General features: G+C 47.2%; 1 protein-coding gene, 1 non-coding gene and 2 pseudogenes across 2 annotated transcripts; 1 reads left to right on the top strand and 3 right to left on the bottom strand.

Moving 5' to 3' along the window:
• Positions 1–48,328: 48,328 nt before the first annotated feature.
• Positions 48,329–48,697, bottom strand: LOC137363425 (histone H2AX-like; the record flags this gene model as incomplete). The annotated part of the gene is made up of 1 exon (XM_068027254.1): positions 48,329–48,697. A coding segment is annotated over exon 1 (369 nt), but the record flags the coding sequence as incomplete, so codon positions are not given.
• Positions 48,698–50,616: 1,919 nt separating this feature from the next.
• LOC137363444 (histone H4-like) lies at positions 50,617–52,223 on the bottom strand (annotated as a pseudogene).
• Positions 52,224–55,769: 3,546 nt separating this feature from the next.
• Positions 55,770–55,852, bottom strand: trnal-uag (transfer RNA leucine (anticodon UAG)). The gene has a single exon. It is a non-coding gene; the product is annotated as a tRNA-Leu (tRNA).
• Positions 55,853–55,922: 70 nt separating this feature from the next.
• On the top strand, positions 55,923–56,290 carry LOC137363456 (histone H2AX-like; annotated as a pseudogene).
• The last annotated feature ends 15,799 nt before the right edge of the window (positions 56,291–72,089 follow it).

The raw sequence follows: 72,089 nt of genomic DNA, 5'->3' as shown, positions 1-72,089 counted from the left end.
ACTCGCGAAGTATCCTTCAACAGCACCTTTCAAACCCGTGACCTCTACCACCTCGAAGGACAAGGGCAGCAGATGCATGGGAACTCGCCATCTGCAGGTTCCCCTCCAAGTCACTCACCATCCTGACTTGGAACTATATCGCCATTTCTTCACTGTTGTTGGGTCACAATCCTGGAACTCCCTCCCCAATGGCAGTGTGGGTGTTCCTGCACTACATGGACTGCAGCAGTTCAAGACGGCAGCTCACCACTACATTCTCAAGGGCAATTAGGGATGGATAATAAATGCTCGCCTTATCAGCGATACTCACATCCAAGAATGAATAAAAAACAAATCACTCTCCACAGATTCCCCACAATCTGGGCTTGGACATTCGCTTCAGGAGCACAGAGCTTTGTATCACTGCAACATGAGTTCCAAACTTTATATTCCATTCGCTTTTCACATTATTTTTTCCCAGTCCACTAGCTTTTAGTAATTCTGTATTCGGGTCTCGGCTCCTCCACAGTTTCGAACATCTCACCACTTACAAAAAAACACTCTGATCTATCTTTCTTCGGTATTACATGACCCCACATTTTAAACTCCATCTGTCAAAGCATTGCTCACTCACTTAATCTATCAAGAAGATTTGAAAATACATTTCTTGCCAAAGGATAACATTCTGCTTCTGCTCCCTCGCCGTTTGCTTTTCCCATTAGTCTTTCACTTGGTGTAAATCCAGAGAATATAAAGATGGAAGGAAGGGAGGGAGGGAAAATCTTGCTCCGTTTTGTGATCCCAATTTGATCCTCATTCCAGTCCAATTTGGGTGAAGAATCCCAATTGCCTGTCTCAACTTTAATAATATATAAACAATTCTGGAAACACCGTCTGGAAATTGACAAGAATAGGTTTCCAGGCTGACTTTCCGCAAAAAGTCCCCCATTAGAAATAAAGGAACTAAACAACTCACAAACTAATGACAAGGATGGGAGTTGAACCCATACATGAAGAACACAATGGATTAGCAGCCCATCACCTTAACCTCACAGCCACGTTGTCAAATGCACAAGCATGGCTGTCACCTTCAGCACAGCTCCTGGCTGTGCAGCCAGCTGCAGTGACCGAATGATTCAGGCATCTGAGTGATGTTAATCATGATGTGATCAAATGATTGAATGTTCCACTCTTTCCGTGGTGGGTTTTCACACTGAGTGGAAACGTGTTGGACATGGTCTGGAAATGTTTCACACCGCTCCATTCCCTATTTCATTTACTTCCAGAAGGTATATTTCCATCATTAGACAACCCAAAAGATGAACTTTTTTCAAAAGAGTTCAGTGTATTTAACTCTGTGTCCAACACTGTGAGGCAGCTTTCTGTGCTTATAAAGAGTGTAATTTATTGACTGGTCTCTTGGATCTTGGATCAAACAGGGTGACAGACAGAGGTCTGTGTGCAGAGGGTTTGGAGGTGAGCTCTGATTCCTAACCCTTTCTGGATTGTGAGGAATAAAGAATGAATGAGAGAGAGAGAATGTGGGAGAAGGGATGATGGAAGAATTTGTCCGTGAACCTGATTAAAAGTGGCTCAAACGCAAGATAATATTAAGTTATCAAGAGCAGAACATTAACATAATCTGAGTTCCGCGATCTGGTCGGGTCCCATTCCCCTGAAGTGAGGAATGAACGGGTGGGAAATTCCACCTGGAGTTATATTTGTCTCCAATGAAGATGAGTTCACAGTGAGGCTGGAATAGCTCAATTGGGAGAACACTAGATTGAAGAACCAGGATACAATCCCTGGTTTCATCAGTTTTAATTTGGTGTCTCCATCAGTTTAAGGAGAGAGAATCAGAGGGGAGATTGTCCACTCTTGACCCCATGGGCTGAATTTTAAACTAATGGTGCGGCTCTCGGCAGAGACACCGGAAGCGCGTGTCATCACCACACGAGTGAAATGTGGCCGACCGACTCCGATAATGGAGCAGCCGACCAATTAATGAAGGGGAGACATGGGGCCCATGTAAACAAGGACCAGAGGTAGGGAACGAGGTGCTGATGGCACCGACATCTGACACAATGGCAGGTGCTGGCACCATATTTAAAGGGCTGCCAGCCCTGCAAGCACTGCTGCCTGGTTTAAAGGAGTGTCTTCCTGAGAGCCCTCTGCTGTCCCAGAACCCGTTCTGCTGCCTCTGCTGTCCCAGGACCCGTTCTGCTGCCTCTGCTGTCCCAGGACCCGTTCTGCTGCCTCTGCTGCCTCAGGACTCGTTCTGCTGCCTCTGCTGCCCCACGACCCGTTCTGCTGCCTCTGATGCCCCAGGACCTGTTCTGCTGCCTCTGCTGCCCCAGGACCCGTTCTGCTGCCTCTGCTGCCCCAGGACCCGTTCTGCTGCCTCTGCTGCCCCAGGACCCGTTCTGCTGCCTCTGATGCCCCAGGACCTGTTCTGCTGCCTCTGCTGCCCCAGGACCCGTTCTGCTGCCTCTGATGCCCCAGGACCCGTTCTGCTGCCTCTGCTGCCTCAGGACTCGTTCTGCTGCCTCTGCTGCCCCACGACCTGTTCTGCTGCCTCTGATGCCCCAGGACCTGTTCTGCTGCCTCTGCTGCCCCAGGACCCGTTCTGCTGCCTCTGCTGCCCCAGGACCCGTTCTGCTGCCTCTGCTGTCCCAGGACCCGTTCTGCTGCCTCTGCTGCCTCAGGACTCGTTCTGCTGCCTCTGCTGCCGCACGACCCGTTCTGCTGCCTCTGCTGTCCCAGGACCCGTTCTGCTGCCTCTGCTGCCTCAGGACTCGTTCTGCTGCCTCTGCTGCCCCACGACCCGTTCTGCTGCCTCTGATGCCCCAGGACCTGTTCTGCTGCCTCTGCTGCCCCAAGACCCGTTCTGCTGCCTCTGCTGCCCCAGGACCCGTTCTGCTGCCTCTGCTGCCCCAGGACCCGTTCTGCTGCCTCTGATGCCCCAGGACCTGTTCTGCTGCCTCTGCTGCCCCAGGACCCGTTCTGCTGCCTCTGATGCCCCAGGACCCGTTCTGCTGCCTCTGCTGCCCCAGGACCCGTTCTGCTGCCTCTGCTGCCCCAGGACCCGTTCTGCTGCCTCTGCTGTCCCAGGACCCGTTCTGCTGCCTCTGCTGCCCCAGGACATGTTCTGCAGCCTCTGCTGCCCCAGAACCCGTTCTGCTGCCTCTGATGCCCCTGGACCCGTTCTGCTGTCTCTGCTGTCCCAGGACCTGTTCTGCTGCCTCTGCTGCCCCAGGACCCGTTCTGCTACCGCTGATGCCCCTGGACCCGTTCTGCTGCCGCTGATGCCCCTGGACCCGTTCTGCTGCCTCTGCTGCCTGATGGGTAAGGAGCTGAATGCGAGCTTGCAGTGACCATGGTCCCACGGTTTAGCGATGCCTCCCTGCAGGTTCTCCTCCAGGTGGCAAGAGAAAGGTGGAAGATCCTCTTCCCCAGGGATGGGAGGTGGAGACCTGTCCACCTGACCAAGCAAAGCTGGCTGGAGATAGTAGGTGAGGTCAGCAGTCGTGGGGTCACCCCCAGGACATGGATCCAGTACAGGAAGTGGGTCAATGACCTGATCCAGGCTGCTCAGGCGAAAACTCAAAACACTTTGGACCCTTTGGACATTGCATGTGGCAGAGTGAGAGGGAGTGTTTGGTGGAAAGGGAGTGACCACCCAGTCATGTGTATTGGGGAAGGGCAGCAGGACATGCTGTCTGAGGCTTGGCTGCATCTCAGTGAGAGGCGAACGTCAGTCATTGTATAACCTCACACAGTCCCTCGAGAGGGGCCACATGCAGGAGGAATACGTGTGTCCCCATCATGGACTGCTGGACTATCACCATCAGAGATGTTGGGCTTGTCCCCGCTGGGAGACTAACTTTGTTCATCATTGTGTCTGCAGGAGAAGACATCCCACAATCGGAAAGAGCGTGTCAAGACCGGCAGTGGAGTGCCTTATCTCCATGTCCTCATCCCGATGGAGGAGGAGGCCATGGAACAGGCCGGGCAGCAAAGCAGCTGCTCCATAGCTGATGGAGAGACAGGGTCACCTACCCAAGAGAGTGAGTGAACATCTCCTGGGGCACAAGGGAGCATCTGCTGCAAAGGAGCCACACTGCTCATCTGTTCACCACTGCATCAATGGAGCTGCACAGTAGGGGTGGTTGGAATGTCACGATGGGCAGACCCTAACCCTTCAATGTCCCTGTTTTCTCATGAGGGCCCGGATGAACGACAAAAGCAAAGAGCTGGAGAGACTGGGGGACAGCCGAGCACGTCTGAGGAGGAGGGAGCTTCAGAGGGTGTACCATCACCTCATTTCCCTGCACCCTCCACCAGCACAGAAACCCTCACGTTGGTGGGTATCCGTTTGCGGTTAGATTTGGGCATACAAACTGGTGAGCACATCACAGACAGGCCCAGGCAGCTGACGGAGGCTGTGACAGCCGAGGCCACTGGCAGTTGGAGGTCTGTGGGAGGCCAGGCCCATGCTGAGTCCCAGGCTGATGACGTGTCTCTTGTGTCACCAGCAACACGGGAAATGCTGCAGCTGCAGTGAGAGGTCAGGCAACATCTGGCAGAGTTGCCAGAGGCTATGTGTACCCAAGCATGGAGAGATTGGTCACTCTCATGGAGAGCCAGATCCAGCAGACCAATCTGTGTCTGCCGGAGATGTGCGCAGACCGGCACTCCATCGCTTTGTCCATGAGCTCCATCCAGTGGTGACAAGGTGAGAGGGGGGACGAGGCACCTGAACTCTCCACCAGGTCCACGTCCCTCTCAGGTCAGCAGGGAGGTACAAGTGTGTCTTATAACCGGGGAGGGGCAGCTGGCTGCTACATCTGGGGGCCCCTCTCAGGGTGCTCCTGGTGTGGACAGTAATTCCAAAGTCCCTCTGCCAGTGACACTAGTGATGCCAGTGCCTCCATCATCCTCGATGACAGAGGGGGTCCCTGTACCTGTGCAGGAGGCCCTCAGTGTGCCGGGGCCCTCCAGGCCTCAGGCAGCCAGAGGACGGCCGCCAATGCCATCCCAAGCCATGGGGCAGCAAGGTCAGCAGCCTGTCTCCATCTCAGCTGCCAGAGCAGGGGGAGCACCACGTAGGAGCACCCGGAAAAGATTTAAGAAGAGCAACTAGATTCACTGAGGGGTTCACGGGTGAATGTACATTCCAGATGGATAGGGTTGTGTTTGGTGTCACACGGAATAAAGAAATGATGTTCTCTCACTATGTCTCCTTCCTATTGTTGATGCCCTTTGGGACTTCATTTCAACCCTTCCTCCCAAGGGGCTGGAAGTGAGGGACCAAGCCCTGAGTTCACAAAGCTTCGGCCTTGCCACTGTGCGATGTGTACCTGGGCGCTGTGGTGTAGAAGGAAAGAGGTGACAACAGGGCTGCTTAAAGCTAAGACTTTATTGCTGTGGTTCCAGAAGGTGGTAAGGCTCAAAGGAAACGTGAATGTATAAGGGTGTCTCGTGTCTCCCTTGTGTGTATCTCATGGTGGCTTTTATGCTGTGCCTGAGGTTCTTCATCTGGCACTGCTTGGGCAGCATCCTCCTCCACATCCTCATCATCAGAGGAGGCATTGCACTCCACGATATCCTCACTAGTCAACACCTCACCCCTCTGTAATGCCAGATTGTGCTGAGCACAGCAAACCACCATGATACGCGAGACCCTCGCTGGGACATACTGAAGGGCTCCACAGGAACAATCTAAGTGCCTGAATCTCATCTTCAGGAGACCAATGGCCTCCTTGATGGTCACTCGGGTTGACCCGCAGCAGGTGTTGTACCTCTCCTCTGCATCCTTGTGTGGATTCCTCACAGGCGTCAGTAGTCATGTCCTCACTGGGTTGCCCTTGTCTCCAAGGATCCATCTCAGAAAGCGCATGGGGCCACGGAAAAGTTCTGGTACCTGGGACTGCCTTGGTATGCAGGCGTTGTGGCTGCTTCCCGGGATTTGTGCACACACCTGTAGGATCCATTTGTGATGGTTACAGACCAGTTACACATTGAGCAAGTGGAAGCCCTTCCTGTTGAAGGCTGCTGGCTGGTCTGCGGGAGTCTTGATGGTCACATGGGTGCAGTCGATGACACCCTACACCTGGGGGAATCCAGTGATGGCCCCGAATCCTATAGCTCTCTCAGCTTGACTGTTTGGATCAATGTGCACATAGTTGCCAGCCCTCCTGAACAGGACATTGGTGACCTCCTTGATGCACTGATTCTCTACAGACTGTGAGATTCCACACATATCTCCAGTGGATCCCCGCAATGATCTGGTGGTGTAGAAGTTCAGTGGCACGGTGACCTTCAGGGACACTGGCATCAGGTGCCCACCAAGTCGCGTGGGGCACAGCTGCATCATGGCAGAGAGATCAGTGACGACCTCCGTGGAGAGGTGCAGTCTGTGGAGACACTGTCACTCGGACATCTGCAGGTAGTTGAACCTCGGCTGACGTGTTCCTCTGCCTCCTTCTCCAGCCTCCTGTTCGAGGCTGGCCCTCCTGTGGGCCCCCAAGCAGCTGTGGTGCCCCTGCTGGTGCCTGGGCCTCCCTCCCTCCCTCTCTACTCCTCCTCCTCTTCAATGGGAGCCGCGAATCCAGGGTGAATGAGGCCCATGACAGGTTGCCCCTCCCTGAATGCAAGGCCTTCACAGTAAACAACACCCAGTCACAGTTACCTCACTTGTCAACCTCAATGAGGTGGCACTGCCCCAATGGCATCCTGATGTTGTTCCCCCTGCAGAGCTGGCACATTGGCCCCCACTCCTGACAGTGTTTCCCGATGCCCTTTCCCCCTCCACCCTTGCTGCCAAGTTATGCTGCCTCACCCGATAGCTTCCCAGTGAAGCCAACACTCAGCTCCCACCTCCCAGTCACCTCCTTTAACCAGGCGAGGCTCTGAAGCCCCGTGGTTCCCGTGCACTATTAGTTCAATTGGACCCAGTGAATAAAATTGCTGACAATTGGACTCATAAATACTTTAAATGCCTTCTTGCCGAGTGGATGTGCGAAGTCTGCCCTCCATGTCAGCTGCTGACAGAAAAATCCATTCCAACGTCTTCCATCCCTATTTTCTACACCCCCCCCCCCTCCCCCTCCCCGGCCTCCATTCCCGTCTCCAACGGTCCCTTAAAATTCTGGCCCATGTCTCTCAGACTAATGGGAATGAAACCACATCTGCTCCTTAGCCTGAACAGGGAGAGCTGCTCTCTCTGTGTTTAAAGTGAATGAATCTGCTCTTTACCTTGTCTTACTGGAACGTTCACTGTCTGGAAATGTCTGTTTGAAAATGTTTTCCTGTTATATTAATGGAGCAGAGGAGCAGATGTGAGGTGCTGTTGAACAGAAAGGTTTGGAAGTGGGTGAAGGGGTGGAGTGACGGTGTGAGTGAGAGGTGCAGTGAGTTGGTCATTCTCAATGGAGTGTCAGGAATGAAGGTCAGAGGAACAGACCAGGCAGGAAACACAGAAAGAGCGAGGAGAGGCTGGTGTGAAAAACAGAGATTAAACAACAGGCTTGTTCAGTTGGTTTGGGTCTGGTGTTTAGAATACCCGGAATCTGGGTTCACTTCCCTTCCAACTCAGGCAATTGTACCACCATTATGTTCATAAAACCATAGACTGATACCTAAAGAAGGAGACCATTTGGTCCATTGTGTCAATGCTGTCTCTTTGGTTGTGTTATCCAATTAGTTCTGATGCTCAGCTTTTTCCTGCAATCTGTACATTTTTCCTTCCAGTATTTATCCCAATTGCTTTTCAAAGTTACTACTGAATCTGCTTTTAAGTCCTGATCAGACAGTGCATTCCAGATCACAACACATCACTGTATAAAAAATTATTCCTCATTTCGCCTCTGGTTCTTTTCTCAATCACCTGAGAAATACATCCTCTGGTTACTAACCCTTTTGCCACTGGAAACAATTTCTCCTTATTTAACATATTGAAAACCTTCTTGATGATGTCACATACTAGACTGCCAGTAAAACTGAAGCCCATGGAATAAAAGGGACAATGACAGCATGGGTATGAAATTAGCAGACTGATAGGAGCATAGGAACATAGGAGCAGGAGTAGGCCATTCAGCCCATCGAGCCCACCCCTCCATTCAATATGATGATGACTGATCATCCACTTCAATGCCTTTTTCCCACACGAACACCATATCCGCTACGTCATTTATATTTAGAAATCTGTCAATCTCTGCTCCAAACATACTCAATAACTGAGCTTCCACAGCCCTCTGAGGTAGAGAATTCCAAAGATTCACAACCCACTGAGTAAAGAAATTTCTCCTCATCTCTGTCCTCAGTGGCTTTCCCGTTACGTTGAAATTGTGTCCCCTGGTTGTAGATTCCTCAACCGGAGGAAACAGCTTCATCTACCCTGTTTATACTTTTGTGGGCGGCACAGTGGCGCAGTGGTTAGCACTGCAGCCTCACAGCTCCAGCGATCCAGGTTCGATTCCCGGTACTGCCTGTGTGGAGTTTGCAAGTTCTCCCTGTGTCTGCGTGGGTTTTCTTCGGGTGCTCCGGTTTCCTCCCACAAGCCAAAAGATTTGCAGGTTGATAGGTAAATTGGCCATTACAAATTTACACCAGTATAGATAAGTGGTAGGGAAATATAGGGACAGGTGGGGATGTTTGGTAGGAATATGGGATTAGTGCAGGATTAGTATAAATGGGTGGTTGATGGTCGGCACAGACTTGGTGGGCCATAGGCCCTGTTTCAGTGTTGTATCTCTAAACTAAATATTTTGTAAGTTTCAATGAGATCACCTCTCATACTTCAAAACTCCAGAGAATACAGGCCCAGTTTCCCCAATCTCTCTTCATATGACAGTCCCGCCATCCCGGGAACAAGTCTGGTGAACCTTCGTTGCATTCCCTCTATGGCAATGATATCCTTCCTAAGGTAAGGGTACCAAAACTGCACACAGTATTCCAAACTGCAGACCAACCAAGGTTATATACAATTGAAGCAAGACTTCACTACTCCTGTACTCAAATCCTCTTGCGATAGAGTCCAACATGTCATTCGCCTTCCTAATTGCTTGCTGCACCTGCATGTTAGCTTTCAGTCACTTATTGACAAGGACACCCAGGCCCCTTTGTACATCTACACTTTCTAATCTCTTACCATTTAAGAAATAATCTGCACATCTCTTCCTCCTACAAAAATGGATAACCTCACATTTTTACACATTATATTCCATGTGCCATTTTCTTGTTCACTCACTCAGTCTGTCCAAGTTTTGTGTCATCCGCGAACTTGGAAATACGACATTTGGTCCCCACATCCGAATCATTGATATATATTGTGAACAGCTGGGTCACAGTGTGGTGGTGAACAGTTGTATTTCTGTCTGGAGGAAGGTTTACAGTGGGTTCCCCATGGTTCCTCATAACTTCAGTTGTGTGCAGAGACTGGAAAAGTTGGGGTTGTTCTCCTTGGAGCAGAGCAAGTTCAGAACAACTTTGACAGAGTTAGAATCAAGGAATCGAATGGTTACAATACAGAAGGAGACCATTCAGTCCATCATGTCCATGACAGCTCTTTGCAGGAGCAGATCAGCTAATTCCACTCCTCTGCCCTTTCATTGTAGCCCTGCAAATTTTCTCTATTTAGGTGTTTATCCAATTCCCTTTTGAAAGCCACGATTGAATCTGCCTCCAGCACACTCTCAGGCAGTATATTCCAGATCCGAACCACTCGCTCTGTCCCACACCCCTGGTACCATTGCAGAAAATCTTTTCTGTTCATTTCATCCCTCATAAATAATTGAAATTAAATGTTTATTAGGAAATGCACAACATAAAAAGGAGAGAGAAATAAATGATGAGCAAAATAGAAGGCAATGTTTGGAAGGTAAAAAGAGCAAAAGATGTAACTTTTATTCTGGATGAGTGAGAGGAACATATCACACTTTGGGGCTTTTGTAAGAGGATTTATTGATAAACCTGGGATTTGAGAGGAAGCTGCTTCATGGTTTACAGAACAAATTCAGCCCCTGGGGTGGAGCCAACAGCTGCACTGTAATTACTTACCTCAGGATTCCAAGCCTCTGACCTGCTCTTGTAGCCACGTTATTTGTATGGCTACCCATGGTAACCCCCATGATGTTGATGGTGGGGGATTCAGTGATTGTAATGCTATTGAATGTCAAGGGGAGATGGTTAGATCCTCTCTTGTTGGAGATGGTCATTGCCTGGCACTTGTGTGGTGCGGATGTTACTTGCCACTTATCATCGCAAGCCTGTGAGACTGAAATAGCTCAGTTGAGAGAGTGTGAGACTGAAGATCCCTGGTTCAATCTGGGGTTTTGGCAGTTCTCCTTTATTCTGCGTCGCCATTTGGTTTTGACTCTCGTGTTGCACAATTTACACTGAAATTATTTACCCAACTCTGAAGGTTGGATTGGAATAGAGAGATATCAAGGATGGGAAATGTTTACATTGTCTGCTTTAGCTTATTCTCTATCTTCTTGTGTCCTTTTCCCCAGTTTTTGAATCTTTCGGGGCAGGGTGAACATTTGATTTGCTGCATTTGTCCCAAACTGAAGCCTTTTCCACATCTCTGGGCGGTCAGACTTGCTCTGTCTGTTTTTGCTGCTCGTGGCCATTAACGAGAACAGGCCACGAGTTCAATGTTTATCAGCAAACGGAAGATAATTGGAAAGAATTCTATGTTACTCCAGACCAGTGACAAAGATGCAATGGATGTTATTCAAAATAAGTTCCCTCTGACATTTTATGTAAACTTGTTTGCATCTAAAAGTTGGATTTTAAGTGTTACAAAAATGTGTCAAATTAATGACTGACCATGTGACAGCGCACATGGGGATCAAATCCACAGCCTTGTTGTTATCAACACTGCGTCCTAACCAACTGAACTAAGCGGCCTATAGACAGAGCCAGGTATGGGTTTGAGCCGCACGCTGGGCGGTTTGTGTTTTATTTCTCACACTGGATGACAGAGCGATTGTACAAACAATGGACACATCACATCCCTGAAACATTGTTCTGATACAAAACAGTGTGAAATAAGAACTGAGCATGGAAATGGAACAGAACCAGAAATCAGGACTTTAATCTATTGAAGTTGATCTTGAAATTCAACCATTCACTGAACATTCCAACAGATCAAACTCTCTTCTGATATAAAATCCAGGAACTTGAGCTGCTGGAAAACATAACTGATCCTGACGTGATTTGAACACGCAACCTTCTGATGTGGAGTTAGACGCGCTACCGTTGTGCCACAAGCTCACAAATAAAGCAAAGTCTTCCATTCCTGGCAGTTTTACTTCTTGTTTAGATTCAGTGATTGAAATTAATTCAATCCTCATTTGACCTCCACTCTGGAAAGGCCTGCTACCCGACCTGAACCCGACGGGACCCGCGACCTGTGTCGGGTCCGGGTCGTGTTGGGTCGCTCTTCCGGGTCTGGCTTTCGGGCTCGGGTCGGGTCGGGCCAGTTTCGGGTCGGGCTGGGTCCAGGTCGGGCTGAGTCCGTGTCGGAAACACACAGTAAGTATTACATTTTGCTCTGCTGGGAAGTTGAGTTTAGTAAGTGTCAAAAGTTGAAAAGCCAACCTGAGCTGGGAGTCTGGGACATCAAGGAGGGAAACTCTGAGTCTGCTCAGTGAGCAAGTGAGCATCTCTATGATGTCATTGCGCTCATGCTGCAGCTTCCTGTCGATTCGGAATCGGGAGGTAGGTAAAGTGAACATTCCGGTGGTCGGGTAAGGCTCGGGTCGGTTTGGGCGTGGGAATAAATGGAGACATTCGGGCCGGGTCGGGCTCGGGTCCAGTGTGGTTCTGTCAGGTTCGTGTCGGGTTTTTTTTCCTGACCTGAGCAGGCCTTTACCGCTCTGTCAGTTCAGTGCCTTATTTAAACTATTACTTGGAGTTCTGTTTTACAGGGTCTCGGCTGTTCAAGTGTTTCCCAGACCCACTACTCTGATTAATCAGACATTTTGCTGCTAACTGCTGCTGCTACAATTGAAATGTAAAAAAGAATTTCCAGTGACCTGCAACCAATGGACAAATACATTTCAGAAAGTTAAAGCTCATTCACCAATCCACAAATGTGTCTTTCTGCTGATATTTATAAACAACTCCTTCTCTCCACTATGAGAACTATACAATCACTCCAGTTATTTGAAAGCTAGTATAAGATGTTCCAGTTCATCAATTTTAAAACTGCAGCAGGTATTTTCCAGAAAACTTCTCTGTTGGAACCTCAGTCCCATTTAGATTGAAAGTGGACAATTAATGTATTCACTTGTTCATTGTGGACAGGTGTCTGACTTCGAATAAATCTCATTAACTTTCAATGAGGTGGCAGTATTTCTGTGCTCCCATTTTACACAGTCTGTCCTGTTCATGCACCATGTTTTTATTCTCCTCCCATTCTCCACAGGATACAGATTATAATCATCATCAATCTAGCTGTTGAAAAGCATTGGAAGAATCTGGTCACACAGGTATTGAAACATTCATTTTCTGCCATTTTACAAGTTGGTTGCTTTAAACACAGTACGATGTGCAATCATCTTGAAAAGAGATTCTCTTCAATATCCAATACAAATTGAAATGCAAACCTGACAGACAAACACAGGAGAACAAGTGACTAGTGAACACAAACCTCATGGTGCTCATTTTCAGATTTATTGCAGTCATCTTACAAAACAAGTGAAAGAATATTACAGTGAAATGATTTGGAAAGTAGGTGTGACTTTTGTTGGTGCCTTTCTTTGCTCTGTTGGTGAAACTTTCTTGCACCTGATTCCTGTTCATGTCTCTGTTTCCTCTATTGAATGAGGAAGGAGGTATTTGATCAGAAATCAACTGGATTGTGTACCTTTGAGAGGGGATTTCTGTACCATCAGGGCTGGAAACAGGAGTGAGTGAAAGACAATGTGTGGAGTTTGATTTTGTACAGAGGGAGAGCAAATCTAACAGGACTGTGAGATATTGGCCTGGATTTTACAGTCCCAATAGCGGTGAACTCTGAGACTTTCACTGCTATTGAGGGTCTGAACAGCACTGCAACTGCCGGTACATGCACACACTAACACCAGCATCTGGAAGTTGTGGTGGTGAGAAATGTGCTTAGAAGGAGCCCCTGATCATAATCGCACCAGCCCACTCTTTAAAGTGACAGGGACCTGCAGTTCAGCAATTTGGGCTCATTGCCCACAACGTACCCTGATTTTTTACCTGGGTTGGATTAGAGCCGGTACCAACAGGCTCAGGGCGTGCTCGGGAAGGACTTTTCTGTTGACACAACAGCTCCACTATTCCAGGAAGACCTCGGCAGCAGCAGTGGTCAACTTTCAGAGGGAGTTCAGACATTTAAAATGTTGTATTTTGTTTCTTAATTGTATGTAACTTTTTATCAAGGCCTTATCAGTGTTCTTAAATTTACATCTGACTTTTTATTAACAAGATTGAAGTGCTTTTAAAAGATCTCTAAATATATATGACTTTTTATCAAGATTTACCTGGCTTCTTTGTAAAGACTTGAGTAAGATTGAAATTACTTTTAAAAACTACATCTTATCCTTTAAAATCCTGCTTCCATACAGATGACATTTGAAGATGGCCTCAGAATAACTTAGACTATCTTTCTCACAGGTACTGCAACAGCTTAAGACCTACTTTCTGCAAAAGCTGGTGAATTACAAAGAAACAATGTATTGAACATTTTATAAACTGTTGATGCAGATGGAATTCAAATTCATACATGTAAAACAGAAGGAATTAATAATCCATCATCTTAACCTCTCAAACACCTCATCACCCAGCTTTGTGGCAGCAACCCATCACACGTCTCTTTTGCCTCTATGGAAATTTGGGCAGGACGGTCACCTTCAGCTCAGATCCTGACTGTGCATCCAGATGTGCAATGATGGAAATGTAGCTTCTGTAAGTAAATGACATTTCCATCACATCAGGTCATGGCCTGTTGGAAATGGAGCGGTGTGAAACATTTCCAGACCATGTCCAACACGTTTCTACCCAGTGTGAAAACTCACCATGGAAAGACTGGAACATACAATCATTTGATCACATCATGATTAACATCACTCAGACACCTGAACCATTAGGTCACTGACGAAGTTATGATGACCGAATTTCTCATGAAATGACAACTGAACTAACTGACTGGAAGAATTGCTTTAACTCCACGTGATCAGAGAGGCACAGCCTCAGACCGACTTAGCAGATGAATATTGATTGAATAATTTCTGTGTGAGGAATGTTCCAGCATCATAAACCAGGGGAACGTGCTGACTGAGCTGTGTCTTCATCTCTTCTGGGCAGTCGGACAGTTCACCCTTCATTCTGCTCTGATTCACTTTCCCAAAGTGGATCTACAGATTCTCAAATCTGGAGACTCGTTTTCTTATATTGTTCCTTTTGATTTTTCTTGCTCCTGAATGATAATATATTCTAAACCTCGGATCAACCCTCTCCTTACCTCCCCTCCCCAAAATCACATCCTTCACAAAGGCAACCACTGAGCTGTTTTCTTTTGTGAATGAAATTCATAAGAAAAGTTAAAGTTCACAAGAAAATGGATGTAAACGATTGATAGCTAAACTTTTGAAGCAAGGATATGAATCCAAGATTTTCTGATTATTAGACAAACACTCGAACCAATTAAGCTACTGAGCCAGATCACAAGTGCTGTGACAACTAAGGGCAGAGGAGGGCACTCTTTATTCTCATCCCACTTCTCCACAGGTCACAACATCTATGTGAACTTTTCCCACATACTGATACAGTCAATCATGTACTCTATTTTTCCCAGAATAGAAGACACTGACCAGGTTTCTTTAATGAACAACAAAATTATCCATTTATTGTCAAACAAGTTTTAACTAGTCATGAAGTAAAGCATAAACACACAGGTGGAAATTTTAAAAGTTCCCTTTTCACCTTGAACAACTTTTAAAGTCCTTTTTTTATCTTCGAGCCACACGCACACACACACACACACACTTAATTCAGCACTCTGTTACAGACAAAAAAAACCTCTTGGGCTGTTTATTTGCTCATTTTTGAAGAAATCATCAGATGAGATATGTTGCTCCAAAACTGGAATACAGTCTAACTTCCGAGTATACGTAGACAGGTCACTAGGGTATTTTAGAACAGTTCTTTTCAGAAGGCATTGAGAATTAATTCTAGCAGGCCTTCTTCAAAGACGTGCGACAAGATGAATTAACTCAGTGGACTTCAGGGTCTTTTAAAGATTTTCTGGAAAATAAACTGGGTTGTGGTCTTCCCTCCTTCCTTGACGATTCTTCAGGCTAACTTTATCAGCTGCTCACTCTAGCAGGTGAAACACACTGACTGCTACAAGCAAAGGTTGTGAGTTTTCTGCTGTCTTAGGTTTGCGCTGCTGCTGCCAAGCTTGTTCAATCAAGGGGCATGATTGACTTCTCTGTCCACATTTCTCCCTATTACCAGGGTTTCTGTTCGATATTTAACTTGAATCTTGTGACAACCAGTAAACATAGTTGCCAAATTGGTTCTTTTGGTGCCCTCTTGAAAAAGAACTGGCCCTACATTTATTCAGTTTGACTATGACTTCTTCAAAAAATATTTGAACGAAAGAAACAGAATCCCTTCCATGACATCATGTACTTTCCCTGAGCTACAGGTTATTGCAAGTCTCTCTGGCTGTGTTTATTTTAGGTGATTTTGTACTCAGGTTCTTTCTGAATCCATGTGTTTGCAGATCTTTGTGAGTGAGAGATGTGGTAATATGTTTAAAAGATTTCCCTGTAAATTATTCATATCTCCATCTTTCCCCGAACTTTGTACAAACACATTAATATGGGAATCACACACATCAGGCCGTCAAACCTGTCTGCTAAACATTGAAAGGTGACAGTGTTTATTGTGACGGGGTTCCATTTATGAAGACACATCTTGATGGTTCACACATGTAAAAATTTGTAAATTATGACATAATGACATACATAAACATTTCTTTGCACTTGCCATGCTTGGTGAACATTTCCTCTGCTGATGCCCCCTGAATATATTAGAGAACATGGTGACGAGGTTGAGATTAAAGTCTGTAAATATAGGCAGCAAACAGCAGCAGGGACTGCAGTGAACAAGATTTACGTGACATATTTGTGCTTCTATTGGTGGGTGAAATAAGATACTAAACACACAAAATCCTACATTTGAGCTCGCGTCTCAGATTGCTCTGTCTATGGAGATAGCATCAAAGAATGTTCAGGAATTTTGTCTGATGCCAGTGATCGTAACACACTTCAGGGGAACATAAAAAAAACTGGTAAAATGGGCTTTCACATAACAGATGAACTTTTACACAGGGAAGTGTGAAGTGATACAATTTGGAAGGAAGAATGCCATATAAATGAAACGTTACAATTCTAAACTGGGTGCAGGAGCAGGGAGACAATGTACACCAATGTTAGAAGGATTGAAAAGGTAGCTAAGAGCAAACAGGACACTTGGATTTATTAATATAGGCATAGAGTAAAAGCAAATAAGTTATGCTAAACCTTTATAAAATACTGGGAATGAATGGCCTCTTCCTGTACCTCCACAGAAAGCTTCCATTCCAGCTTTACACACACTCATCAGGATCACTCTCCACAGATCCTGTCACTCCAGGCTCGGACGCCCACTTCAGGATCACTCTTCACAGATCCCGCCATTCCAGGTTCGGACACCCACTTCAGGATCATTCTCCATACATCCCAGCACTACGGGCTCGGAGACCCTCTTCAGAGATCCTAAATCTCCAGACACGGACATCCTTTGAGGACCACTCTCCACAGATTCTTCCCTCCAGGCTCAGACACCCTCTTCAGCGTCACTCTCCATGCAGCCCGCCGCTCCACGCACGGATATCTCCCTCAGGATCCGATCAAAGAATGTTGCTTGTCACTTATCAGCTCAAGCCTGAATGTTGTTCAGGTCTTGCTGCTTGCAAGCCCAGACGGCTTCAGTATCTGACGAGTTGTGAATCATCAGCGAACATTCCCACTTCTGACTTATGTTGAAGAGAAAGTCGTCAATGAAACAGCTGGGATGTTTGGGTCCAGGACACTACCCTGAGAAACTACTGAAGCAATGTCCTGGACTGAGATGATTGGCCTCCACTAACCACAACATCTTGTTTTGTGCGAGGTACAACTCCAGCAAGTGGAGAGTTTTCCCCCTGATTCCCATTGACTTCAATTTTGCGAGGGATCCTTGATGCCACACTCACTCAAGGGCAATCACTCTCACCTCTCCTCTGGAATTCCACTCTTTCGTCTCTGTTTGGACCAAGCTGCAATGAGATCATAAGAACAGAAGATCAGAAGAACTAGTAGCAGGAGTAGGCCATTTGGCCCCTCGAGCTTGCTCCGCCATTCAAGAGGATCATGGCTGACCTGATCATGACCACAACCCCACTATCCTGCCTGCCCACATAACCCTTGGCTCTCTTGTAGATAAAAATCTTGAAGACATTCAATGACCCAGCCTCCACTGCTCTCTGCGGTAAAGAATTCCAAAGATTAATGACCCTCTGAGAGAAGAAATACCTTCTTAAATGAAAACCCCCTAAATCTGAAACTGTGTTCCCTCTTTCTAGATTCCACCACGAGAGGAAACATCCTCTCAGCATCTACCCTGTCAAGCCCCCTCAGAATATTATATGTCTCAATACGTTCTCCTTTCATTTTTCTCAACTCCAATGAGTATCGGTCCAACCTGCTCAGCTTTCCTCATAAGACAACACCTTCATCACAGGAATCAATCCAATGAACCTTCTCTGAACTGCCTCCAATGCAAGTATATCCCTCCTTAAATAAGGAGACCAAAACTGCACACAGTACTCTAGGCGTGGTTTCACCAGCACCATGACCATTTGCAGCAAGACTTCTCTACTTTTATACTCCATCCCCCTTGCAATAAAGGGTAACATTCCATTTGCCTTCCTAATTATTTGCTGTACCTGCATGGTAACTTTTTGTGATTCATGTGCAAGGACACCCAGATCCTTCTACATCGCAGCATTCTGTAATCTCTCACAATTTAAATAATATTTTCCTGTTCTATTCTTCCTACCAAAGTGGATAACCTCACATTTTCCCACATTCTGCTCTATCTGGCAAGTGCCAAGCAGTGAACATCTCCAATGAGAGAGAAAGAAAATCTACCTTTTGATATTCAGAAGCATTCTCATCGTTAAATCCCCCACCATCAACATCTTGACCAGAAACATAACTGGACCAGTCACATCGATGCTGTGGCTATAAGCGCAGGTCAGAGATTACGAATTCTGCAGCAAGTATCTCACCTCCTGACACCCCAAATCCTGTCCACCATCTACAAGGCACAAGTGGGATGGAATACATCCCACTCAACAACACTCAAGAAGCTCAACACCATCCAGGACAAAGCAGCCCACTTGATTGGCACCTAACCCGCCACCTGAAACATTCAATCCCTCCACAACCAGTAAACAGTGGCTGCAGTGTTTACCATCTCCATATGCACTGCAGCAACTCGCCAAGTATCCTTCAACAGCACCTTCCAAACACGTGACCACGACCACCTCGAAGGACAAGGGCAGCAGATGCATGGGAACTCACTACCTGCAGATTCCCCTCCAAGTCTCTCACCATCCTGATTTTGAACGATATCGCCATTTCTTCACTGTTGTTGGGTCACAATCCTTAAACTCCCTCCCCAATAGCACTGTGGGTGTTCCTGCACCATATGGACTACATCAGTTCAAGAAGGCAGCTCTCCACCACCTTCTCAACGGCAATAGGAATGGGTAATAAATGCTCGCCTTATATACTATTTGTATTCCACAGTTGCTTTGAAATCACAGGCAATATAAATGGATTGGGAATGTCAATGGACAGGAACCATTAATGGATTGGGAAAGTCAATGGACTGGAAAATATCTGGATTGGGAAATTCTATGGACTGAGTTATATCAATGGATTGGGATATTGTGAAACATCAATGGATTAGGAAACAGGAATTAAAGGGACAGATGAAAGGATTGCAAACATCAATGGATTAGAATGTGGAGAGACAGGAGAAAACGATGCCATTTTAAGGCGGGTATTGGGGGGTTAGTAGGAACAGACCAGGGCTATTTTACTCTCTATCTCACTCCTTTCTTCTATCTGGCTCATTATCACATCCTCTCTCTCAGAGTGGTGGGAATCACTGGAACCCACACTTGCTGCTCAGGTTGTTTGGTTCCGGGAAAATACAAGATCCACATCAGATTGACAGGAAGGATAAATGTGATTCAGAGCCAATCATATTCCTTTTGGTGATGTGTGCTCAGCCTTGTTATATCAGCAAAGGCAGCAGGAAATGCAAATCCTGAAGAGTTTTGATAGAGTGAAGAAGGAGAAAGTGTTGCCAGTGTCAGAAGGGTCAGGAACCAGAGGAAACACATTTAAAGTAATTGGCAAAATAATGAGAGTTCATTTATTAAGAAATACAGCACTGGAACAGGCCCTTCGGCCCACCTAGTCTGTGCCGACCAACAACCACCCATTTATACTAACCCTACAGTAATCCCATATTCCCAACCACCTACCTACACTAGGGGCAATTTACAACTGCCAATTTACCTACCACCTGCAGGTTTTTGGCAGTGGGAGGAAACCAGAGCACCCGGCGAAAACCCACAAGGTCATAGGGAGAACTTGCAAACTCCACACAGACAGTACCCAGAATCAAACTCTGGTCCCCATAGCTGTGAAGCTGCGGTGCTAACCACTGCGCCACTGTGCACCACTGTGTTGTGATGAGGAGATTGTTTTTTCAGCAGTGTGTTGTTCTGGTCTGGAATGCAATCCTGAAAGGTCAGTGGAAGCAGATTCAATGGTAACTCTAAATGGAATTGGATAAATACCTGACATGGAAAATATAACAGGGCAATGGGGGAAAGGACAGGAGTGCGGGATGTGGGATTAATAGAATAGCTCTGTTAAATATCCAGCATATGCACAGTAATAAGGTTCAGTGCTTGGACCTCAGATATTTTCACTCTATCAATGGCAGAGAAGGCTCGAGGGACCATGTGGCTACTCCTCATGTTCTTCCCAGTGTCCAGGATGAAGTGCAACAGGACACTGATTTCCAGATGGTTGAAACAATCAGCGGAAAACAAATGCAATGGGCATCCTTCAGGAAAACATCACATTTAAGATGAGAAACTAATCACAAGGCATGGAGGAAGATTGAACCCGTGATCTTCACTTTACGAAACTGACGCCTGACCAATTGGCAACCATGCCTCTGGGTAATTAGTACCTGAGGCTCCAGAGCAGGATTGGTGATTCTTTTTCAATTTGGTTGAAACAGCATTGAGAAACATGCACAGAAATAAAGAGGGATTGTGGAATGGGTAACAGATCCTCATTTACATCATCAGCATCATGAAATCTTCATTCAGACGCTCCATTCCCATCCTCAGCTTTTCTCACATCTGAACAATAATATAATTGAGTGGACATTGGGTTGTTACTGGGCAGATTATGTAAATAGATTGTGTACATTATCACAGGAAGTGATGTAATATAATCTGTACGGCACCTCATGGAGAGTTGTCGATGAAACCTTCCATGCAAGAAATGTAGAGTAAACTCAGGTTATTTTAACCATCAGACTCTTATAAATTCTGTACTAAGACTTGACAGATATCAGAATATTATATGGGGGCCGCAGTAAACGAAAGCGAAGATGGAGAAATCTTTGCCTCTACCGGAGAACTTTGAAAAGGTCACTGGACTGAACCAAGCCGAGGAGTGGCCGAGATGGTTCCAGAGGTTTGCAAGGTATCGTACTGCATCGGGTCTCGTGCAGAAGCCAGACATGGAGCAGGTCAGTACGCTATTGTATGCAATGGAGGGAGTGTGTATGCAACATCATCCTGAAGAACAGAAGGTTACGTGTGAAGAAGTTATTAAGGCACTCAAGACCTATTTTAATTCAGGAATAAAATGTCATCGTGGAGCCAAATTTAAAACGTTGCATTTGCTGACAACGCAACCACCAGGTGACGCTGTACTAGCACATGCGCAAATGCAGCCTCTTCCACTGAAACGTCACTGTCTGTGACATTCAGGCAGCTGCCAGGATTAAAGATGGCGCAATTCAATGTATCATCGAAAACAACTTCGAACCAAAAAGACTTTCAAAGGTTCCCGTCGCCGCCTCCATCCCACCCCCAACAATCCCCCGCTCCCTCCTGAGCATTTGCCAGTTATATAGTACCAAGTCATCTTAATTCACCTAAAGTGAATTACTTTCGGAGCAGTGACTGTCGTTTCATAAGCAAATATGGCACATATCTACACAATGGACATGTTTTGGTTGATACTCGGAGAACGTTGTGCTGTTTGAAGTCTCTTCAGAAGGACAGCACCCCTGACAGTGCTGCACACCCTCTGTAATTCAGTGAAGTTTCATAGAGTCATCGAGTTATACAGCACAGAAACAGGCCCTTCGACCATCGTGTCTGTGCCGGCCATCAAGTACCTATCTATTCTAATTCCATTTTCCAGCACGTGGCCGTAGCCTTGTATTCTGTGGCGTTTTGAGTGCTCATCTAGATACTTCTTAAATGTTGTGAGGGTTCCTGCCTCTACCACTCCTTCAGGCAGTGTGTTCCAGATTCCAACCACCCTCGAGGTGAAACATTTTTTCCTCAAATCCCCTCTAAACAGTGCCATCCCATTCTCCGGCCACTCACTCCCCACTTCCCCCCATCCCACTCTCTGACTGCTCACTCCCCGCTTCCCCCACCACCAGCCCCATCCTGCTCTCTGGCCGCTCACACTCCAGGCCATGGGCCGTGCCGCTCCCTCCTCTCGGCCACTCGCTCCAACATTGCCCCATCACCCCTCGAGGCCCGCCTTGCTTCTGCGGGTGGTGCGGTGATGAATGATCAAATGTTGGAGCGAGTGGCTGAGAGGAGGGAAGCGGCATGGCCCAGAGCTAGTGTCTGGAGGGACGTGGGGAGAAGTACGGCATGAGTGGACGGAGAGAGGGCAGTGCGGGGGTTGGTGGGGATGTGGGTAGCGAGCGGCCGGCGGGCGGGGGAGCGGGGTAGCAGGGAGCGGGCAGCGAGCGGCCTGGAGTGAGTGGCCGAGGGGGGAGAGCGTTTTCTCGCGCATGCGCCAGTTAGTCCTGGAAGACGTAGGCTGAGCATGCGCAGCATCGCAGAGCGCAGGAGACTGTCTGTGCATGTGCGCAGCTTGGAGCGCTCTGATGACGTCGGCTGGCCGCTGCATTGTCAGGAATCACTTTGAATTTCATAAGCGTACAAAACAGAAAGGGGAGAGCATTCATTCATTTATCAATGACTTGTACAAACTCACGGAGGTTTGTGAATACGACAACTTAAGAGAAGAGCTGAATGGAGACAGGATTGTGTTCGGGGTATTAGACAACACCCTTTCAGATCATCTACAGTCCAGGGCTGATCTCACATTAACGAAAGTGATTCAATTGAGCAAACAAGCAGAGGTTAGAAAGTTTAACCAATCCGTTGTCCGAGGGGACAGGGAGAGTCTGATCTCGAGAGTAGCAGACTCAATTGAATTTGTTAAGAAAACAAAAGGAAAAATTAGTGGTAAAAGACAAGAAAGATGGGAAGAGCATCTAGTGGTAGCTGCAACCAATTGCAGTAGGTGTGGCCGAGAGAGACACAAGTGGGAAAACTGTCCCGCCAAAGAAGCTGAGTGTTTTTCCTGCAGAAAGATGGGACACGTTCAGTCAGTGTGTGGCAGTAAAATACCAGCACTGAATATAATTAAAGGGAAATTCCCTGAGAGCAAAAACATTAATGAAGTACAGGATAACCAAAGTGTGGAAATACATTTTTTAGGTGAAATCCAGAAAACAGGTGAGAGTTGCTGAACGACAGAAATTCTTAAATATTTTAAGATAGAGGGAGATAGATTCTTGATAAACAAGGGGGTGAAAGGTTATTCGGGGCAGGTGGGAATGTGGAGTTGAGGTTAAAATCAGATCAGCCATGATCTCATTGAATGGTGGAGCAGACTCGAGGGGCCGAGTGGTCTACTCCTGCTCCTAATTGGTATGTTTGTATGTAAGAAAACATGTTCTAGATACAATGAGAACTATCATTTGTTTGGAAATGGATTTGAACCCCCTTTTATCAAAACGTTACAGAGCTTTAATTTTTCTACAATTAACAGACAAATCCTTGTGGAGTTGAGATTGACAGAAACAATGGGCTGGATTCTATAGAGCCCTCGACGTCGAGATCTGTGGTGGGGGTGGGGTGGGGGCCGCCTGAAGATGGCCCCGGATGAGGCCCGCCACGGACCTCAACGCCGGCAGGGCCTGGCTCGATATTGCCGGCGACGGCGAGGCCTTGTGGGGGACCTCCACCGCTCGGCAACGCGACCACAAACCTGCATTAATTATTATCCCATCACTTCCTGATGTTCCGCTGCGATCTTCAGCCCAGTGGCCGGCACTGCCGTGCCTTCGGAGCCCCATCCGGGCAAATGAGGTGCAACACTGGTGGGGAGGGGGGAGAAGGTAAGTTTCTCAGTGTGAGGGGCGGGGACGGAGTCAAATTAATGTCATGGGTGTAGGGGATGGTGGGAAGGGTTATAGTTTACAGTTTGTGCAGTTTTGGGCGGAAGGTCAGAAGGTAAAGGTAGGTTTTGGGAGGGAAGGGCAAATAATTAATTTAACTGTTATTGGGGGGATGGGAGAGAGGCAAAAGCAATGTATTTATTTCATTTCATTTCATCTTCCTTTAAATATTTTCCAGTCGGACTAACAGCCCTTTAAAAATGGCTGACAATCCAGTACAGTACTAAGGCAGTGCTGCACTATCAGAAATGCTGTTTTTCAGGTGAAACAGAAAACTGAGGATCCCTCTGCCCTCTCACGTGGATGTTAAAGGTATCATGGCACTATTTCAGAGAATAGAAGGGGAATTATTTCTGGGATGCTGGTCATTATTCAACCCTGAATCAACATCACTTAAAAACAGAATATCTCGTTTCTATCACATTGTTGTTTCTGGGAGCTTGCTGTGCGCACATTGGCCACCATGTTTCCTACATGACTACAGTGACTACACTTGGAAAGTCCTTCATTGGCTATAAAAGGCTTTGCAATGTCCTGTGGTCGTGAAATGCAAGTCTTGCTTTTTCCATTGTTATCAGTGTCATTGTGATCAAAGATAGGATTCGTGAACACAAAGTTTAAATCAATTTTGATTAAAATAATGTAAAAGCATCTATATTCTTGCACTGTACTTAATAATCTCCATCTTCCTATCCTTGCAGAGTGAAATGTCATCGACCCTGAAATTGATTCCAGAATCTCATGGAATCTTCGACTCATAGAAAGTTTAAGGCACAGAAAGAGGCCACTTGGCCCTCAGACAATTTCAGCCCAGTTCTGATGAAAGGTCACAGATCTGAAACGTTAACTCTGTTTCTCTCTCCACAGATGCTGCCAGACCTGCTGAGTATTTCCAGCATTTTCTGTTTTTATTTCAGATTTCCAGCATCTGCAGTATTTTGCTTCTGTGTTACTTTGAAAGTTAAAACTGAACCACCTGTTTACAATTCACACTGGGGTCTCCCATGAAATGATTCTGTATAATATTGATATAATGAATACAGATTCTGACACAGAGCTTCCTGTGGGGAATTGGGGATATGAAAACCAGCAGACTCTGCAGGGATTTCCACTGGGAGCACAAATTCACAAAATCTACCTTTGATATATCGATTCATTTTGATTGTCCTTCTGGAAAATTATTTTGCAACAATTTAAACATCAACCCACAGCTCCATGACTGGGCCAATTATGAGGTCATCCTCTGACAGGTCATGTGACAGCTGGAGCCACAAGACATCAGAACCAGATTTGTGACTGGATTAAAACCCGGAATCCTGTCATAATGGCTTTTCAAATAAAGCTGTTGCTGTTTGAAAACACAGCAGTTAAACTTTCTGCCTGACCATGAGGGGAGCTAGGGAGAAATTTACAAAACTCAATCCTTCAACAAAATAGTTCAAAAATCATTAATATCGAAATCATGTGAGGATTCATATGCAGGAGAAACAAGCAGAATATAGAAAGTACAGAGGAGAGCTGCAAAAGGAAATGAGATCTGCAAGAGAATGTATGAGAAAAGATTAGCAGGTCACATAACTGGGAACACTGAAGTCTTTTCCCAACATATGGACAGTCAGTGAAAGGGGGGATCAATTAGGAGATCCTGTGGAGACAGAGGGTGTGGCTGAGGCACTAATTAAGTATCACAAAATAAGCGGATGCTGCAAATGTCACAGTCAAGGAGGAGGAAGTGAAGAAATTGGACAGGATGAAAATAGATAAAGTGGAGACAATTACAAGATTGGCAGCTCTCACAGTAGAAAAGTTACCCAGTTTGAATGGGCTGCATCCTGGGTTGCTGAGGGAAGTAAGGGTGGAAATATCAGAGACTCGAACCACAATCTTTCAATCCTCCTTAAATATGGGAATGTTGCCAGTGGACTGGAGGATGCAGGTAAGCTTGGGTATTTCGATCTTAGTTTAATTTGACCATTTTTATAATGTATCCATTGGAATAACTAACAAGGTCAAGAAAGCCATTTTATAATTAACACATGACCAAAGGAGCCATTTTGTGTTCAGTACTAATGCGCCGTGTGGAGGACACTATTTGTGCTTAAACAATAGCACAACACGGGAAGAAACGGCTCCCGATTATAAGCTCTCACTCAATTGGTGCAGAGTATGAGCACCAGGGGTTACTTCTGACAGTTGAAGAGATCATCGCATCTCATTGGATAGCTACCACCCACTCCAAGCTGGGCAGCCCCCAATCAGGTAGGTGCTGTCCTGCCACAACCTGCTTGCTTCAATGGGTGCTTGGAGCTTAGAGAGTCATCTCTCAACAGGCGGATCGATAATCAATGCACCAAGAAAAACAAGCTCAACAAAGAAGACACCAGTCCTTCGCATCGCAAGCTGGAATGTGAGGACCATGTGTCCTGGCCTTACTGACACCCTTCTGCAGGTTGATGACACACACAAGACAGCTTTGATGGACAAAGAACTCACAAGGCTCAATGTGGACATTGCTGTGCTGCAAGAAACTAGACTCGTTCAAAGTGGATCCCTCAAAGAGAAACACTACACCTTCTTCTGGCAGGGGAAAGCCCAAGAGGCAAGTCGTGAGCATGGAGTGGTTTTCACAGTAAAAAACACGCCACTTGAGATGAGTGAACCAGCCACAGTAGGCTCAGAGAGACTTCTTACTCTTCACTTGACAACAAGCGTGGGCCCAGTTAATCTCATGTGCATCTATGTCCCGACACTCACCTCCACCCCAGATGTCAAGGATCAATTCTATGTGACACTTGATACTGCCATCAGTAGAATTCCCAGCACTGAGGGACTGTACCTTCTAGGAGACTTCAACGCAAGCTTGGGTACTGACTACAGCTTGGCCAACGAGCATAGAGCACCAGGGGATTGGCAAGATGAATGAAAATGGACAGAGGTTGCTGGAGCTATGCTGTCACCATGGATTCTGTGTGATGAACAGCTACTTCCAGGTCAAGCTGTGCCACTGGGTGTCCTGGAGACATCTGAGATCACACCACTGGCACCAGCTAGAGCTTATCATCACCAGACATACCACCCTCAGCAGTGTCCTCATCACTCACAGCTATCACAGTGCTGACTGTGACACTGACCACTCCCTGGTGTGCAACAAGGTCAGGCTTCAGCCAAGGAAGCTTCATCCATCCAAGAAGAACGTCGTCCTCAGATCAACACTTGACGAACCACTGATCCAGAAAGGACCCAGGAGTTCCTCAACATCCTCGATCAGGCTCTTTCAGACAACAATGCTCAAGGTCTCAGTGCGGCGTCAAAGTGGAATCATCTGTTAACAAGCAGATGGAAAGGTGAGTGGAGCATTACCTTAAACTCTACATAACGGAGAATATTGTCATTGAAGTGGCTCTCAGTGCCATTCCAGACTTCCCTGTCATGGAGGAGCTGGACAGTGACCCCACCATAGTGGAGCTCAACAAAGCCATTAACCATCTTGCCAGTGGTAAAGCCCCGGGAAATGATGGTATTCCACCTGGAATCATCAAAAGTGGAAAAGCGGTTCTACTGCAGCATCTCCATGAACTTCTGTGTCTCTGTTGGAAGGAAAGATCTGCACCTCAAAACATGCGTGATGCAAACATTGTCACCTTGTACAACAATAAGGGGGAATCGCAGTGACTGCAGCAATTAGCGAGGCATCTCCTTGCTAAGTATTGTGGGGAAGGTCTTTGCTCGCATTGCTCTGACCAGATTGCAGACCCTGGCATCACACATCTATCCTGAGTCTCAGTGCAGCTTCAGAGCTGGTAGATCGACAGTCGACATGATTGTCTCACTTCGGCAGTTGCAGGAGAAGTACTGTGAACAGTACAGACCACTCTACATTGTCTTTACATATGAACATACGAATTAGGAGCAGGAGTGGGCCACTCGTCCCTTCGAGCCTGCTTCACCATTCAATAAGCTCATGGCTGAACTGATTACTCCACATTTCCATCTACCTCCGATAACCTTTCACCCCCTTGCAGATAAAGAATCCATCCATCTCTCCCTTAAAAATATTCAAAGACTCTGCTTCCACCGCCTTTTGAGGAAGAAAATTCCAAAGACTCACGACCCTCTGAGGGGGAAAATTGCTCCTCATCTCTGTCTTAAATGGGTGACCCCTTATTTTTAAACAGTGACCCCTAGCTCTAGATTCTCCCACAAGGGGAAACATCCTTTCCACATCCACCCTGTCAAAACCCCTCAGGATCTTGTATGTTTCAATCATGTCGCCTCTTTCTCTTCTAAACTCCAGTGGATACGAACCTAGCCTGTCCAATCTTTCCTCGTAAGACAGCCCACCCATTCCATGTATTAGTCTAGTAAACCTTCTCTGTACTACCTCCAACGCATTTACATCCTTCCATGAATAGGGAGACCAGTACTGTACTCAGTATTGCAGAAGAGGTCTCACCAATGCCCTATATAGCTGAAGCATAACCTCCCTACTATTGTATTCAATTCCCCTGGCGATAAATGATAACATTCTATCAGCTTTCCTAATTACGTGCTGTACCTGCAGACTAACCTTTTGCGATTCGTGCACTAGGACACCCAGATCCCTCTGCATCTCAGATCTCTGCAATCTCTCACCATTTAGATAATATGCTTTTTTATTCTTCCTGCCTAAGTGGACAATTTCCCACTTTCCCACATTATACTCCATTTGCCAGGTCTTTGCCCAGTCACTTAACCTATCTATATCCCTTTGTAGCCCCCTTATGTCCTCTTCACAACCTACTTTCCGACCTATCTTTGTCATCAGCAAATTTAGCAACCATACTTTTGGTCCCTTCATCAAAGTCATTTCGAGAATTGTAGAAGGTTGAGGCCCCAGCACAGATCCCTGTGGACCACTCGTTACTTCTTGCCAACCGGAAAATGACCCATTTATGCTGACTCTCTGTTTCCTGTTCGCTAGCCAATCTTCTATCCATGCCAATATGTTACCCCTGACACCATGAGCTTTTATTTTCTGCAATAACCTTTGATATGTCACCTTATCCTTCTGGAAATCGAAGTCAAATACATCCACCGGTTCCCCTTTATCCACAGCAAATGTAACTCCCTCAAAGAACTCCAATAAATTGGTTAAACATGATTTCCCTTTCACAAAACCATGTTGACTCTGCCTGGTTACCTAATTTTTTTATAAATGCCCTGCTATAACATCTTCAGTAATCGCTCCTAACATTTTCCCGAAGACAGATGTTAAGCTAACCGGCCTGTCGTTTCCTGCTTTCTGTCTCCCTCCCTTTTTGAATAAATGAATTACATTCGCTACTTTCCAATCTAACAGAACCTTCCCGAAGCGATGGAATTTTGGAAAATTAAAACCAGCGCATCAACTATCTCACTAGCCACTTCAGGACCTGGCGACTTGTCAGCCCGCAGCTCCAACAATTTGTTTAGTACCACTTCCCTGGTGATTGTAATTTTCTTGAGTTCCTCCCTCCCTTCCATTTCCTGACTTACAGCTAATACTGGGATGTTATTTGTGTCCTCAATAGTGAAGACCAATCCAAAGTATCTGTTCAATTCATCTGCCATCTCTTAATTATCCATTATTAATTCCCCAGACACACTTTCCATAGGACCAACACTCACTTTGTGAACTCTTTTCTTTTTAAAATATCTATCCAACTCTTACTAGTTGTCTTTATATTTCTTGCTAGCTTTCTCTCGTACTCTAATTTTACCTTCCTTATCAATCTTTTAGTAATTCTTTGCTGTATTTTTTATATTCTGTCCAATATTCTGACCTGCCTCCCACCTTTGCACAATTATAGGCTTTTTCTTTAAGTTTGATAGTATCTTTAACTGTTTTCATTAAACATGGATGGTGAGTCCCACCTTTGGAATTTTTCTTTCTCGTTGAAATGTATCTATTCTGTGTATTCTGAAATTTTCCTTAAATGTCTGCCACTGCATCTCTATTGACTTATCCCTTAACCTAATTTGCCAGTTCACTTTAGCTAGCTCTGTTTTCATGCCCTTATAATTGCCCTTATTTAAGTTTAAAATACTAGTCTGGGACCCACTCTTCTCTCCCTCAAACTGAATGTAAAATTCAATCATATTATGATCGCTACTACCTAGGGGCACCTGAACTATGAGGTCATTAATTAATCCTATCTCATTGCACAATGCCAGGTCTAGTATAGCCTGCTCTCAGGTTGGCTCCAGAACTTATTTTTCCAAGAAATTATCCCAAAAACATTCTGTGGACTCCTCATCTAGGCTACCTCTGCCCATCAGAATTTTCCAGACTATCTGGATATCAAAATCCACCATAATTATTGCTGTACCTTTCTGACAAGCTGCCATTATTTCTTTTTTTATACCCCACCCTGCAGTGTGGTTAATGTTAGGTGGCCTGTACACCACTCCCACAAGTGACTTCTTGCCTGTATTATTTCTCATCTCAACTCAAACTGCTTCTGCATCGTGATCTCCTGAACTTAGGTCATCCCTCTCTATTGCGCTAATACCATCATTAATTAACAGAGTTACCCCACCACCTTTTCCAAGCTTCCTGTCCTTCCTAAATGCCATGTAACCTCCAATATTCACATCCCAATCGATGTCGCCCTGCAGCCAGATCTCTGTAATGACTATCAGATCGTACTTATTTATTCTATTTGTGCTCTCAGTTCATCTGTTTTGTTTCGAATGCTCCATGCATTCAGATACAGAGCATTCAGTTTTGTCCTTTTATTATTTTTGTAACCTCCAGCCTTATCTGTTGATTTACTCTTAGATTTGTCTGCTCTGTCCCTTCCTGTCACAGTCTGTTTATCATTTCCCATATTTATACCTTTCTCTCTTGCCTTGTCTCTCCTCCTTGATTCACCATATCTTCCCAAATTTGATCCCTTGCCCCCACTATTCAGTTTAAAACCGTCTCTACTTCCCTCGTTATGTGGCTCGCTAGAACACCGGCACCAGCACGGTTCAGGTACAGACCGTCCCAACGGTACAGCCACCACTTTCCCCAGTACTGGTGCCAATGTCCCACGAACCAAAACCCACTACTACCACACCAGTCTTTGAGCCACGCATTAATTTCTCTAATCTTATTTGTCCTATGCCAATTTGCACATGGCTCAGGTAATAATCCAGAGATGATTAACTTTGAGGTTCTGCTACTTAATTTGCTGCCTAGTTCCTCATACTGACTTTGCAGAACCTCTAACCTTGTCCTGCCTATGTCAATGGTACCGACATGGACCACGACGACTGGATCCTCCCCCTCCCATTGTATGTTTCTCCCCAGCCCTGAGCAGACGTCCTGAATCCTGGCACCGGCAGGCAACACAGCCGTCTGAACTCTTGCTCTTTGCTGCAGAGAACAGAGTCAATCCACCTGACTATACTGTCCCCTACTACCACTACATTCCTTTTTTCTCACTCTTTGAGCCGCAATTTTTTTTTTATTTCAAAAATATACTTTATTCATAAAAACCTGTAACAATTACATTGCCAAACAGTATAAAACAGCATCAAATAATACAAAAATTTCAAGGGAGATCAGTTTCCTTTAATACTGTCATGAGTTTCTTCCCAACCCTTCCGTTTCACAATTGTCATGTCAATTACAGTTTTACATTTACAGCAATTGAGAATATTAATGATACAGTTCGAGGTGTTTCCCATTGATCCAGCCCCTCAGTCCAGCTTGGTGGGGGAACATTACACTGTGGTCTTTCCCCATTGAGCCTTTGCTGCGGCTGCCCCAAGCTTTAGTGCGTCCCTCAGCACGTAGTCCTGGACCTTGGAAAGTGCCAGTCTGCAACATTCGGTGGTGGACAACTCTTTGCGCTGGAAGACCAGCAAGTTTCGGGCAGACCAAAGGGCGTCTTTCACCGAATTGATAGTCCTCGGTGTGCGTCCCTGGGAACAGCCCGTAGAGCACAGACTCCTGTGTTACAGAGCTGCTTGGGATGAACCTTGACAAAAACCACTGCATCTCTTTCCACACCTGCTTTGCAAAGGCACATTCCAGGAGGAGGTGGGCGACCGTCTCTTCCCCACCACAGCCAACGCGGGGGCAGTGTGCGGAGGGGGCGAGACTTCGGGTGTGCATGAAGGATCTGACGGGGAGGGCCCTTCTCACCACCAGCCAAGCTACGTCTTGGTGCTTGTTTGAAAGTTCTGGTGAGCCGCAAACTTTTTTTTTATTTGCAAAATATACTATATTCATAAAAATCTGTAAAAATTACATTGCCAAACAGTTTCCAAACAGCACCAAAAAATACAAACATTGCAAGGGAGATCAGTTTCCTTCAATACTGTCATGAGTTTCTTCCCAACCCTTCCGTTTCACAATTGTCATGTCAATTGCAGTTTTGCATTTACAGCAATTGAGAATATAAACGATACAGTTCGAGGGGTTTCCCATGGATCCAGCCCCTCAGTCCAGCTTGGTGGGGGAACCTTACACTGTGGTCTTTCCCCATTGAGCCTTTGCTGCGGCTGCCCCAAGCTTTAGTGCGTCCCTCAGCACATAGTCCTGGACTTTGGAATGTGCCAGTCTGCAACATTCGGTGGTGGACAACTCTTTGCGCTGGAAGACCAGCAAGTTTCGGGCAGACCAAAGGGCGTCTTTCACCGAATTGATAGTCCTCCAGCAGCAGTTGATGTTTGTCTCGGTGTGCGTCCCTGGGAACAGCCCGGAGAGCACAGACTCCTGTGTTACAGAGCTGCTTGGGATGAACCTTGACAAAAACCACTGCTTCTCTTTCCACACCTGCTTTGCAAAGGCACAGTCCAGGAGGAGGTGGGCGACCGTCTCTTCCCCACCACAGCCAACGCGGGGGCACGGTGCGGAGGGGGCGAGACTTCGGGTGTGCATGAAGGATCTGACGGGGAGGGCCCTTCTCACCACCAGCCAAGCTACGTCTTGGTGCTTGTTTGAAAGTTCTGGTGATGAGGCATTCCGCCAAATGACTTTGACGGTCTGCTCGGGGAACCATCCGACATGATCCACCGTTTCCTTTTCCCGTAGGGCCTTGAGGACATTCCGTGCAGACCACTGCCTGATGGACCGGTGGTCAAAGGTGTTTTCCCGTAGAAACTGCTCCACGAAGGATAGGTGGTACGGCACCGCCCAACTGCATGGAGCGTTCCGCGGCAATGTGACCAGGCCCATCCTTCGCAACACCGGGGACAGATAGAACCTCAGCACGTAGTGACACTTGGAGTTTGCGTACTGGGGATCTACACACAGCTTGATGCAGCCGCACACGAAGGTGGTCATCAGGATGAGGGCCACGTTGGGTACATTTTTCCCGCCCTTGTCCAGAGATTTGAACATCGTGTCCCTCTGGTCCCGGTCCATTTTAGATCCCCAGACGAAGCGGAAAATTGCTCGGGTGACTGCCACGGTGCAGGAGTGGGGTATGGGCCAGACCTGCGCCACGTAGAGCAACAACGTGAGCGCCTCGCACCCGATGACCAGGTTCTTACCCACAATGGAGAGAGATCGCTGCCCCCACATGCCCAACTTTTGTCGTACCTTGGCTACTCTCTCCTCCCATGTTTTGGTGCACGCCCCGGCCCTTCCAAACCATATCCCCAGCACCTTCCGGTAGTCTGACCTGACGGTGAAGGGGACAAATGATCGGTCAGCCCAGTTGCCAAAGAACATGGCCTCGCTCTTGCCGTGGTTAACTTTGGCTCCCGAGGCCAGTTCGAACTGGTCGCTGATGCTTATCAGTCTGCGCACAGACAGCGGATCCGAGCAGAAAACGGCGACGTCATACATGTACAGGGAGGTTTTGACCTGAGTGCCTCCGCTGCCTGGGATTGTCACCCCTCTTATGCTCGCATCCTTCCTAATATACTCAGCAAAGGGTTCAATACAGCAAACAAACAAGACCGGGGACAGAGGGCAGCCCTGTCTGACTCCAGATTTGATCGGGAAACTTTCAGATACCCACCCGTTGATTGAGACTGCGCTACTGATGTTTGTGTAGAGCAGTTGGATCCAATTGCAGATTCCCTCCCCAAACCCCATTTTGGAAAGCACGTCCATCATGTAGGTGTGCGATATCCTGTCAAAAGCCTTCTCCTGGTCCAGGCTGATGAGGCAGGTGTCCACCCTCCTGTCCCGTACGTAGGCGATCGTATCCCTGAGTAGCGCGAGACTATCAGAGATCTTCCTGCTGGGAACAGTACAGGTCTGATCGGGGTGAATCACCAACTCCAGAGCAGACTTGACAGGACTGGCTATGACTTTGGACAGAATCTTGTAATCAACATTAAGCAGTGAGATGGGCCGCCAATTTCTGATTTCTGCCCTCTCCCCCTTCTGCTTGTAACTGAGGGTGATGATGCCTTTTCTCATGGATTCTGACATGCTGCCGGCCAGGAGCATACTCTCGTATACTTCCAGCAGGTCCGGGCCGACCCAGTCCCCAGGGCCGAGTACAACTCGACCGGTAAGCCGTCGCTCCCGGGAGTGTTACTCGTCTCGAAAGACTCGACGGCCTTTGTCAGCTCGTCCAGAGTTAGCGGCTTGTCCAGTCTCTCCCTCCTGCTGTAATCTAAGACCTCTGTGATAGATGACAGGAAGGACTGGGAGGCTCTGCTGTCTGTGGGCTTCGCGTCATACAGCCCAGCATAAAAGTATTTGCTGATCCTTAGTCTGTCGGACTGCGAAGACGTTACCGAGACATCTTCTTCCTTCAGGCTGCTGATAACAGAGCTCTCTCTGTGTACCTTTTGGAAGAAGTAACGCGAGCACGTCTCATCCTGCTCGATGGAGCGGACTCTGGACCGGAAGATGATCTTGGAGGCCTCCTTGGCAAAGAACGAGGCCTGCTGGCTCTTCACCTCTTGGAGGTCCTCCTTGACCTCGACCCCCATTGACTGCAACCGGAGTAGATTTTGCATAATTTTCTGGAGTCGGGGCACTTCCCTCTGTCTCTCTCTCGCCTTCTGAACACCTTTGTGGATGAAGAACCTCTTGATGTTCTCCTTAATCGCTTCCCACCAGTGAACTGGAGACTCAAAGAGGGGTTTCACGGTCCTCCAACCATTGTAATCCCTTTTGAGTTCCTCAACGTTCTCTGGGGTCAGCAGTGTCGCATTCAGCTTCCACGTCCCTCTGCCAACCCGCTGGTCGTCCTGCAAGTGACAGTCGGCCAGTAAGAGGCAGTGGTCGGAGAAGAACACCGGCTTGACGTCGGTGGATCCGACCGTGACAGCACGGGACACAAACAGGAAGTCAATCCTGCAACGGGCAGACCCGTCCGATCTTGACCATGTGTATCTGCGCTGCGCTCCGTCTGCAGGTTTGCTGAAGACGTCGTGCAGTTTGGCATCTTTAACTGTTTCTATTAGGAATCTGGACGGAGCGTCCAGTTTGCTGTCGTCACTGCCGGATCGTCCAGCCGCATCGATGATGCAGTTGAAGTCACCGCCTAGGATGACCGGCCTGGACGTCGCCAGCAGCAGTGGGAGCTGCTGGAAGACGGTCAGCCGCTCGCTGAGTTGTACCGGGGCGTACACGTTGATCAACCGGAGCGGAGCGTTGTTGTACATCACGTCTGCTACGAGGAGGCGGCCGCCCACCAACTCCTTAACTTCGGAGATGGTGAAGTTACCTCACCGCAGCAGAATACCCAGGCCGGAGGAACGGCAGTCATTACCCCCCGACCAGATCGATGGCCCGTGGCACCACCATCGCGACCACTGCCTGTTGGTGCTGAGGTGTGGTATTCCACACTCCTGCAGAAACAGTAGGTCAGCTTTGACCTTGGCAAGGTAATCCAAGGTTGAAACACATCGCGTAGTAGATTTAATGCTACGCACATTAATGGAAGCAATTCCTACACCCATTTTTTACTAAAAATTAGTTGTTGCTTCCCATACCATTTGTCCTCGCTAGTCCCAGTCCTTCCCCTTCGGGATGTTCCTGCATACCCATCGTATGCGCAAGCAGTTTCACGTTGGTTGGGCTCAGAAACCCCTCCTGATTTTTCATGCAGGGTTTGTGCCGTTCGGGTGACATCGGGGGGGTTCTTGTAGGCAGAGAGCATTGGGTTGTCCTCAGCTGCTTCCATCTGTTCCTCCTCGAAAACATCACAGCTCCCGGTCTCCAGGAGCTCAGGTGCGCCAGACGTGTCTTTGCTCCCGGTGTCCCGGAGCTGAGATGCGTTGGCCACGTCGTTACGTGTGGGGCATTGGGGTTGGGGCACGCCGGGCCCATCACAGCTTCCAGTGCCCGGGGGCTGGGATGCTCTATCATCCAACTCGGAGTTCTGCCGCCTCTTTTGAAGGGGCTGTCGTTCCAGCATTTTCCCGTCCAGTGAAGAGGAGTTGTTGCAGTCTGATTCAGAAGAGAGCCTCCTCTTGCCACTGGTTTGGGTGGTGGATTTGGGATGTTTTTTCTTTGTGGTTTTCCTCTGGACCACTTGCGACTGAGCTGTTTGTCCATCTGCTGCCTCCTCCTCCATTGATTCTGTCTGTGGAGGAGGGGTTTCCGGGCGCTGGGTAGGTGCTGGGTCGTTGGTTTCAGCCGCCTCCCCTTCCTTCTCAGGTTGAAGTTCCTCACTGCGGAGAAGGTTGCTGGTCTCCTTTCGAACAGCGGACGCCTTCGTCGAACCTTCGCCCGGCCATTCCTTGGACCTTGCCGCCTGAGCATAGCTGAGACAACGTTTGGGGCAGGTCTTGTAGAGATGGCCTGCCGCACCGCACAAGTTGCAACACTTAGTCTGCTTACAGTCCTTGGTCTGATGGCCTTCCTCCTTGCAGTTCTTGCAAACAACCGTGCTGCAGTTGGCTGCCATGTGACCAGATTTGCCACAGGTGCGGCAAACTCTGGGCTGCCCAGCGTAGACCAAGAAGCCTCGACTTCCCCCGATAGCGAAACTGGAGGGAGGGTGGATGATGGCTCCACTGGGATCTACCTTCAAGGTCACCTTGACCTGCCGCTTGCTGGTCCAGATCCCAAAGGGGTCCTTGACATCAGTGCTGCTGCCGGCCACCTCGACGTACCTGGCGAGAAAGGTGAGTACATCCACCACCGGAACATGGGGGTTGTAGAGGTGAATCGTCACCACCCGGTCCCGTTGTGATGGAAGCGTGAAGAACGGCTCCGCTGTGAGGATCGACAGTGGCGCCCGATTCCCTTTCTCCTTGAACGCCTTCAGAAACTTGATGCATCCCGCCACGTTCCGGAACGTCACGTCGAAGTATCCACTGCTGGGTAAATCCTGCAGGCAGAAGACGTCTGTCGCTTGAAATCCGCAGCAATTGAAGAGAATTTTCTTGATGAAGAAGGTGCGATCGACCGGTGCATCTCCTTCCTTGTCCTTCACGAACACCCGAACAGTGTTGCGCACTCCCTGTCCCGAAACTCAAAAACTGGTTATCGCCATTTTACTCAAAGTTCCCCCAGGATCAAAAGGCAATGATCATGGTCTCTTCTCAATCAAATAAGCACTGATAAGAACAGATACTACACTTGCTGCAGATGTGTTTGCTCTGGATCACACTGGCATCCAGGAGCTCCCACATGCTGCAGCTGTGACACATCACCTGTCCTGTCATCCTTAACGTGTTTCAATTAACTACTTAATTATTTTATTCAATTGTTTATTTTATTGTATATTTTATTAAGCTTACTCCTAGTTTGTTTACTATTTTAAACATTAGGACTAAAATGGACCTTAATCACTTCCCAGATACTCATCAAACATGCAGCTTTTTCCAAACCAATCAACTACCTGCTTGCCTGTGATGTCACAGCTTACCAGATCCTCACCAAACAGCTCCTTCCACTGCACCGAAGCAAGAACCAAATCCTGGAAACTCACCCCAGCGGCTCTCTGTTTCCCTGCTCTCACTCTCCATTGTGATGTCACTCCTTGATTTTTTTACCCCTGCTCCGCTCCTGCCGTGCTTCTCTCTCTCTCGCTCTGTCTCTGAATCGGTGCTTTTGACACACTTGTTAACTCTCTGTTCCGTTGTGCTCTTCTGTCTCTGGTCCAAAATCTGACTCTGGTGGGATTTGAATCCACAACCTTTGAATGCCTTCTTTATCATTATTTAGAAGCCCAACACGCTATCTATTGCGCCACAGAGCCGCACATATCTTGGATGACATCACCAAGGCCTTTGATCTTGTCAGCAGAGACTGACTCTTCAAACTGCGATTGAAACTCGGCTGCCCTCCTGAACTCTTGGGCATCATCTCTTCTTTCCACGAGAACATGCACAGTTCCATCAGTTACAATGGAGCAACATCAGACACTTTCAAGATCAGCAGTGGGGTAAAGCAGGGCTGCGCGCTGGCGCCAACTCTCTTAGGAACAGAGGAACATAGGAGTAGGCCATTCAGCCCGTCGAGCCTGATGATCATGGCTGATCATCTACCTCCATCTGCCCCTTTCCCATGCTATCCCCATATCCCTTGATGTCATGAGTATCAAGATTTCTAACAATTTCTGTCTTGAACATGCTCAATGATTGAACTGCCACAGCTCTCTGGGGTAGAAAATTCCAATGATTCACCACCGTCTGAGTGCAGAAATTCAACCCTATCTCAGTTTTAAATGGCCTACTCCTTATTCTGAGACTTGGTCCCCTGATTTTAGACTCACCAACCAGGGCAAACATCCTATCTACATCCACACTGTCACACCCTGGAAGCATTTTATCAGTTTCAATGAGATCACCTCTCATTCTTCGAAACTTTAAGGAATACAGGCCCAGTTTCAGTCCCACCATCCCAGGGATTAGTCTGGTGACCCTCTGTTTCACTCCCTCTATGGCAAGTATATCCTTCCTTAGATGAGGAGACCAAACTATACACAATACTCCAGCGCGGTTTCACCAAGGCTCTATACAATTGCAACAAGACATCTTTACTCCCGTACTCAAGACCCCTCGTGTGAAGGCCAACATACCATTTGCCTTCCTAATTGATTGCTGCACCTGCACAAGAGCTTTTAGTGTCTCATGAACAAGGACACCCAGGTCCCTTTGGACATCAACACTTCCCAACCTCTCACGATTTAAGAAATACTCTGTCTTTCTGTTTATTCCACCAAAGTGGAAGTGGAGGGGTTTCCGGTATCTAGGCTTCTTGGTCTATGCTGGGCAGCCCAGAGTTTGCCGCACCTGTGGCAAATCTGGTCACATGGCAGCCAACTGCACTTATTCACACTTATTCACATTCTATTCCATCTACCATGTTCTTTCCCATTCACTTAGCCTCTCCAGGTTCCCTGGAAGCCTCTCTGCATCCTTCTCACAGCTCATACTTCACCGAGCTTTGTGTCATCTGCAAACTTGGAAATATTACATTTAATCCCCACATCCAAAACATTTATTTCGGTTGTTAACAGCTGTGGCTCCAACACTGATCCTTGCAGTACCCCAATAGTAACAGCCTGCCATCCTGAGGAGGACCCGTTATTCCTGCTCTCTGTTTTCGGTCTGTTAACCAATTCTCAATCCACACCAGTATATTATCCCCAATCCTATGTGCTCTAATTTTGTTTACTCACCTCCTGTGTGGGACATTACCAAAGCATCCACTGGTTCTCCTTTATCTGTTCCACAGGGAACATCCTCAAAAAACTCAACGGGTTTTTTCAAGCCTGTTTTCCTTTTCATAAATCTATGTTGACTCTGCCCAATCATATCATTATTTTCTAACTGTCTAGTTATCACATCCTTTATAATTGGTGTATTCTTCTCCATGCTGCTATTGTACACTATCAGTGACTCAGATGGGGGTGTTCACCTGTATATCAGAGCTGACGACAAGCTGTTCATCTTGGCAAGACTCCACTTGGACGTAGAGATTTGGACGTAGAGACTCCACTTTCTACCAACAATGACCAGCTCACTTTGGAGGTTGTCAACAGCTTCACATACCTTGGATCAACAATCACCAGCAATCTGTCCCTTGATGCTGAAATCAGCACCAGGATTGCCAATGCTGCAGCTGTCATGTCAAAGTTGAGAAGACGGGTGTGAACCGACAGCAAACTGACCGAAAATACAAAACTCCATGTGTACCAGGCTTGTGTTCTCAGCACCCTCCTTTATAGTAGAGAAGCATCAACAACTTATACAAGCCAAGAAAAGCAGCTGAACAGCTTCCACCTCCACTGCCTCAGATGGCTATTGGGCATCTCCTGGCAGGACAGAGTGCCGAATGAGGAAGTACACCAGCGTGCAGGGATCCGCAGCATGTTTGCCCTCTTGAGTCAGAGGCGGCTCTGTTGACTGGGCCAAATGAATGACAGTCACATTGCCAAATACATGCTCTGTGGTGAGCTTGCTATAAGCACAAGACCAACAGGTCAGGGAAAAAATCAAGTCATTTGGAGAGGTTTGAGTTAATGAAGGAGAGTGGGCATGGATTTATAAATGGAAGTTCATGCTTGATGAATCTAACTGCATTTTTTGATAAACTATCTGAGAAAGTTGATGAAGGGAATGCAGTGGATGTTGTTTCTAAGGATTTTACAAAAGCATTTTATAAAGTACCACATAAAAGGGTGGTTAACAAAATTGAGGTTCATGGATTAGGAGGGTCAGTGTCCATTTGGATAGGAAATTGGTTTAAGGACAGAAAACAGCGAGTCATATGAAATGGTTCTTGGTCAGACCGGAGGATAGTCGACAGTGGTGTTCCCCAAGGGTCAGTGCTAGAACCATTGCTTTTTTTTGCTACAGATTAATGACTTGGATCTTGGAATATCGAGTAGAATCTCAAAATATGCCGATGACACCAAACTTGGAGGAGTGGCAAACAGTGAGGATGATATGAACTGCCTGAAACAGGATAGTTATCGGCTAGTAGGATGGGCAGACAGGTGGCAGATAGAATTTAATAGTGACAAGTGTGAGGTGATGCATTTTAGCAGAAGAAATAGGGAGAGGCAATATATTCACAATGCTACAGTTCTGAAGAGTGTGCTGGAATAGAGGGACCTGGAGTACATGTCCATCATTCTTTGAAGTTGGCAAGACATATTGCGAGAGTGGTTAGCAAAGCATGTGGGATCTTGGGCTTTATAAATAGAGACATTGAGTACAAAAGCAGGGTTGTTATGCTGAACTCTGGTTCGGCCCCAATTGGAGTGTTGCATTCAGATCTGCTCACCAATCTTTAGAAAGGATGTGTGGATTATTGAGAGGATGCAGAGGAGATTTACCAGAATAGTTCCAGGGATGGAGGGTTTTAGTTTCAAGGTTAGGTTAGAAAAACAGGGTTTTTTCTGCCTGTATCAAAGGAGATTGAGGGGAGAATGGATAGAGGTGTCGAAGGCTCTGACAGTTTTAGATAAGTTGGCAAGGAAAAATTGTTCCCATTAACTATTGGTATAAGGACTAGGGGATTCAGATTGAAGGTTTTGGACAAGAGACGCAGGGGGAATGTGCGGAAGAGCTTTTTTTACACAGTGATTGGTAATGATCTGTAACTCGCTGCCCCCAAGGGCGGAGGAAGTGGAGACAATCGTTGGTTACAAAAGGAATTTCGATGGGCATTTGAAGGAAATAAATTTACAGGGCTAGGGTGATCGAGCAGACGAGTGGGACTGACTGGATCGCTCCATGGAGAGCTGGCCTGTACTCGATGGGGCGAATGGCCTCCTTCTATACCACAAATGACCCAATGACTCGATGAGTCTATGTCACTCTCAGAATCAAGACAACAGAGTGACAGATTTAACACAACATTATAGCATATGTTTGGTTTGACAAATTCAATAATAACTCGTCTCCACTCCTAGTATTTCTAAATCCCACGCATTCACGATAATGTGAACAATTATTTCCTGTTGTGTCTCTCTCAGATTTGTAAACTTCACTATATTGGAGTGAGGTGACATCTACTGGCGGGAAGCAAGAACTGCAATCAAGCAGCAGAAACTCCACAGTCTGTCAGGGTGAAAGAAACATTGCAATATGAGGTAATAGTGAAGGGGTTTGATCGGGTTGATGGAAACATGATTCCACTTGTGGTATCGTATGAAGCAAGGGCCGGAAATATAAAATTGTCGTTAATAAAAGAAATGAGGAATTCATGAAAAATGCATTTGCTGAGAGAATTGTTATCGAGATATACAGCACTGATCTAGGCCCTTTGGCCCACTGAGTCTGCACTGACCATCAACCACCCATTTATACTAATCCTATGTTAACCCAGAATTCCCTACCACATCCCCACATTTCTCCTATCACCTACCCTGGGGCCAATTTACAACAGTCAATTTATCTATCAACCCACAAGTCTTTCGTTGTGGGAGGAAACCAGAGTACCTTGTGGAAGCCCACATAAACAACTTGCAAACTCCACACAGGCAGTATACAGAACTGAATCGGGGTCATTGAAGTTGTGAAGCTACAGTGCTCACCACTGCACCACCCTTAGAATGTGGATAGAGTAAAAAGTGAGATTGGATGGACAGAAGCAGTCTGAAAAGATGGCTCAAACAAAAGGTGAAAACCCTGAAATGTTCACTCTGTTTCTCTCTCCACAGATGCTGTCAGAGGTGCTGAGTATTTCCAGCACTTTCTGTTTTTATTTCAGCTTTGTAGGATATTGTTTTGATCTGAAAAAAATGCATGATCGGCTGTGGGTGCCAGTGAAATTCCACAGGAGCGAATAAAAACCATGCCAACGGTGGCTCGTTGGTCTAGGGGTATGATTCTTGCTTTGGGTATATAAGTGATTAATATGTGAGAGGTCCTGGGTTCAAATCTCAGATGAGGCCTTCTCTGTTGCCATTTTTAGTTTAAGGTCACCGATTGCTTTCAGTCTTCCAGAAAGCGGAATTGATTTCCAAACTGAGCCTGCTTGAGGACCGGGGAACTGGATTCAAAGAGCTTGTCGACAAAATTGAAATGAACAAAATATACAGATTGTCAAGTGGGAATATCAGGTTGCAACAGTAACTAAAGGCCTGCTCGGGTCAGCAAATGAAACCCGACCCAAGCCTGACAGCACCACATCCGACCTGGTCCGAGTCCTTTCATTTTTTTCCCGTGCCCGAACTGACCACCAGAATGTTCAGTTAAACTTGCTTCCGTTTTTCACTTTTTAAGCTTGTGCAGGTAAGGCAACAAAAATTGTAACTGGACTTGAAAGGTTGTTTAAATGTACATTAAGATTAGAGCTACGTACCGGAGGTGATGAGCTGAAGATTGTTACCATAGAAGTTAGTGATTGTGAGGTCACTAGTTAAAGAGAAAGTCATGGAGTTGTGCCCAGACAGGTTGTGCCACACTGTATTGATTAAAATATTGCCCGAAGGCTAGAAAATATCATTATACATTCCCTAGACTCCTGCTTTACAGGTTGAAATACTTTCTGCAAGTTTATCCAGAGAGCAGGTGAGATGCAGAGACCAGGAAGGTCTTGAGTGATTAATTATTATAAAATATACATTCTTATATTAAAGAGATTGTGCTCTACCTTCGATGGAATCGCTCACTGCAGACTAGTGCGGAGTGTTTCCCGCCTTGACGTCCTGGCTGTCACTGGATCTTGAGTCCAGGCCTCTGGATTACTGGTCCAGTAATCTTTGAAATTTCTCCCTTGATCTAATATTTTAATCTGGTAAGTCAGATTTTACAAAAAAAAATTAAATGATTTAAGACTGCTTCATGTTCAGCAGTGCCAAATGAATAAAGAAATTCAAATATATTCAAAATTATATATCAACTATTAAATACTAATGCCCAGCTTTGAATACAAAAAATGCCTCTAATTGTGTTCTGGTCTGGAATGGCATTCTTCGGTGTTTCTGTTTAGCTTGGATTGACTCATCGATTTTCTTGTTTTTCACTTTGTCGATGCCTTTGAATAATTGTGGATCCTGCTTCAGGGAGTCTTCTTTCACCAGGTTGTTCTGACCTCTGATGATGTTGATCGTAATCAGCTTCAATTTGCAGATAGTTTTGGAAGTGAGCAGATTTCCTTTGCTTGAGTTTACAACATGGAAATTAGTCTGACGTGTGGACCCATGGGAGGATTTGAAAGCTGCCCTTGCATTGGAGCATACAGTTGCATCCATCCAAACAGAGGTACAATAGAAGTGACATATTCAGTTCAGTCTGTCGATCATGGGGCTTTCAATCTCAGGGTTGTGAGTTTGAGCGCCATTTAGTTTTTCCATTTTTTAGGCTTCATTAGCAGAGAGTACAAGGAGTGTTTGAAATGAAATTCAACAACAGTATGAGAAACGCTCTCTTTCATTCGGGACTCTTAACTCTCTGCAGCATCTCGCTGTGAAAGATTGAACTTTATCTCATTTCTTTTTCAGCTGGGGGTCAGTGCAGCTCAGTGGGACTTCTAGCTGTCTCCCACCTCACAATCCATCAGTGCTGAGAAAGCAATGGGAAATATTACTCATGGCTGAGTAAGCAGAGGACACCGATTTAAGGTGAATGGGAAAAGAACCAAAGGCAACATGAGGAAAAACCTTTTTTATGCAGCAAATGGTTAAGATCTGATATGTACTGCCTGAGAGTGTGACGGAGGAAGATTCAACCATAGCTTTCAAAAGGATACATGATAATTATCTGAAGGGGAAAAAAATTCAGGTTTTCATGGAATACATGAGGATGTGGCATGAGCTGAGTTGCTTGTGCAGAGAGGCAGCACAAGCACGATGAGCTGAATCCCTCCTTTTGTGCTGTAAGTATTCTGTGATCTATGATTCTATACAAAGTGAAACCAACATTCGCAGATGAGAAACTGACAGGTTCAGTGTAAACCCCACACTAACAAACCAGCAAATGCCAGGGACAGATTAAAACAACAGGCCGAGACAAGAAACTGACAGATACTGTGTGAAACCCAAAAATCACTGATCAGGATTTGGCAGTTAATGTGTAAAAACCTCTCTTCAATATCCATCCTGCAAGGTACAAAGAAAATTAGGTACAAACCCAGGCTCATACTTCGAAGACTGAGAGATAAAGAGCAAAACACAGACTCACCTACAAGAGGCTGACAAGTACAGAGAATAAAACAGAGGGGGTGCAGATTAAAAACACATGCATGTAACGGATACTGATAGGGATAGAATCAAACCCTTTCTCACACATGACACGAAAATTGGTGGTGTCGTAAATAGTGAGGAGGAAAGCCTTAGATTACAGGCCAATATAGATCGTCCGAGGCAGAGAATATAAGAGCAGGGAGGTTATGACGGAGCTGTATAAAATGCTAGTTAGGCCACAGCTGGAGTACTGTGTACTGTTCTGGGCACCACACGAGAGGAAGGATGTGATTGCACTGGAGAGGGTGCAGAAGAGAGTCACCAGGATGTTGCCTGGGCTGGAGCATTTCAGCTATGAAGAGAGACTGAAAAGGCTAGGGTTGTTTTCCTTAGAGCAGAGAAGGCTGAGGGGAGATAAGATTGAGGTTTACAAAATTATGAGGGGCATTGATGGGTTAGATAGGAAGAAACGTTTTACCTTAGCGGAGGGGTCAATAACCAGGTGGCATAGATTTAAGGTTAGGGGCAGTAGGTTTAGATGGGATTTGAGGAAAAAAATTTTACCCAGAGGGTGGTTGGAATCTGGAACGCACTGCCTGAAGAGGTGGTAGAGGCCGGAACCCTCACAACCTTTAAGAAGTATTTAGATGAGCACTTGAAATGCTATAGCATACAAGGCTATGGGCTAAATACTGGAAAATGGGATGAGAATCGTTAGGTGCTTGATGGCCAGCACAGACACAATGGGCTGAAGGGCCTGTTTCTGTGCAGTATAACTCTGTGACTCTATATCAGAAACTGATAGATCTGGACAAAAGCTGATGTTCACATACAAGTTGTTGAAAGATATGTGGTGAAACTCACTTTTTTTTTATTTCCAAAATATACTTTATTCATAAAAATCTGTAAAAATTACATTCCCAAACAGTTTAAAACAGCATCAAGTCAAAAAATACAAACAGTGCAAAGGTGATCAGTTACCTTCTGTACAATCATGAGTTGCCTCACAACCCTTCCATTTCATTGTCATGCCATATACATTTTTACATTTACAGCACACAAAATTTCTCCGATACAGTTCGAGGGATTTCCCATGGATCCAGCCCCTCAGTTCAGCTTGGTGGGGGGACCTTACACTGTGGTCTTTCCCCATTGAGCCTTTGCTGCGGCTGCCCCAAGCTTTAGTGCGTCCCTCAGCACGTAGTCCTGGACCTTGGAATGTGCCAGTCTGCAACATTCGGTGGTGGACAACTCTTTTCGCTGGAAGACCAGCAAGTTTCGGGCAGACCAAAGGGCGTCTTTCACCGAAATGATAGTCCTCCAGCAGCAGTTGATGTTTGTCTCGGTGTGCGTCCCTGGGAATAGCCCGTAGAGCACAGACTCCTGTGTTACCGAGCTGCTTGGGATGAACATCGACAAAAACCACTGCATCTCTTTCCACAAAGTTAACTCACATAGCAATAGCAGAAACAGTCAGAAACCAAAAACTGAAACATACAGAGTAAAAACCCACATTCTCACACCAGAAATTCACGGCTACAAAGTGAAGCTGACTCTCTCCTCCCAGGCACTGACAGGTGCAAAAGAAAACACGCACTAACATACCAGGAAATGAAATGTAGGAAATAAAACCTGATTATCATGTCAGAGATTGGCATTAATGATAGTTGTGGTACCCAGAATGCTCTGCGCTCCAGAATTTGCCTTGTCTCTGATAAGGAGCAGGCGTGGTAGTGGCTGAGCTCCATCTGCAGCTGGAGCAGAATATTCACAAAGTGCAGGGAGACCGCGCCCGTAGCCGGTGCACACAGCTGGAGCAGGGCGTCAAGGCCACAATAGGATGGAACAATCCCGTTTGTGTCCCTGCGGGTGGCGGTGAAGCTTTTCCCTGTGAGGCTTCCCGAAACTGCCCGCCAGCAAGGTCAACTGGTCAGAGAGCGTCTGAAATGGATAGGAATTGGGGATTGGGCAGGGAGCGTCTCTAAATGAATAAGATTTGGGGACTGGGCAAGGAGCGTCTGGAAATGGATAAGAATTGGGGATTTAGCAGGGAGCGTTTTTTTATCCGTTCGTGGGATGTGGGCGTCGCTGGCTCGATCTCAGCAACAGTAATGTGTCCAGTTCTGGGCACCAGGTTTCAGAAAGGACATCAAAGCTTTTGAGACAGTTCAGAGGAGATTTACGAGAATGATACCAGAGATGAGGGGTTTCAGTTCTCTGGACAGGGTGGTGAAGCTGGGATTGTTGGCCAAAAATGTCAAGGGGAGGTGAGGAGAGATCTTTTTACCCAGTAACTGATTCGGATTTGGAATGAATTGTCTGACAGGGTGGTGAAAACAGATTCAAATTATAACTTTCATAAAGGAATTGGACAAATATTTCAAAGTGAATTTCTCCAGGACTATGGGGAAATAGGCAGGGGGTTGGACTAATTGCATCATTTTTTTCACAGATTCAGCACAGGCACAAAAGACCGATTGGCCTCCTTCTGTGCTGTTTGATTCTATGAAATAGTGACAGTCAGGGCAAGTCTGTATAAGAAGGAGAAATGGAGACAGGTCAGGGAGAGCACATCACCAAAACTGGGAGATACTACATTGGACAGGGAGGGTCGGAGGGGGAGAGAGCACGTACATACAGTCAGAATCAGCACCTTCAGGGGAGGAGAGAGAGGGGAACCAGTGAGTGTAGAACTGAACCCAGCCAGAGTCAACCTGCTGAAACACCAGTGAGTTCACACTGGGGAGAGATCATTCACCTGCTCCGTGTGTGGGAAGGGGTTCACTCAGTCATCCAACCTCACTGAACATCAAGTTGTTCACACTGATCAGAGACCTTTTCAATGTCCTGACTGTGAGAAGAGCTTTAAAAGCAGTAATGATCTGCTGAAACACCAACACACTCACTCTGGGGAGAGGCCGTTCCCCTGCCATGTGTGTGGGAAGGGATTCACTCAGTCATTCAATCTGCTGCAACATCAGCAAGTTCACATGCAACTGCAGGGGTTGGATTCTGCTGTTGTTGCTGCTATTCATCACTTTCAGTGACAAAGTTGGGTCTTACTTTATAACCAGTGTAGTCCAGAGCAAAAGCGTCTTCTTAATGTTGAGATAAACGGGAGAAGAAACCGGGAAGTGGCGGCGAGGATGGGGGAGGTGCTGCACCATCACTTTAATGGTGCACCCTCCCTCCCCCGGGGTCCTCGCTGCACGTCCGCCAGGCTTGGTGGCTCTGATTGGGGTCCTGAGAGCCCCTGAGACTCGGTGCAGCTGAGGCTGCGCTCATCCCCGCTCAGCTCTGTTGTGATATTTAAAATACGAAAGGCCTGTTGGACTGAGATCTGATCTGGAATTTAGAAAGCAGCATTACTGGAGGCTCATTGCAGCTCAGCACAATCTCACCCCCGCTCCTGGGAATTGTTGATTCTACACCCTGTAGTTCAGTTCTGCAATTAACTAGAGGGGGAGATGTGTGAGCAGAAAAACAGAGCAAATTAAAAAACACAGCTGGACAGATGTGAAACATGTCAATCCACTGTTACAATAACTCCATCACTGACTCCCTCCTGACAGTAATCAGCCCTTTCACAGAGACTGTGGGTGGCTCTGAAAAGAGACTTTGGTTTATTAGATGTCATTTCGGCCGCTTTAATTTTTCTGGGAGCTCTGCGCGCTGGTTTTCTTGGGCAGCAGCAAGGCCTGGATATTGGGCAGCACCCCGCCCTGAGCGATGGTCACGTCTCCCAGCAGCTTGATGAGCTCCTCGTTGTTGCGGACGGCCAGCTGCAGGTGTCTGGGGATGATGCGGGTCTTCGTGTTGTCCCGGGCCACGTTACCGGCCAGCTCGAGGATTTCAGCGGTCAGATACTCGAGCACAGCAGCCAGATAGACCGGGGCTCCGGCACCCACACGCTCAGCATAGTTGCCCTTTCTCAGGAGCCTTTGATCATGGTCCACCAGGAACTGCAGTCCAGCCCGGGAGGAGCGAGACTTGGCCTTGGACCGAGCTTTCCTGCCGGTCTTTCCTCTTCCAGACATTTCCACAATCTCACAAATACTTTCACAAAGAATGGATAATTTCTCAGCTTTTGTCATAAGCCTGAAGCAGTTAGGATGGCTGAGTGGCCTCAGGGGCTGTGTTCAAGGCGTAGTGTTTTCTGGAGACGTGTGTTCAAATCCCACTTGTGTCAAGTTGTGTTTTGACTGAACTGGAGGGATTTGGGAGCAGCGGTGAAGGGAGAATATGGAAGAATATTGACAAGGAAAATGAAAATGGACCCAAAGATGTTTCTTCAATACATTAGAGTAAGAGGCAACTAAAGAAAGAGGAGTGCACTGAAAAGACCAAAAAATCACAGTGATTTTTGACATCTTGCCAGGATTGAGTGGCGCGTGCACGGGATGATGTCATCTTGCAGCGCCAACGTCATCACATTTCCACAACAAATCCATCTTCGTGCATGCGTGATAAAGCATCATTGGGTATCTAGCCACCCCATCCCCCCACCACTTGGCTGGAGGAAGTGGCTGAATGGGAGATTTTGAAGCTGTCGCTCTCCCCCCTCGGCAACTCACTCCAGGCCTCGACGATTCCCCCCCTCAGCCGCTCGCTCCAGACCTCGCTGCTCCCCCACCCCCCCACTCCCCTGGCCAGTTGTTCCTCGCTTCGCACCACCCCACTCTCTGGCCACTCGCTCCAGGCCATGCCGCTTCCCTCCTCTCAGCCACTCACTCCTCCGTCGCCCCGTCACTCCTTGCGGCCCTCCTGCTTCTACAGGTGGCGCCTGGTGAAGAAATGTGGAAGCGAGTGTCACGGCCAGAGCTAGCAGCTGTGGGCTGGGCTGGGACAGGGCGGGGGTGGGGGTGCGGAGAGCGAACAGCCAGAGTGCGGAATTTCGCCAGTAGGGAGGAGGGGGAGAAAGCGAATTGCAGAGGGGGGAGAGCGGTCAGTGGGGTGGGAGCTAGTAGCTGCGTTCGGGTGAAGTCAGTCCTGGTCAGTTATATAAACAAATCACAATAACGAATTGGCAGCACATTTTATCCTCTGCCCGATTTTCCTTTCCATCGATCGGGGTGCTAATTCACTATCTTCCAATGGAAATTCAATCATAAAATTCCTTTCGTATTTAATAGGATTACTGAAATGGTAAATGGATCTGAGGATTACAGTTAGTATTAGCAAATGCACCCGAGTGAATTAGCACCCCAATCGATGGAAAGGAAAATCGGGGAAAGTATAAAATGTACCGCCAATTTCGTTATTGAGATTCATTGAGTCATTCGATTCTGCCCAACACTGAAATTGGCGGCTTTTTTGAATTCAACCTTTCTGCCAGGACGACAATTTAAGCCAATGATTTGCTGTATTTTCTAATTCGAGGCTCGGCAATTGGTTAAGACATGCGAATGGGAAGAGGGTGACCAATCAGAAGTGGGCTCGGGATAGCGCGGGCTCAAACTGCAGGAATTCCAGGTTACTGAATGATTGAGCTGAAACTGATCAGTTTCACAAACCCTGTCCGTTTCAGTGCAGGAAACACCGTCTCGGGGGAAATAACATCACAAGTGGTTCTGGTTCCAGTGATGGCTGCTGCAAAACTCCCGGATTCACTCATTCAAAATCATTTTGAAATTCTATGAAAACAATGAGTCATTCTGGAGTAGTGATGTGGCTTTTCACTGAGGGCATGTGTGGACTGGAGAAATAACTAACTGTAGAGCCTCAGGCACTGTTTACACAGCCCGTTTCGAAAACAAATCCACTGCACATCCTTGCTACAACTGAAATGTCAAATTTGGGGATTCTAGTTTTGTATCTCGAACACAGCACAGATTTATTCCAGACAGTTCTAAACAGCCTATCCCAGCTCCCGTTTCCAGGTCACTGCTCTCTCTGTGAGGCGGTGGGTGGCTCGTAGAAGAGCCTTTGTTGTGTTTGCTGGAAAGGGTCGAGTTGTTCAGCCGCTGAATTCGTAGAGAGTGCGGCCCTGCCGTTTCAGAGCGTACACCACATCCATGGCAGTGACCGTCTTGCGCTTGGCGTGTTCAGTGTCGGTGACCGCATCCCTGATCACATTCTCCAGGAAAACCTTTCAACACCCCGCGAGTCTCTTCATAGATCAAACGCGAGATCCGCTTGACCCCGCCACGGCGAGCCAGGCGGCGGATTGCTGGTTTAGTGATGCCCTGAATATTTTCACGAAGCACTTTGCGGTGCCGCTTTGCTCCGCCTTTGCCCAGTCCTTTGCCTCCTTTACCTCTGCCCGACTTTCTTTTATTAACAGTGGTGCAGTGGTTAGCACCGCAGCCTCACAGCTCCAGGGACCCGTGTTGGATTCAGGGTACTGCCTGTGTGGAGTTTGCAAGTTCTCCCTGTGTCTGCGTGGGTTTTCTCCGGGTGCTCCGGTTTCCTCCCACAAGCCAAAAGACTTGCAGGTTGATAGGTAAATTGGCCATTATAAATTCGCACTAGTATAGGTAGGTGGTAGGGAAATATAGGGACAGGTGGGGATGTTTGGTAGGAATATGGGATTAGTGTAGAATTGGTATAAATGGGTGGTTGATGTTCGGCACAGACTCGGTGGGCCGAAGGGCCTGTTTCAGTGCTGTATCTCGAATCTAATCTAATCTAATCTAAAATATAATTTATTCATAAAAATCTGTAAAAAAAAATACATTGCAAAACAGTTCCAAAAAGCAAACAATACAAAGAGTTCAAAGGAGATCAGTTTCCTTCAATACAGGAGTGAGTTGCCTCACAACCCTTCCATTTCATTGTCATGCCATGTACATTTTACAGCAAACCAAATATTTTCTGGCTACAGTTCGAGGGGTTTCCCATGGATCCAGCTCCTCAGTCCAGCTTGGTGGGGGGACCTTACACAGTGGTCTTTCCACATTGAGCCTTTGCTGCGGCTGCCCCAAGTTTTAGTGCGTCCCTCAGCACGTAGTCCTGGACCTTGGAATGTGTCAGTCTGCAACATTCGGTCATGGACAACTCTTTGCACTGGAAGACCAGCAAGTTTCGGGCAGACCAAAGGGCGTCTTTCAACGAATTGATAGTCCTCCAGCAGCAGTTGATGTTTATCTCGGTGTGCATCCCTGGGAACAGTCCAGAGAGCACAGACTCCTGTGCTACAGAGCTGCTTGGGATGAACCTCGACAAACACCACTGCATCTCTTCCACACCTGCTTTGCAAAGACACATTCCAGAAAGAGGTGGGCAACGTCTCTTTTCCACCACAGCCACCTCGAGGGCCGCGTGTGGATGGGGTGAGACTTCGGGTGTGCAGGAAGGATCTGACGGGGAGGGCTCTTCTCATCATCAGCCAGGCTATATCTTGGTGCTTGTTTGAAAGTTCTGGTGATGAGGCATTCTGCCAAATGACTTTGGACTTCTGCTCAGTGGACCATCCGACAGGATCCACCATCTCCTTTTCCCGTAGGGCCTTGAGGATATTCCGTGCAGACCACTGCCTGATGGATTGGTGGTCAAAGGTGTTTTTCCACAGAAACCTTTCCATGAAGGATATATGGTACGGCACAGTCCAACTGGATGGAGCATTCCGCGGCAATATGAACAGGCCCAACCTTTGCAACACCGGGGACAGATAGAACCTCAGCACGTAGTGACACTTGAAGTTTGCAAACTGGGGATCTACACACAGCTTGATGCAGCCGCACACAAAGGTAGCCATAAGGATGAAGGCGACGTTGGGTACATTTTTCCCGCCCTTATCCAGAGGTTCGAACATCGTGTCCCTCCGGACTCGGACCATTTTGGATCCCCAGATGAAGCGGGAAATGGCTCAGGTGATTGCCACAGCGCAGGAATGCGGTATGGGCCAGACCTGCACCACGTACAGCAATGTGAGCGCCTCGCACCTGATGACCAGGTTCTTACCCATAATGGAGAGAGATCGCTGATCCCACATGCTCAGCTTATGTTGTACCCTGGCTACTCGCTCCTTCCAGGTTTTGGTGCACGTCCCAGCCCTTCCAAACCATATCCCCAGCACCTTCAGGTAGTCTGACCTAACGGTGAAGGGGACAAAGGATCGGTCAGCCGAGTTCCCAAAGAACATGGCCTCATTGGAACATTGGCTCCCAAGGCCAGTTCGAGCTGGTCGCAGATGCTCATCAGTCGGCGCACAGACAGTGGATCCGAGCATAAAACGGCGACATCATCCATGTACAGGGAGGTTTTAACCTGAGCGCCTCCACTGCCTGGGATTGTCACCCCTCTGATGCTCGCATTCTTCCTAATAGACTCAGCAAAGGGTTCAATACTGCAAACAAACAAGACAGGGGAGAGAGGACAGCCCTGTCTGACTCCAGATTGGATCGGGAAACTTTCTGATTCCCACCCATTGATTGAGACTGCACTACTGATGTTTGTGTAGAGTAGTTTGATCCAATTGCAGATTCCTTCCCCAAACCCTATTTTGGAATGCACATCCATCATGTAAGTGTGCGATATCCTGTCAAAAGCCTTCTCCTGGTCCAGGCTGATGAGGCAGGTGTCCACCCTCCTGTCCCGTACATAGGTGATCATATCCCAGAGTAGCGCAAAGCTATCAGAGATTGTCCTGCCTGGTATAGTATAGGTCTGATCAGGGTGAACCACCAACTCCAGAGCAGACTTGAATCGACTGGCTATGACTTTTGACAGAATCTTGTAGTCAGCATTAAGCAGAAATTGGGCCACCAATTTCTGATTTCTGTCCTCTCCCCCTTCCGCTTGTCGATGAGGGTGATGATGCCTTTCCTCATGATTCTAACATGCTGCCAGCCTGGAGCATACTCTTGTTTACTGCCAGACATGTTGATTCTTGCCTCAAATCAGTGCACAATAAAAGAGATTGATTCCGTAAGGCTCCTTGTTATGCAGGCCACCCGGACCTGGCTGAGAAAGGCAGAGTGAGAGCAGGGAGGGGAGGAGACAAGAGTGAAGATTAAACAGAGAGCGAGATGGAGGAGACACCCAGAGTGACAGACAGAGAGAGAACGGCCCCTCATCTTTCAGCTCCACCTCCAGTTTCCTCCGGGCTGCCAATTTCAAACCCTTTATTAACAGTAGAACCGAAACCCAGCTCTCCACACAAACCCTTCCAGACTCGGCCTTCATAGTCAAGGCTTTCCAGAAAGCCGGAGCTTTTAAATATGGTCCCGATGCAATTAACACTCAGTAATATTCCCACCAAAACACAGTCCATTCTATATTAAGAAACCTCCTCAGTAACATCACCATTTCCTCACACATCCGCTTCCAGCAGTTCACAGCACCTTACTGCAGCTGTTTGGGGAATCTCCTGTGTTAAGATTGGAGTTGGAAAGCGGCCTTTACCCGGCAGTGTTATTGTCTCACACTGAATCTGCCAGACATCCTGTTCTCTTTATTGCGAGAGAGAAAGCACGGATTTAGGAAATGTTCATTTTAAATGATCTCTATTGAGAACGAGCCCGGCCGTGGGACAGGTATTCCAGTGCAAAGAGCTGTCCATGACCGAGTGTTGCAGACTGGCACATTGCAACATCCAAGACTATGTGCTGTGGGACGGCATTAAAGCTTGGGGAAGCCACCATGGAGACTCAATGGGGAAAGGCTGCAGTTTAAGGCCCGAGTAGGCCATAGTACAGTGAGGGGATGGAACCCGTGTAAAACCCCTCGGGCTGTTTGCACCAGAGAATGTTTGATGTGTAATGTAAATACTGTAAATATAACCTGTGCAGGCAGGGATAGTGAGATACCTCATGTACATTATTGAAAGAAACTGATCTGTATTGGACCTTATGTAATATTAAATTTGAACTGCTTTGCAATGTAATTGCACAAATTATATGAATAAAATACATATTGTGCAAAAGAAAGCAGCTTTCCTGTCAACACACATCTTGTCTCAGGGCACAACTTTCCTGTGATCTTGTCATACCCAACTTCGCTCTATATCTTCTGACACACACACTTTACAGTCTGTCATTTCCAAAAACAAGCATTCCAAAATCAAAAGACCTTTTGTTTATTTCTCCTTTCTTTTAATTTCTCCTCTATTCTTCTCAATCACTCCCTTCAACAGTCCTATTCAGATCAAGGTGGAATGTGAATAGTGTCACAACTCACCTGACACTAATATTACCCTTCTTTTCTCTTGTCTCATTCAATGGGAAAGCTTTATTCACCAGTCTGTTGCTGTTTTACACTCTTGCCATAACATCTGGTATTGCATCCATCTGAATTCTGTGCTTTCATGGCCTTACATATCATTTCCTCTTCTGGATGATTTGTTTGCTTCAGTTCCATTCAACCAGGCTGGACCACAGGGAAGCTTAGAACCTTTACCTTGGACGGGTCCACGTTGATCCATTACATTCAGAATCACCTCCTTGAAATAACTCCATAGTACAACTACAGTAACCACACATCATCTGCTTCAAACACTCCTCCACATTTTATCTGTTCTGACTGTCAACACCTCCAGCTCTTTTGTTTAAGTGGAACCCATCAGGTGTGTATAGGCTCCTTCTATTCTGAAAGCTGTAGCACTGATTCAGGGAATTCAGCCCTGTTTCTCTACTCGAAAGGATCAGCCATGCTTGATCTGCCTCGTATTTTGCTTTTATTGCAACGTTACAAGACCTCCAATCCTCTGGCACCACACCTGTATCCAGTGAGGGATTGGAAAATGATGGTCAGACCTTCCACTATTTCTTCCCTGGCTTCTTTCAACAGCCTGAGGTACATTTCATCTGGTCCTGATGATTTATCCACATTCAAGGATGCTCATCCCATTAAGACTTCCTCTCTACTTAAGTTATCACGTCCAATACTTCACACTCCTCCTCCTTAATAACAATATCTGCATCACCCTCTCATTCGGGCAAACAGTAAAGTATTCATTAAGGATATTGACAACATCTTCCACCCCGATACAAAGGTTACATTTTTGATCTTTTAAGTGCCCTGCTGTTTGCTTAGTTGCCTCTTCCTCCAATGTTTTGTTGCAACATCTTTGGGTCCATGGTTATTTTGTTTGTCCATGTTCTTTCCTGTTTTCTCTCTTTGCTCTTCACCGCTGCTCCCAAACGCCTCCAGTTCAGTCAAAACACAAGGTGTCAGAAGTGGGATTCGAACCCACGCCTCCAGTGGAGACTGCGACCTAAACGCAGCGCCTTAGACCGCTCGGCCATCCTGACTACCTGCGATGGACTATCAATGCTAAGGAAATTATTCATTCTTTGTGAAAGTATTTGTGAGATTGTGGAAATGTCTGGAAGAGGAAAGACCGGCGGGAAAGCTCGGGCCAAGGCCAAGTCTTGCTCCTCCCGGGCTGGACTGCAATTCCCGGTGGGCCGTGTTCACAGGCTCCTGAGAAAGGGTAACTATGCTGAGCGTGTGGGTGCCAGAGCCCCGGTCTATCTGGCTGCTGTGCTCGAGTATCAGACCGCTGAAATCCTCGAACTCGCCGGTAACGCAGCCCGGGACAACAAGAAGACCCGCATCATCCCCAGACACCTGCAGCTGGCCGTCCGCAACGACGAGAGCTCAACAAGCTGCTGGGAGGGGTGACTATCGCTCAGGGCGGGATGCTGCCTAATATCCAGGCCGTGCTGTTGCCCAAGAAAACCAGCGCTCAGAGCTCCCAGAAAAAGTAAAGCGGCCAAAATGTCATCAAATATCCAAAGGCTCTTTTCAGAGCCACCCACAGTCTCTGTGAAAGGGCTGGTTACTGTCAGGAGGGAATCAGTGATGGAGTTATTGTTACAGTGGATTGACCTGTTTCACATCTGTCCAGGTGTGTTTTCAGTTCCCTCTCTGGATTTCGCTCTGTTTCTCTGCTCACACATCTCCTCCTCCAGTTAAGTGAAGAAGTGAACTACAGGGAGAATCAACAATTTAATAAATCCCGCTGCCTTCGATTTGATAAATCCCGAGATTATCCCGGTACATTAACGGGAACTGGTTCGGAGCTGATGAATTAATTTAATAATGGAAGTGTCCGGGTTAATTCTCTGTTTTTTATTTGGACAGTTTGAATTGTGTTTTTTTTTCTCTCCGGTGATCTGAGCGCCGCTTCTCAATGAGAATCTGCTCCCAGAACAGAGTAAATGCAGGAAGAAAGAGGCCGTTCTCGGGCTGTGTGTTTCTCTCCTAACCTGATCTGTTTCGACCGCACTGTTCCCAGAGGACGGAATCAGTGAGAGTTGTGCACACACAGGAGCTGAGTCTACTGCAGCGCTTTAATATGTACCTTCTCCCCGGCCCTCCCTATTCTCCGGACACAAAGTCGTTTGTTCCCCCGGTGACGGGAAAGAGTCGGGGATTCTCTCCCCGCAGTGTCAGTGGCTGCAGCCCCGGGGAACTGGCGGTTTCAGTCAGAGTCACCGAGCTACCTTCCAGGACTCTCCCCCTGAATTTGTGAACTGAGACTACACCGAACACATCTCCAGTTAGAGTGAGGGCCGGACATCCTTCTGTTTTATTACAGAGAGTGGGGAAAGGGCTGGGTGGAGGGGATGTCAGCGAGTCACCAGGGATCCTGGATTTACTCCAAATCATTTCCATGTGGAATCTGCAGGCGGGGCCGGGACAGGGATCATTTGATCAGGGGATCAGCTCTTTCCTGAGAGATGTGGGTGGCTCTGAGAAGAGCCTTTGTGTTCAGATGTTTACAAGTTTCCTGCGCTCTTTCATTTCTTTCCAGACCTTGCTTTCTGAGCCTTCGCTGCTTTCGGCTTGACCTTGCTCTTCCATGTCTGCACTTTCTTCAGCGCCTTTCCACCCGCCGCACTCTTGCCTTTTTTGACCTTCTTCGCAGGAGACTTTTTCTGAAGCGTTGCTTTCTTCACCGCCTTATTTGGCGTTGCCGCCGCCTTGCTGCTCGTTTTCTTGGCTGTTACTTTCTTTGTTGTCACTTTCTTGGCTGCTGGTTTCTTCACCAATGATTTCTTGTCTGCTGGTTTCTTCACTAAAGATTTCTTGTCCACTGGTGTCTTCACTAAAGATTTCGTAGCTGCTAGTTTCTTCACTAAAGATTTCTTGTCTGCTGGTTTCTTCATGAAAGATTTCTTGTCTGCTGGTTTCTTCACTAAAGAATTCTTATCTGCTGGTTTCTTCACTAAAGATTTCTTGGCTGCTGGTGTCTTCGCTAAAGATTTCTTGTCTGCTGGTTTCTTCACTAAAGATTTCTTGTCTGCTGGTTTCTTCACCTTCTTTCCCACTTTTCCCTGGGTTTTCCTTCTTGCTGATTTTGAAGGAGCCGGAGGCGCCCTGTCCCTTGCTCTGCACCAGGGAGCCTTTGTTCACATTCCTCTTGATACTTTGCTTGATCTGGGTCCTGAGCTTCTCCACATCGACACCTCTGCGACCCAGAGCCTTCTTTATGGCGGCCAGGGACATCCCCTTGCGATCGCTGAAAGCCGGCACAATCTTGATTGAGAATCTGTTCGCCCAACGGGAGACTGGCTGGCTTGTTCCGGGGAGCCGCTTTCTTCTTCTTGGGGGTCTTGACTTGGGCGGCGGCGGCTGGAGGAGCCGTTTGGGCGGCTGCACTATCGGACATGTCCGGGACTCTGCACAAATTCTCACTGTCAATGTGAACTGGGTCAGAAATGAAGCCGGTGATGGTGGCACAGAGCAACTTAAAGGCAGAGAGAGGACGGGGCGGAGACAAGCTGCTGTCAGCTCCCGGCTTCTGCTGTCTCTCTGTGTTTTTCTCTCCTCACAAACTCTACAATTCCATTGAAATTCAGAGACTCCAGACTTCCAGACTAGATCTTTCCTGTCTCTCACTCCAGTATGTTTGCTGTTGAAAAGATTTCACTAGGATTGAGGACTCCATTTTCCATTTAACCTGGTTTTATTGCTGCACTGACCGCCCTCTCTCACCCCTCGCTAACATGTTCTCTACTTTTCAACTGAAATCTTGAAATTAAAAAAAATGATCCCGAATTCCCACTTTGGGGCTGAGCAGGGAGCAGGGCGGTTCTTTGACTGGAAAATCATTTGATTTTACACAAGAATGACTCTGAAATCCGGCGATGAGAGCGGACCCACAAACACAGTGGCTTCAGACTAACCCGCCCTCCCCTTTAATACAATCTCTCTTCCACAATATTCACATCTGCATATTCACAGGACAAACTGTTCCCTGAATGTAGAGTTCCCAGGACAGGTTTTCCCCTCCGCTCGGTCTGTGCTGCGGATTCTCGGGGGTGAGTTGTATTTTCTCAGCTCAGTCAGTGTAAAACAGTCTGGGGCTGGCGCTCCGAATATTGTTTGTTAACCAGAGTCCGCTGCAAGAACCAATCACAGTTCTGACTTTTTTATTCGTTCATGGGATTTGGGTGTGAGTCCATGACCAGGGGTCATAATCTAAGGATACGGGGTAAACCTTTCAGGTTGTCCTTTCTCTCTCTGCCGACACCCACCCCCGGTCTCCTCTCTCCCTCTTACTCTCCTCTCTCTCTCTGCCTCTCTCTGACAGATGCAGAGAGCGTGAACTCTCAGCTTTATGGTTAGTCCTTTTTTATAAATCGCAGCCGTCAGTTTCACAGCTGACAGGTGCTTTGAGCAGAGACAGCACTTCCGAAACTCGGACAAGCTCGGGTTTTTCTGGAGGTCTTTTAAATGAAATCAGAACTGCCGGAAAGCTCCGAACTTGTCCGAGGTTCTGAAACGGTCAGCTATGTGGCCTGGTCCAATCTGCACCTTCTCCTTTGTTATCTCTTGCCCAACCCCCACCTCACTTGTTTATAATCTGTGACTTTTCTAATATTTGTCAGTTCCGAAGAAGGGTCACTGACCCGAAACATTAACTCTGCTTCTCTTTCCACAGATGCTGCCAGACCTGCTGCGTGAATCCAGCATTTCTTGTTTTTGTTTCTGAAACGTTGTCTCTGCTCTCAGGACCTGTCAGCTGTGAAACTGACGGCTGCGATTTGATTGAAAGTCAGACAGGTCTGGAAGAAGAAGCCAATGGGAAATTTCTCATCCCTGAAATTATCAGTCACGGACCGAACTGTTTTAACGTGGACACTGGTGTCCATGTACAGACATGTTGCCAACCCCTGTTCTTCACACAGACTTACCAATCACACACTGATCAACGCCAACAAATAATTTGACTTTTTTATTGAAGACTGACAATACTATATACAATTTACAGGAGAGTAATGCAGGCACATCTTACCGGGGATCATCCCATCTCCTACTCTGTCACATACTGTATGACATCACTTCCTGAAGTGATGATGCACACACGAGTTACCAATTCCTTGAAACAAAGAGTAGGCATAAATGGGCCATTTTCTCATTGGCAGGATGTGACTGGTGGAGTGCCACAAGGATCAGTGCTTGGGGTTCAATTATTTTCTATCTATATTAATGACATGGAGGAGGGGGCAGAGTGTAATATATCCAAATTTGCTGATGATACAAAAATAGGTAGGGCATGTTGTCATGAAGACATAAGGAATCTGCAAGGGGATATAGATAGGTTGAGTGAGTGGGCAAAAACTTGGCAGATGGAGTTTAATGTAGGAAAGTGTGAGTTCATACACTTTGGTAGGAAGAATCAAAATGCAGACTATTATTTAAATAGACAGAGACTCCAAAAAAGAGGGATCTGGGTGTTCTTGTGATTGAAACACAAAAAGTTAGCATGCAGGTGCAGCAAGTAATTAAGAGGGCAAATGGAATTTTGGCCTTTATTGCTAGGGGGTTGGAGTTTAAAAATAGGGAAGTCTTGTTAAAGCTGTGCAGGGTGTTGGTGAGGCCACACCTGGAGTACTGTGTACAGTTTTGGTCCCTGTATTTAAGAAAGGATATATTGGCATTGGATACAGTCAAAAGAGATTCACTCGGCTGATTCCTGGGAGAAAGGGGTTGACTCATCAAGAATGGCTAACAAGTTAGGCCTTTATACATTAATGTTTAGAAGAATAAGGGTGATCTTATTGAAATGTATAAGATTCTGAGGGGGCTTGACAGGGTAGATGTTTCCACTAGTGGGGGAATCTCAAACTAGGTGACATAGTTACAGAATAAGGGGACAGTCAATTAAAACTGAGATGCAAAGGAATTTCTTCTCTCAGAGGGTAGTGAATGTCTGGAATTCTCTACCCAGAGAGTTGTGGAGTCTAAATCACTGAAAGCATTTAAAGAGTAGGTAGATAGATTTTTGAAATATTGGGGAGTTGAGGGCTTTGAGGAGCTGGCACGAAAGAGGAGTTGAGGTCTGGGGCAAATCATCCCTGATCTTATTAAATGGTGGGGCAGGCTTTGGGGGCTGAATGGCCTACTCCTGCTCCTATTTCTTATGTTCTTATAAGGGGGCTACAAAGAGATGTAGATCGGTTAAGTGAGTGGGCAACAACCTGGCAAATGGAGTATAATGTGGGAAAGTGTGAACTTGTCCACTTTGGCAGGAAGAATAAAAAATGAGTATATTATCGAAATGGTGAGAGATTGCAGAGCCCTGAGATGCAGAGGGATCTGGGTGTCCTCGTGTATGAATCGCCCAAGGTTAGTATGCAGGTACAGCACGTAATTAGGAAAGCTAATAGAATGCTCACGTTTATCGCGAGGGGAATTGAATACAAAAGTAGGGAGGTTATGCTTCAGCTATCCAGGGCATTGGTAAGACTACATCTGGAGTACTGTCGACAGAACTGGTCTCCTTATTTAAGGAAGGATGTGAATGCATTGGAGGCAGTTCACAGAAGGTTTACTGGACACATACCTGGAATGGTGGGCTGTCTTACAAGGAAAAATTGGACAGGCTTGGCTTGTATCCGCCAGAGTTTAGAAGAGTAAGAGGCAACTTGATTGAAACACATAAGATCCTGAGGGTCTTGACAGGGTGGATGTAGAAAGGATGTTTCCCCTTGTGGGAGAATCTAAAATTAGGGGTCACTGTTTAAAAATATGGGGTCGCCCATTTAAGACAGAGATGAGGAGAATTTTTTTCTCTTAGAGGGTTGTGAGTCTTTGCAGTTCTCTTCCTCAAAACACGGTGAAAGCAGAGCCTTTGAATATTTTTAAGGCAGATGTAGATAGATTCTTGATAAGCAAGGGGGTGGTCAGGGGTAGCTGGAAATGTGGGTAATCAGTTCAGCTATGAAATTATTGAATGGCGGAGCAGGCTTTAAGGGCCGAGTGGCCTACTCCTGCTCCTAATTCATATGTTCGTATGCTTGTATGTTTGTATAAAGCCCAAGATGCCATATATTTTACTACCACTCTCTCAATATGCCCTGCTACCTGCAAAGATCGATGCACATGCATCCCCAGGTCCCTCTGTCCCTGAACACTCTTTAGAACTGTGCCATTAAGTATACATTGCCTCTCCCTATTCCTTCTGTCAAAATGCATCACCTCACACTTAACAGTATTAAATTCCATCCGTCACCTCTCTGCTCATTCTGCTAACCTGTCTATGTCCTATTGCAGGCGGTTCATATCATCCTCACTGTTTGCCTCACCTCCACGTTTGGTATTGTCAGCAAATTTTGAGATTCTGTTCCGTATTCCAAGATCCACATATTTTATACATAGCAAGAAAAGCAGTGATCCCAGCACTGACCCTCGGGGAACACCACTGTCGACCATCCCCTAGTCTGAAAAGAAACCATTTACTACAACTTGCTTGTTTCTGCCCTTAATCCAATTTTTTAACCAATTGGACACTGATCCTCCTATTCCATGAGCCTGAATTTTGTTAACCAGCCTTTTATGTGATACCTTATCAAATGCTTTCGTAAAATCCATAGAAACAACATCCACTGCATTTCCTTCATCAAACTTCTCTGCCCGTTCATCAAAAAATTCAATTAGATTAGTGAAGCATGATCTGCCTTTTACAAATCCATGCTGGATATCCTTAATTAACTCAAACCTCTCTAAATGTCCATTGATATTTTCCCTGATTATCATTTCTGAAACCTTACCCAGCATTGATGTTAAATTAACTGGCATGGAGTTGCTTGGACTGTCCTTACACCCTTTCTTGAATAAGGGTGTCATTTGCCACTCTCCAATCCCCTTATCCAGGGAAGATTGGAAGATTATGACAAGCCCTTCCTGGAGGAGTCTGGAAATGCAAGGACTCAACTACCAGCAAGCGTATAAAGCAAGACCCAGGCTCAGGGCCTTCAGTTACCTGGAGGGGAGTCGGAGAGGCAGCGGATCCTGTGAGGAACCACAGTTCAGGAAAGATGAGAAGGTCATTGTGAGCGTACAGAGGAGATTAAGTTCAAGGTTTACCAGCTTATAAGCAAGAGCAGAGACAAGGAATGGTGCTGGGGCAAATAATAGGAAGCTGTGATCGGTTGGAAGGCAGGAGTGATTAAATGAAAGAAGAGATGATGGTGCAAGGCAAAAGTCAGGGAAACAACACGTAACATTTTGTAAGTACAGATACCAGGAGCAGGGTTTGAACACACACAACATACAACTATCGGATTTTAAATCCAGCACCTTAACCACTCGGCTATCCGGGTTCATCAACCCAATCCTGAAAATGAAATTTAATGTGATCCGGGTGACATCTGGCCTTTCACAATATACAATTATGACTCCTCTCCCATGCAAAATTGGACCCTTCATTACTTACGAACCTCAATCGGATCACCCCTCAGTCTAGCTTTCTCTAAGGTGTAGGGTCCCAACTCTTTTAGTCTAACTTGATAACGAAGATGTCTTATACTGAGAATTAGTTTAATGTCTCTCCTCTGTACCCTGTCAAAAGCCTCAATATCACCCATCATGTGAGGAGACCAAGACTGGATACAATATTCCAAGTGAGTCCTGACCAAGGTTTCATAAAAGGACAAATTCGGGACATCTCAGATACTGAAGGAGTCCGTGTGCAGGAGCAGCAAGACCTGGACAACATTCAGGCTTGGGCTGCTAAGTGGCAAGTAACATTCACACCACATAAGTACCAGGCAATGACCATCTCCAACAAGAGAGAATGTCACCATTTCCCTTTGATGTTCAACAGCATTACCATCGCTGAATCCCCCCCACCATCAACATCCTGGGGGTTCCCATTGACAGAAGCTTAACTGGACCATTCATATAAAAACTGTGGCTACAAGGGTAAAACAGATGGTGAGAATTCTGCAATGAATAATTCAGCTCAAGGCACGAGGTGAAATGCTCATTAGGAGAGCTGGAAAAATGGACTGGTTAGGTGTGCAGAAAAGTGGCAAATGGAATTCAACTTGGAGAAGTGTGAGGTGATGCATTTGGTGAGGTCAAACACGGCAAAGGAATACACAATTAATGGGAGAATACTGAGAGGTGTAGAGGAAGTGAGGGACCTTGAAGTGAATGTCCACAGATCCCTGAAAGTAGCAGGACAGGTTGATAAGTTGGTTAAGAAGGCTTATGGAATCCTTTCCTTTATCAGCCGAAGTATAGAATATAAGAGCAGGGAGGTTATGCTGGAACTGTATCAATCATTAGTTCGGCCACAACTTCAGTTCTGTCTGCAGTTCTGGTCACCTCATTACAGAAAGGATGTCATTGCACTCGAGAGGTTACAGAGGAGATTTACGAGGATGTTGCCAGCTCTGGAAAAATGCAGCGATGAGGAAAGATTGGATCGGCTGGGGTTGAATAGAGGAGGCTGAGGGGAGATTTGATTGAAATGTATAAAATTGTGAGGGGTCTGGATAGAGTGGATGGGAAGGGTCTATTTACCTTAGCAGGGAGGTCAATGACTAAGGGGCATAGATTTAAAGTGATTCGTTGAACGATTAGAGGGGAGATGAGGAACCGTTTTTTCACCCAGAGGGTGCGAGGGGTCTGAAACTCACTGCCTATAAGGGTAGTTGAGGCAGAAACCCTCAACTCATTTAAGAGGAGTCTGGATGTGCACCTCAAGTGCCTGAACCTGCAGGGCTACGGTCCAAATGCTGGACAATGGGATTACGCTGGGTGGCCCGATTTATGGCCTTCCTGTGCTGTAAACTTTCTATGTTCAATGATTCTATGCAGACACGATGGGCTGAATAGCCTCCTTCTGCACTGTAACAATTCTATGATTTTTGACTCTCCAAAACTTGTCCACCATCTACAAGGCAGAAGCCAGGATGAGTGCAGCTCCAACAATACTCTGGAAACTCGACACTGTTCAGGGCAAAGCAGCTGCCTTGATTGTCAGCCCATTCACCACCTTAAACATTCACTCCCTTCATCACTGACGCACAGTGGCAGTAGTGTGTACCATCTACCAGATGCACTGCTGCAACTCACCAAGGCTCCTTCGAAAACACCTTCCAAACCGAAGACCTCCACCACCTTGAAGGACAAGGGCTGCAGATGCATGGAACCATCACCATGTGCAAGCTCCCCTCCAAGTCACGCACCATCTGATCTGCAACAATATCGCTGTTCATTCACTGATGTTGGGTCAAAATCCTGGATCTCCCTTCCTAACAGCACTGTGGGTGTACCTACACCACATGGAGTTCAGTAATTCAAGAAGGCAGCTCACCGCCACCTTGTCAAGGACAATTAGGGATGGGTAACAAATTCTGGACTTGCCAGTGTCGCTCACATCCCATGAAAGAATATGCCTCATCTTATATGCAATTATCCTCTGAATGCAGCCCAACCCTCTATTTGCTCCAACTATCACTTCACAGCATTGCTGCTGTACCTTTCGAGATCTGTGCACCAGAACATCCAGATCTCTGCTCAAAATTATTTTCTTTCTCCACCGCTTTAATGTTTTTCCCTGAAGGGTGTATGAATGTTGAGCATTCGACCTGTCCACATGAATAACACTGCACTTACCCAAGTCGAAGAGACTTAGTAGTTGGCAGGAAAAAAGACAGAGGCGCAAGGGGAGAGCCAACTGTGCAACAGCCCCGACAAACAAATTTCTCTGCAGCACCTGTGGAAGAGCCTGTCACTCCAGAATTGGCCTTTATAGCCACTCCAGGCGCTGCTTCACAAACCACTGACCACCTCCAGGTGCGTATCCATTGTCTCTCGAGATAAGGAGGCCCAAAAGAACCCAAATTAAACATCATTTACCAGTCATGAACCCAATCTCCCAACACATTAAGATCAGCCTGAAACAGTCAAGCATCGTCTACAGTCTGAACACTCGCACAGATCTTCAAATCATCTGTAAATTTACAGATGGTGCGCCCTACACCTACACCCAAACAGATCCAGATCCATCTGTAACTATTTTCTGCCAACATCGTGCCAGTCAGTTCCCAATCCAGATCAATATATTACCACTGATACCAGGGACTTTAATCTTATAGAGAAGCCTCTTGTGTGGAGCCTTATCAAAATCTTTTGGATGAGATCAGCTAATCAAACTCAGGCTGAGGATTAGGCCTAGGCCCGTCCTGCTCTGTGTGTGGGTCTCAGGACGACACAAGGTGAGATCAGCTCACTGAGCACAGGTCCTTCCTGCTCTATATGGTGCTCAGTACCTCACCAAATGAGAATAACTAACACACCACAGGACATGGAGCTTCGGCCCATCCTCCCCTGATTGTGGTTCAGTGCCAACCAGGTCAGATCAGCTAAGTCAACACAGGCCGGAGATGGAACCTGGATCTTTCCTGCTCTGGGGGCTCCGCACCATACCCGGAGTGATGAAGTAAAATACCACAGGCCGGGGATGGAGCCTGTGATTTTCCTGTTCTGTGTGGGGCTCTGGACAACAACGTGTGAGAAGAACTATCACCCCTCAGGCTGAGGAAGGAGCCTTGTCCCATTCTGTTCTGTGTGGATCCTACCACATTGGGTGGGTTCAGTTAACTCAACACAGGCCATGAATACAACCAGGCCCTTTCCTGCTCCATGAGGCTCAGGATCACACCAGGTGACATCAGCTGACACAGCACAGGCTGGGCTGGGGCTGGAGCCTGGGCCTGTCCTGCTCTGTGGGCTCAGTAACACAACACGTAAGATGAACTTTTTTCAAAAGACTTCAGTGTATTCAACTCTGTGTCCAACACTGTGAGGCAGCTTTCTGTGTTTATAAAGAGTGTAATTTATTGACTGGTCTCTTGGATCAAACAGGGTGACAGACAGAGGTCTGTGTGCAGAGGGTTTGGAGGTGAGCTCTGATTCCTAACCCTTTCTGGATTGTGAGGAATAAAGAATGAATGAGAGAGAGAGAATGTGGGAGAAGGGATGATGGAAGAATTTGTCCGTGAACCTGATTAAAAGTGGCTCAAACGCAAGATAATATTAAGATATCAAGAGCAGAACAGTAACATAATCTGAGTTCCGCGATCTGGTCGGGTCCCATTCCCCTGAAGTGAGGAATGAACGGGTGGGGAAATTCCGCCTGGAGTTATATTTGTCTCCAATGAAGATGAGTTCACAGTGAGGATGGAATAGCTCAGTTGGGAGAACACTAGATTGAAGAACCAGGATACAATCCCTGGTTTCATCAGTTTTAATTTGGTGTCTCCATCAGTTTAAGTAGAGAGAATCAGAGGGGAGATTTTCCACTCTTGATCCCATGGGCTGAATTTTAAACTAACGGTGCGGCTCTCGGCAGAGGCACCGGAAGCGGGTGTCGTCACCACACGAGTGAAATGTGGCCGACCGACTCCGATCACGGAGCAGCCGACCAATTAATGAAGGGGAGGCGTGGGGTCCCTGTAAACAAGGACCAGAGGTAGGGAACGAGGTGCCGATGGCACCGACATCTGACACAACGGCAGGTGCTGACACCATATTTAAAGGGTTGCCAGCCCTGCATTCACTGCTGCCTGGTTTAAAGGAGTGTCTTCCTGAGAGCCCTCTGCTGTCCCAGGACCCGTTCTGCTGCCTCTGCTGCCCCTGGACCCGTTCTGCTGCCTCTGCTGCCCCAGGACCCGTTCTGCTGCCTCTGCTGCCCCAGGACCCGTTCTGCTGCCTCTGCTGCCCTGGACCCGTTCTGTTGCCTCTGCTGCCCCAGGACCCGTTCTGCTGCCTCTGCTGTCCCAGGACCCATTCTGCTGCCTCTGCTGCCCCAGGACCCGTTCTGCTGCCTCTGCTGTCCCTGGACCCGTTCTGTTACCTCTGCTGCCCCAGGACCCGTTCTGCTGCCTCTGCTGCCTGAATGCTGAGCCTGCAGTGACCATGGTTCCACGGTTTAGCGATGCCTCCCTGCAGGTTCTCCTCCAGGTGGCAAGAGAAAGGTGGAAGATCCTCTTCCCCAGGGATGGGAGGTGGAGACTGTCCACCTGACGAAGCAAAGCTGGCTGGAGATAGTAGGTGAGGTCAGCAGACGTGGGGTCACCCCTAGGACATGGATCCAGTGCAGGAAGTGAGTCAATGACCTGATCCAGGCTGCTCAGGTGAGAACTCAAAACACTTTGGACCCTTTGGACATTGCATGTGGCAGAGTGAGAGGGAGTGTTTGGTGGAAAGGGAGTGACCACCCAGTCATGTGTATTGGGGAAGGGCAGCATGACATGCTGCCTGAGGCTTGGCTGCATCTTGGTGCGAGGCGCACGTCAGTCATTGTATAACCTCACACAGTCCCTCGAGAGGGGCCGCATGCAGGAGGCATATGTGTGTCCACATCATGGACTGCTGGACTATCACCATCAGAGATGTTGGGCTTGTCCCCGCTGGGAGACTAACTTTGTTCATCATAGTGGCTGCAGGAGAAGACATCCCACAATCGGAAAGAGCGTGTCAAGTCCGGCAGTGGAGTGCCTTATCTCCATGTCCTCATCCCGATGGAGGAGGAGGCCATGGAACAGGCAGGGCAGCAAAGCAGCTGCTCCATAGCTGATGGAGAGACAGGGGCACCTACCCAAGAGAGTGAGTGAACATCTCCTGGGGCACAAGGGAGCATCCGCTGCAAAGGAGCCACACTGCTCATCTGTTCACCACTGCATCAATGGAGCTGCACGTTAGGAGTGGTTGGAATGTCACGATGGGAAGACCCTAACCCTTCAATGTCCCTGTTTTCTCATGAAGGCCCAGATGAATGACAAAAGCAAAGAGCTGGAGAGACTGGGAGACAGCCGGACACGTCTGAGGAGGAGGAGGGAGCCTCAGATGGTGCACCATCACATCATTCCCCTGCACCCTCCACAAGAACAGAAACGCTCACGCAAACTGATGAGCACATCACAGACAGGCCCGGGCAGCTGACGGAGGCTGTGACAGCCGAGGCCACTGACCGTTGGCGGTCTGTGGGAGGTCAGGCCCACACTGAGACCCAGGCTGATGACATGCCTCTAGTGTCACCAGCAACACGGGAAATACTACAACTGCAGCGAGAGGTCAGGTAACATGTGGCAGAGTTGCCAGAGGCTATGTGCACCCAAACAAGGACGATGGAGGAGTCCATCCAGGCCTTGGGTGCTGCACTGTCTCTGATGGGGGTGTGTCTGGCTTCCTCCATTGAGAGATTGGTGACTATCATGGAGGGCCAGATCCAGCCGACCAATCAGTGGCTGCCGGAGATGTGCGCAGACCTGCACTCCATCACTTTGTCCATGAGCTCCATCCAGCGGTGACAAGGTGAGAGGGGGGACGAGGCACCTGAATTCTCCACCAGGTCCACGTCCCTCTCAGGTCAGCAGCGAGGTACAAGTGTGTCTCATAAGGGGGAGGAGCAGCTGGCTGCCACATCTGGGGTCTCCTCTCAGGGTGCTCCTGGTGTGGACAGTAGCTCGAAAGTCCCTCTGCCAGTGACACCAGTGATGCCAGTGCCTGCCTCCATCATCCTCGATGACAGAGGGGGGTCCCTGTAACTGTGCATGAGGCCCTCAGTGTGCCGGGGCCCTCCAGGCCTCAGGCAGCCAGAGGACGGCCACCAATGTCATCCCAAGCCTTGGGGCAGCAAGGTCAGCAGCCTGTCTCCACCTCAGCTGCCAGAGCAGGGGGAGCACCACGTAGGACCACCCGGAAAAGATTTAAGAAGAGCACCTAGATTCACTGAGGGATTCACGGGTGAATGTACATTCCAGATGGATAGGGTTGTGTTTGGTGTCACACGGAAGAAAGAAATGATGTTCTCTCACTATGTCTCCTTCCTATTGTTGATGCCCTTTGGGACTTCATTTAAACCCTTCCTCCCAAGGGGCTTGAAGTGAGGGACCAAGCCCTGAGTTCACAAAGCTTCGGCCTTGTCACTGTGCGATGTGTACCTGGGCGCTGAAGAAGAAGGAAAGAGGCGACAACAGGGCTGTTTAAAGCTAAGACTTTATTGCTGTGGTTCCAGAAGGTGGTAAGGCTCAAAGGAAACGTGAATGTATAAGGGTGTCTCGTGGCTCCCTTGTGTGTATCTCATGGTGGCTTTCCTGCTGTGCCTGAGGTCCTTCATCTGGCACTGCCGGAGCAGCATCCTCCTCCACATCCTCATCATCAGAGGAGACATCGCACTCCATGATATCCTCACGAGTCAACACCTCACCCCTCTGGAGTGCCAGATTGTGCTGTGCACAGCTAACCACCGCGATATCCGAGACCCTCGCCGGGACATACTGAAGGGCTCCACTGGAACAATCCAGGCACTTCAATCTCATCTTCAGGAGACCAATGGCCTCCTTGATGGTCACTCGGGTTGACCCGCAGCAGGTGTTGTACCTCTCCTGTGCATCCTTGTGTGGGTTCCTCACATATCTCCAGTGGATTCCCACAATGATCTGGTCGACCAGAAGTTCAGTGGCACGGTGACCTTCAGTGACACCGGCATCAGGTGCCCTCCAAGTCCCATGGGTCACAGCTGCATCATGGCCGAGAGATCAGTGACAACTTCCGTGGAGAGGTGCAGTCTGTGGATACACTGTCACTCGGACATCTGCAGGTAGTTGAACCTCGGCTGACGTGTTCCTCTGCCTCCTTCTCCAGCCTCCTGTTCGAGGCTGGCCCTCCTATGGGCCCCCAAGCTGCTCTGGTGTCCCTGCTGGTGCCTGCGCTTCCCTCCCTCCCTCTCTACTCCTCCTCAATGGGAGCCTCGAATCCAGGGTGAATGAGGCCCATGACAGGTTGCCCCTCCCTTGAGTGCAAGGCCTTCACAGTAAACAGCACCCAGCGACATTTCCCTCTTTTGTCACCTTCAATGAGGTGGCACTGCCCCAATGACACCCTGGTGTGGCTCACCCTGCAGAGCTGGCACATTGGCCCCCACTCCTGACAGTGTTTCCCGATGCCCTTTCCCCCTCCACCCTTGCTGCCAAGTTTTGCTGCCTCACCTGACAGCTTCACAGTGAAGCCAACACTCAGCTCCCACCTCCCAGTCACCTCCTTTAACCAGGCGAGGCTCTGAAGCCCCAGGGTTCCCGTGTGCTATTAGTTCAATTGGATCCAGTGAATAAAATTGCTGATAATTGGACTCATAAATACGTTAAATGCCTTCTTGCCGTGTGGATGTGCGAAGTCTGCCCTCCATGTCAGCCGCCGAAAGAAAAATCCGGTCCGTCGTCTTCCATCCCTATTTTATACACCCCCCTCCCCCTCCCCGGCCTCCATTCCCGTCTCCAACGGTCCCTTAAAATTCTGGCGCATGTCTCTAAGACTAATGGGAGTGAAACCAGATCTGCTCCTTAGACTGAACAGGGAGAGCTGCTCTCTCTGTGTTTAAAGTGAATGAATCTGCTCTTTACCTTGTCTTACTGGAACGTTCACGATCTGGAAATGTCTGTTTGAAAATGTTTTCCTGTTACATTAACGGAGCAGAGGAGCAGATGTGAGGTGCTGTTCAACAGAGAGGTTTGGAAGTGGGTGAAGGGGTGGAGTGACGGTGTGAGTGAGAGGTGCAGTGAGTTGGCCATTCTCAATAGAGTGTCAGGAATGAAGGTCAGAGGAACAGACCAGGCAGGAAACACAGAAAGAGCGAGGAGAAGCTGGTGTGAAAAACAGAGATTAAACAACAGGCTTGTTCAGTTGGTTTGGGTCTGGTGTGTAGAATACCCGGAATCTGGGTTCACTTCCCTTCCAACTCAAGCAATTGTACCAACATTATGTTCATAAAACCATAGAATGATACCCAAAGAAGGAGACCATTTGGTCCATTGTGTCAGTGATGTCTCTTTGGTTGTGTTATCCAATTAGAACTGCTGCTCAGCTTTTTCCTGTAATCCGTACATTTTTCCTTCCTGTATTTATCCCTATTGCTTTTCAAAGTTACCACTAAATCTGCTTTCAAGTCCCGATCAGACAGTGCATTCCAGATCACAACACATCACTGTATAAAAAATCATTCCTCATTTCGCCTCTGGTTCTTTTCTCAATCACCTGATAAATACATCCTCTGGTTACTGACCCTTTTGCCACTGGAAACAATTTCTCCTTATTTAACTTATTGAAAACCTTCTTGATGATGTCACATACTGGACTGCCAGTAAAACTGAAGCCCATGGAATAAAAGGGACAATGACAGCATGGGTATGAAGTTTACAGACTGATAGGAACATAGAAGCAGGAGTAGGCCATTCAGCCCAT

The sequence above is a fragment of the Heterodontus francisci genome, unplaced genomic scaffold, assembly GCF_036365525.1.
Source record: "Heterodontus francisci isolate sHetFra1 unplaced genomic scaffold, sHetFra1.hap1 HAP1_SCAFFOLD_61, whole genome shotgun sequence".
In the NCBI taxonomy this organism is placed as follows: Eukaryota; Metazoa; Chordata; class Chondrichthyes; order Heterodontiformes; family Heterodontidae; genus Heterodontus; species Heterodontus francisci.
This window is presented reverse-complemented; position numbering and strand designations above follow the sequence as displayed.